We start from the raw sequence: 71052 nt of genomic DNA on the forward strand, positions 1-71052 counted from the left end.
GAATAGTCCAGTGAAATAAATGCTTGAGCCCAAAATCCCAGGTGAAATGACCACCCTGGGAAGCAAACCCCAAAACTGCCCCAAAAACTCAGAGCTCTCTGAGGTGCCTATAGAAGTGCACACAAGGGCTTGCAAAAGCTCCCCTTTCATCACACCAGGCTGCTCCCCAGGCCAGCCCTGCCTTCCTGCCCTCCCTTGCCCAGCCTGAGGGGAAGTGACCTGCAATGATGAGCTTTTGTGCAACTCATCCTTTCTTCATGCTGTATAACGCCAGAGTGAAAAGCCCCCAGCCCTCCTCACTCCCTGAGGAGTGCACCTATGGTTCAGGTATGGCAGCAGATGAGTGGTATCCAGGAGGTTCCCTGGAGGGGTGTCACAGCCACCTGTACCAGAAGAGAGAGGGACAGCCTCTCTGAGGGGCTAGGCATGATGGCTAAAAGCTCTGTGAATATATTCAATATATGTCATTAACATAGACATTAAATTTTCAAGGATGCCTGCAGGACCTCAGGGAGATGAGCTTATAAAATCTCACACGAGCCCCATGGCTTTCACAAATTTGTGATTAAGATGCCAGTAGCTAACAAGGTTGGCCAGCATTCAGGCTCCATGGCATAAATGGAGCTTTGTTCACATCCTTCTCATTTCATGGTAGCTCAGAGCAGAGGAAGAGCTCTGTTGTGAACATGGATATCGTCTTCAAGGCACTGTGCTCTTTTTAGCAGTCGGTTGTGACTGTGTAGAAGTGCAGTTTGCCAACTGAGAGCTCCTGTAAGTTTTGGAGTCCTGCTCACTGCCCTCACACTGAAAGAACAGATTTCCTTTTCTTGAGGGTCTTGGCGAAGAGAGATTCTTTATAGATGTAGATAGATTTGAAACCAGATAGCATCTCTGAGATCCTTCTACAAACACATGCAAGGAGTGCCACACTAGCTATCCTAGCACACACTTAACAAGGGAGGCTCTTTTTTTTTATTGAGAGGGGTGGGAATGTTGAAAAGAATCCATACAAAATATTCTCAAAGAAAAAGAAAGCCACAGGAGGAGCAGAGTACTCCAGCACTGCTGAGCTCAGCTCTGGAGTTGGATGTCAGTAGTTGTTTTTTTCTAATTTCCCCATTGAAACGCAGGCAGCTCAGGAGGTCCTGATGTGCTCTGCCTCTTCTGTCACTCTGGGGAGCTTCCTGCCCACTCTATTCCTAATGCCTGTTGTGAGCCAAGGAAGAGTTAGCTTAATCAGCAACACCAGCCTCTGAGTACAGCCAAGTTGTTGTCATTAATCACTTCAAGAATCACTGCACTGAAAATAGTACACAGGGTCAGATGTTCAAAAACTGGCATGGTTTCACTGGTGTCATTTTAACCTCAGCCACAAAGCCAGAGCACACCCCTAAAGAAACACTTCTTATTTGCTTTATGTATTATTTGTGAATTTTAAATCCACTCACACAAAGCTGCTCTTCACCTTTCCTAGAAGAAGTAACTGCTATGAGTGGTCAGTCACCTCCAGGTGAAGGCAGGCTGGACCAACAAGGAACATGTAACACCCCCAAGAGATGCCTGGGGGTACTGGTCTGAGGGTTTGGTTGGAGCTTCTCTGTGCTACAGACCACCCCCTCTCCCTTGGAATCTCAGTCCAAATATTTGGCAGATGCACTTGGGGCTCATTACATTACAGAGGCAGCATGTTCACTGCGCTCCCCCGAATGGCATTTTGTGTGTGCTGCACTTGTTTTGTATTTGCTATATTTAAGCCACAGAAATATGTGCTGGGGAGGAAAAAGAGGGAAGTGGTGGTATCTTGGAGGCAGGGAGGGAATGAAAATAATTTCTCAAAGCTGCAGTCCTCTGTGCAGAATTTTGGCCCACAAGAAGGAAAGAGAAGCATGGTCTCTACACCAAGGACCTCGCTGGGTCACCCATACTGCAGTTTATCTGGGAATGATTACAAGGCAACTCTGGTGTTACACTAACGTAACTAAGGATGGAAGTTGCTTGGAGCCTTTGCACCTGAGGACTCCTTCTGGGTTTCTATTATGAAACTGCCCTGTTAGGGACATGCAGGAAGACAGGTGTGCAGCACTGCAGGATTCATACATGAAACTAGATTTTTGAACATGTCTGGCATTATTTGCTCCTTTGCTTCCTGCTTCCATCCCAGCCTTTGTAGCCTTCTTCTACCTGACCATCACTTTCCCCAGACCATGCTCATCACCCCTGCAGCTCCTCCCCTTATTGCCATGACCTGTGGGGCTCACAGAGCAGCAGGAAGGCAGGGCCTGTCTCTACGCTGCTGCTGGGGGTCACAGCAAGGCAGGCCAAAGTCCTGGGTACTCCTGACTTGCTCTTTCAGTCATGGACTTAGGATACCTTTGATGTTTGCTATAGTGTCTTGCCCCATATAATACAATCTTTCATGATCCTTGGTCCTTCCAGGAGTGTTGTCTGCTTCATGCATTGGGTGGAGGAGAACCAGGGTGTGCTTGGGCATGGATAAAGAAAAGTTTTCTTCTCCTCTGTGCTTTGGAGCTTGCCTAAAATTTGCCTCTCAAGTGCAGGTGAGGGTACAGGGGGAGTACGAAGGTGGACATGGGCTGGGGCCACATTTTAACTGTAGTTCTGATGTCAGCAGCAAATTTCAGCAGCAGACATTACTGCTTGATAACACGGGAAGAAATGGGCACAGTCCTTAAGAGAACCCCAAACAGATTCAGACTCTCAGCCTGCTGTCAGGACGGATGGTGAAGGTTGTGGCAGGAAGACAGGTCAGGGCATTTGAGAGCCAAGAAACAAGAGGCAAGATACTACCTAATAATTCCAAAGGATCCCAATGAGGAAGTTAGGAACATACTGATTTTCTGTCTACAAAGCTGAATCCATTCCTGGAGATGGTCTAACAGGGCCTTCTTGATCGTAAGGATGTTGTTTGTACTGAGACAGGCAGCCCTGAGCAGGAATCTCCCATACTGCAGACCCATGGAAAGCAATGTGTTCCACTCCCTGTACTTGTCTGGGCAAGTTGGTTTCATGGCTGTCCAGCAGCAGGACTTCAAGCCAGCCCATTATGAGCAGCATGGATGACATTGTCCTGCAGTCATGCTCCCAAAAAGCAGGCTGCTAGTGCCAAACCTCTCTCCAAGTCTCCAATTCCTCCTATAGTAGCTTTGATCATCCCATAGTGTAGCTGACTTCCAGCCATCCAGGAAAGCAAAAATTAGTTTCCAGCAGTTTTTCAGGTGCCTTAACTAGAAAACAAGGAATGATTTTCAATAACAAGAGATGAGGGAAAAGTACGGCTAGAGCTGCAGTACTAGAAACGCCATCCACGCTCTTGGTGTGCACTTAAGAGCGGCTCAGCCAGCACTGGTTGCTAAGCAGTCTGAGAAACTGGAATGTGCTGCTCCCTCCAACCCTGCATGAACATTGCCACAAAAAATGTACCCAGAAGAGGCATCAGTGCTGGTTTTGCAAGAGGTTCTGGGGGAAAAAAATGCAATTGGTGGCTCCTTCGTCCTGTTCCCCCAAGTTATATACCTGAGGATAGGTAGGGTGTATGCTTGTGCATGTACCTTCTGAACATCAACTGCTGCCAGAGGCACAGGCCATTGTGGGAAGTGTTCTTGATCTGAAGGTAGCTATTTCAGACCACCCCAAATGCAGCCAGGTATGGCAAACAGATAAAAGAAGGATTACCTAGGGAAAGTATTATCTCTGCAGTACATCAAAAGCTAAAGGTGACTCCCTTTTCTGTCCCTGGCCATCTCCCTCTATATCCATAGCTGTTCCTTGGCATACCAAGTATGTCCTGACCACCATGACACAGGACACAACCACTGCATCATGCTTTGGTCATTTCCAAAGATGCAGCTGTGCTGAGCATCTGGCCAGAAGTCCCAAATGCAATTTGTTCCTGAATCACTGCAGAAGATCAGCACTAGTAACTTTTCCCCACAAAGTGCCACAGAGCAGCAAATGGAAAGACTTGCAAAAGCACCATCATGAGAAATGAGGAACTTGAGGGTAGAGCAGCAACACAGTGATGGGAAGTAAAAGGGGGGAAATGATTGCACAGTGGTTAGCGGAGAGAAAAACAAGTGGGTATCCAGCTCTTCTAAAAAGAGAGCAAAAAGTGTTACAAGATGACAATGAATGTCCAACAAACTAGACAGAGAAGGAATAAGGAATGGAGTCAATCCAAAGAGCAGCATGGGCAGGGTGCAGTAGGAGAATTGTGGCAACATTTTAATATGTAGAATTGGAAAGAGTAATGGCAAACTTGCATACAGTAAGAATATTAAAGCTCACGTCTTGCCCAGATGGCTCATGGCAGGGGTCAGGGTCTTTTTCCCTCCCCTAAAAGCTTTCCCAAGTGATGGTTCCAAGCACCTGCCATATTCCCCACTCTCAAATACGACCATTCACTTAATGTTTTGGACCAAGATCCCTAGGTAAGAGCAGTCAGGTTTGCATCCTGTGTTCCCACGGAAGACTTCCCTGTGTGTGATCCCTGCTGGAGATATCCTGTGGGCTGTCCATCGGCTATATGAAGATGCCTTGTGCATCCCTTTTAAGCATGGGAGTTACAGAGAAGGACAGCAAAGACAAGTTACATCGGGCAAAAAACAGGTATTAATTGTCTTCCATAAAGGCTAGGGCAGGCCAGATCTACCTCAGACACCCAAAGCTCAAAGCTGTGGTCTGCCCAACCATCCCCCCACCTCCTTTGGTCTCTTGCTCCTCTGAACATGCCAACAAGAGACCTCCATGCAAATTGCTGTCTGCACGGTCTGCTGAGCATTGCCACCCACCACCAGTCCTTGCTTTCAGGTGAATGAAGTCACCCAGGCCTGAGCTAAGTCTTTGGATCTGCATAACAGACAAACATCCCCACAGCAAGCAGGGAAATTTCAACAATATCCCACTTATTCAGAGAGGTCCACACAGAGCCTTCCCGCACAGTACCTTCTGGAGGAAAGAGAGTTTCCCCTGGACCTCTGTCCAGACTATTGAGTTGTGCTCCCCTTTCCCGGTTTGTCTAAGTCTGCAATGGACCTGAAATCATGCTGCTCTCTTGATTCAGGGGATTCAGTGGACTGGAGTCTGTGTGGCAATCAGAAAAGGTGAAGTACTTCTCAATGTATCCACTCCCCCCAGAGCAATGTGTAACTGATGCATATCAGCCAGAAAATCCTGCTCAGCCCTTTCTAGAAGCTTTCTGAGTGCCTGGGAGGAGCAGAGCATTTAGGTATTCTCAGACTATAATCTCTTCTCTGATAATCCTGATTTACTCTTTGGCCTGGAAGGCAAAGGCTAATAGAAAGCAAAGTGCTTCGGCAAAGTTCAGCAGGTAATTTAGTAGCTCTGGTTTAGTTGTCTCAAATATGATATGGGGTTACCGTTGCTAAGAATTAATGTTTGTGAAGGTGCACTGGAGCTGTCACAGAGATCCAAGTACACCATAATTGTCAATTACTGCTTTGAAAAGGTCACTGTTTTCTGGAGACAAAGCTAAAATCAGCTGTTGTGACTTAGAATTTCACTGGGGACACTCATGATGACCTATTTTTAACATAACAGATTACGCTGCAATACCGTGAATAATTTATAGGCATAGTAGCATGATCAAGCCACAATACAATGGCAGCTTCAGTTCCTGCCTGATGATGGAGGGAGACAGAGCTCTCTGGCAATTTCCACTGAATTAGCAAACAAGACACACGTGGAATGACTGTCCCAGCCTTTCAAAAGCATGTGTGTCAGGATGAATACATGTCCAGAAGGACTAAGTGGGGCAAAGATTTTATCTAGAGCATCCATAAACCTACTCAGTCTCCCAGCTGTTTCAACAAGCACTGGGGCAGAGAAGTGGGAGTATATGTAGGGCTTGGTGTGATGGGGAAGAGGAGAGTAGTCTTCTGCATTTGCTATGCTAAACTATATTGAGAAACCAAGAGAAACAGCTCATACATCCCTATCATATGTATTTGCATAGGATAGAGGATATTTCCTGGAAAGAGGAGGCTGCAATATGAGTGAGGTAATTTGCATTCGCAACCTGAAGTTCAAAAAATCTGCAAGATAAGATCCAAAAGGCCAGAGGGAATTGGTAACAATTGACCAGAACTGTAGGAGGCTCCAGGTTGAAGTAAGATGTTGCAATTAGTCTATGGCACTGAAAACCTTTAACAAATTATCCAGGCTTCCACAGTGAGAGCTGCCACCCCCTAAAAGGCTGAAATGGACTCAAACACATATTAAGTGTGCATGATGAGACATTTATAGCTTTCAGCGTTGCCACAAATATTTCCTCTCCTCTTTCCCTGGCATTCCATAGCCCAAAGTGCACAGCTGCTTTTTCCAGAAAGCGATTCCTCTGCCTTTGCCTCAGAGTTCACATCCTATGTGACACACATGAAATGGGGCAATAGTTGATTCAGTCAGAGATGTAGAAAGGTCACCCTTAAAATTTTGCCTTGGAGCTACAGCAGTGACACTGTGTTGGCAACAGTCTCTAGACATTTTCTAGTGGAGAAATGGGTGCCTCTGAACATACCACAGCCATGATTGCTGTAGAGCCCATCTGAACTCAGAAACCTTGGAAACGGCCTGTAAGCCCCAGAGGTCTACACACCAGTGTGAAGAGCATCTTTCTCTGCTTTTATTAAATCTGGAGTAATTTTCTCCCATTTCTACTTTCTAAGGCTACAGGGTTTATTTTCGGCATACAATATAAATAACTCTTGTTCATTATTCCTGCTGAAAATTACTTAAGATGATAGGTCATCTGGAATTGGCAGCTTAGATTTTTTATTCAGGGACAGTTTTGAGGGTTGTTTTACATGCACAATGCTCTTTAAAAATCTAGCTTTGTCTTTCTTGTAATTTGCTTAACTTCTTCATAGAGTATCATCCTCTGTGTGACCAGTAAGTGTACTCAATGAAAACATTTGCAATCGAAGCGATGAGTGTACCTATCCCGACCCAAATGGGGATATGGGGAGGGTATCTGCATTGACATCTCAAGCCCCTTTCCAAATCGTGTCCATTTACCAACCTCATAGATTTGCCAGGGATTCCCTCTGCCCCTCACTCCCTCTCCCTCCTCCAAAAAAGAACCCCTTGCAGCTGTTAAAGAGGCACAAGGGAGAGCTTGTTGAAGGACCCTACAACAGCTTTAAATGCTGGCAGAGGAACAGCAAATCGTATAGAAAATACAACGTGTGTTTGGTACTTCTGTTGGCTGATGTAAAGCCCAGTATTAAAAAAGTCACAGAAGAGAAATGAAGAAGTCTTAAGGATAGCAAAAAATATATGCAAAATCCATATCTCTCTAGATAGATCTATTGATAACAAATAGGAGTATACATTTTGGAAGGAAGACTAAATTTGAAGAAAATACTTCACAGTCTCTGGGAAAACACGGTATTCTTGCCTTTTTTCCTTGAGGTAACAGAAAAGATTCTTAAAGATCCATTCATTGCAATGTTCTTTCATTTATATTCGCCTTTAACTGCTGTCTTCAAGCCCGCCCAATATCCAAATTTAGAGCTTTCACACACACACTACTGACGGCAAAGGAGGCTGCAGCGAATGGTCCACCGACCACAGGGAAGGCAAGCGGTGGCCGCCCGCTCCCTGCCCCATTCCAGGCGGGAAGGGTCAGAGGGATTTTGCCGATGTTCCGTCTTTGGGACAAACGGCCTGCGGGGCCAGACGCATCGAATGAAAAAAAGGAAGAGCCGCACGGCCGCCTCTCCCAAAAAGGTACGGAGGCACCGGCAGCGCCGGCTCCGCCGCATCCCGCGGGGCCGAGCCCGGGGGGCTCCGCAGCCCCGCAGTGCCCGCGGGTGGGGGCGGGCGGCGGCCGAGCAGCAGCACCGCCCCCGCCTCCGCCTCCCTCCCTCCCGCAGCTCCGCAAGGAAAAGCCGGCAGCGCTTCGCTCCCTGCCAGAGCGGCGGTGCGCGGCGACGGGAGACGAGCTGCCCTCGCTTCTCCTCATTTTTATTTTTTTTTCTTTTTAATTTCATTTTAAAACTTAACTTTTTATCCTTTTAAAAAGATTATTATTCGCTGTTTATTAGTTTTCCAGCCGCGGGCGCTGCTGCCCGGGATGGGGCACCGCGGTGCCCGAGGAGCGCTGGGCGGCGGCGGGCGAGCGGCGACCCGGAGCGGGCTGTGAGCCGCGGCAGCACCGCCGGCAGCAACAGGTACCAGCAGGTACCCGGGCGGGCTCCCGGAGGGGCGCGGGGCCCGGGCCCGCGGGGGAAGGAAGGATGGAAGGCAGGAAGGATGGAAGGAAGGGGCGCTGCCGAGCGGGGACGTGGCCGAGCCCGGCTCCGGGGCTGCGGGGCTGGAGAGCCGCGCTCACAGGAGCGGGTCCCGACCTCGCTCATCTGCCGGCGGCGGCAAGGTTTTGAGGAGGGCAAAGGTGTTCTTTTGGGGCGTCCCGGGCGTAGTTTTAGGCTGTGATTGTGAAGAAAATCTTAAACGTGGGTATTTGCTGAGGGGCATGAAACTGGCTTAACATTTTCGCACAGAGCGTGGAAGTGCTTAGCCCCGTTTCCATAAAAAAGTCTCGGCGTTTCCTTAGGTCTTGTCTTTCTATTTCCAGCGGGCTTTTATGGTATTACTGGTTAGAGGAGAGCTTAGACCCTCTTAAGTTCCCTTTCCAGTCCCCTGGCTCGTTCCCAAGGACTGATGCGAACACATTACTCACTGGCATTGCTCTTCAGTGTACCTTTGAATGCCCTGGTTACAAAAGGTCATCCTAATCCTGTGACTGGTCTTTCCATTGCTGTGTTAGCCGAGCATTTTGCTGTCTCTCATTCAAAGTTTCAAAAAGCTTTCTGGAAACTGTGTGCTTGTGGCCATGCTGCCTTTGCACCCTTTCATCCATCTCTCTGGGAAGAGCTGAGTGTATACCCAGTGTAATTTCAGCATTCATTAATCTGGCCGTGCATTCAGCCACGCTCGTTTTAATTACCGTGTTTGAGCTGCTGTCACGCAGCTGGAGCCCGGGGCAGGGAACACGCTCCCAAACAGAAACATCATCTTCTCCGGTGGTTAATTAGGTTCCACAAGTATCTCTCTCCTGCATAAACAAAAGCAGGAGCATACCCAAACAGAGCTTAAGGAACGAGACAGGAGGAAGGTGTATTTCCTGAAAGATTCCTGTGCTGGTTGCCCAGCTGGCTTGGAGATCTTCACACGCTGGGAAGAGACACAACGTGATCTGGTTTTTGTAGCCAGAAAGGTATCCACCGGGATGGGTTCGGAGCCCTGCTTTATAACCATAATGGGCAAATATGACAGATTGTTCCACGTTTGAATGAGTGTGGGTGGGTATATATGTTGCACCGTGGGAGTCTAAAGGAAGCAAAGTTTATCTTTTTTTCCCATAAATCCAGTGTTTTCTAAGCTAGTTAATTGAAGATTAGGACATTCACTTAAGATGGTGTCTGTGCTGCTTGCAAGTGCAGGTAAGCACTTGTGCAATGTGAACTTTAAAAATCCCAGCATCCGTTACCTGATGCTGGTTTAACTTTTGGCATCCGAGCAGCATTTCCTTGACGAAGTATGGGCTTTGGGGGTTTTCTTTGTTTTGTTTTTAGGAAGCAACATGTTGAATTTCTTTTCGGGATCCTGCATAAGAAATAGAGCACTTAGCTTTGCCATGTTGCTACTCCTCTCTAGAATGACAATACAGCTATACCTTAGAGGTTTTTCTGCAGCAGAATTAATATTTCTTATGTGATTGGGAACATGTAAGTGGAGAAGTGTGTGGTTTGTGAAGGAGCATCTATAAGTGAAAAATGTGCTTTTCTTCCTTTGTGCTTTCAAGGCACATGACCATTTTATTCACCTGTATCACAGAACAAACACTTGGACTAAGAGTGGTACAAAGCACGGCCTCAGAGCTCACAGTGGCACGTTTACGTGCCATGCAGGGTTACCTTTTGCTCTCTGATATTTTCCAATCTGAACAGGGAAAAAGGTAACTTCCACACAAAGTGCACTGCGGGAAAAGGGTCGGGGAAACCGCCTTGCTTTCCTGCTGGGAGAAGTGGGAGTGAGAACTAAAGGCAGCATTGTCTTTTTCCAAAAAAGGGATGGCTGGTTTGACACTACTTTTTTTTTTCCTGATGCTATACATGTGGCAGTGACAAGCTGCTCCCAGGCAACCTACTTAACTGGGGTAGTTTTCATCAGGCAAGCTAGGCTGCGAACAGCAGGGAGATAGACAGCTTGTGTCTGTGGCCATTCAGCCTGCACGGAGCATCAGCTGAAAGCAGACTGGGAAGGAAGTGAGGATAGCAGTGCCTGAACACACGCTCCTGGCATGGGCTTGTTAGAGAGGGCTGGGATGTGAATTAGTATCAGATAGGAGCCTGTCACATCTCTTTCAAGCTGTATGGTGCCCGGATGACTCTATTAACAAAATGTGATGGGGGGGAAAAATGGTTATTTTCTCATTTAGCAGGAGCTTGAAGGTCATTGTTTTGTTCACTCAATTTATGGTGCATGCTGATTTTCTGAAAGGGGGGTTGCTAAAGAAGTTTCTTACTAAGAGATTTTCAAAATTAGGAAGAACACACACTGAATTTTTTTCCCCCTCCACTAGTTTTACACAGATTGTTGCATTGACTTGAAGATGTGCTTGCCCTTTTAGGAGGCAGAGAGAAAGAACTGGGCCCACTTGGAATTTAAAGTCAAATGTGAAGTCTTTTGAGAGCAGAAGCAATTTTGCCCTGGAGACTTTGCAAATCATGGTGGCTGCACTTTAAACACATAACAGTCAATGAGAAGGGCAGTCTGTGAGCAGGGGAGCCAGGCAGCTGGAGGAGGAATGGCAGGATGGGCTTTGCCAACTCCCCCTGAGAGAGCTGGAAGGAGATCGGCAATGGAAGCCAACCCTGGATGCAATAAACTGGATCATATTATATCTCTCTGCCTAATGTCAGGAATGACTTAGCTAAGGCTGGGCAGTCAGCTCAGTTTGAGCTCCACAACTGTCCTTCCCTACATACCCCAAATCAAAGCAGAAACTGAATTTTCCTGTCCACAGCTGTTCTGCAGCTTTATTTCTGCTCCTCAGTGCAGATGCTGCTTGTGCCCTCACTTACCTGCACCCATGTGGGCTGTGTGGCTGGCCTGGGGCTGGCTTAATCCTGTCCTGTCCCTTCCCATAAGGCTGGTGCTCTGGCACCTGAAATACCTCCAGGCAGGTATTTCAAGGGGAAAGGAAGCAGTGGGTACTAGGTAATCTTCTCTGGGAACTGGTGTTATCCCCATTTAGCAGCCTAGGGACAGACAACCTTCAGCTCTTGTTTTACAGCAAGTGGGCACCAGTTTTATCTCAGTCTTTACAGAATCATAGAATGGCTTATGTTGGAAGGGACCTTTAAAGGCCATCTAGTCAAGCCCCCTGCAATGAGCAGGGACATCTTCAACTAGATCAGGTTTCTCAGAGACCTGTCTTAAATGTTTCCAGAGATAGGACATCTACCACCTCTCTGGGCAACCTGTGCCAGCGTTTCACCACCTTCAGTGCAAAAAAAAATTCTCATGTCTAGCTTAAATCTGCCCTATTATAGTTTAAAACCATTACCTCTTCTCCTATCGTTACAAGTCTGCATCCAGAGGATTTGGATTAAATCCCTTGAATTTTTGCTCTTCAGCTCTAGCTTTGAAGTATTTTTGCTGCTGGGTCTGGTGCTGTTTGGAAGAAAGAAGATTGCCTCTCCCCAATCCCATCCAGGTTAATTAGGGAGCTGCAGTGAGGCTCCAGGGACCAAGCAATGATCAGAAATGACAATCCCAGTACATGCTGCCCCACGGGATTTGGTAGGTGTGGAGAAGGGCAGGTTCCGAGTGTACTTAAATTGCTTTTTGAGAGCCACAAGTACAGACCTTGCATTATTTTTTGCACCCAGTGGCTTCAAGAAGCAAGTCCTCTAGGAAAAAAAGGCCAGTTTCTTCTTGTGTTATGCTTAAAGTTATCTTTCTCTTATGTCTTTTTATGTTGCAAGGATATCCTGTAATTTTTACTTCCCGACAGCACAAAAGAAATGATGGATTAGCACAGAAGTATGCAAGCATCTTTCTTCTTTTCAATGGGAGGAACAAATTGAAGCTGACAGTTCCCTGGAACCAGCACAACACATGAAGTAGTCACAATAATACATTTTATCTTCCAGCCTTTTTAGAGCATCAGAAGCTCTCTGGTCTCTGATGCCTCCAGTAAGCTGACCTTGGCTGGCAGAGCCAACCACCTCATTACTGCTGTCCCACTGCTCACAGCCTGCCCTCTCTCCTGGCCCTCAAACTGCATGATTAGCTGCAGCAGCAGCTACTACTTTCCAGGTCGTGCAGCCTGCTGGTAACCCTTCAGTAATACCAGAACTGTTCAAATAATCCCTTCTAAAATCAACCTTTTTTTTTTTTTTTAATTCAAAAACCTTATCTAGCTACAACACCCAGAGATTTGTCTTAGATAATTTTGTCCTGAAAAGCCTCATCAACAGGAAAACTTCTAGTCATCCACTAACTCGAAAAAGCAATTGCAGTAGAGAAAGTCTGTCTGGTCATCACTGAGGTTCTGGTTTCAGCTTGTGCCTTTACCTCTAAAAAACACCAGTCTAGACCAGCCCAATTTCTTACTATTTAGGCATTTCTATTTGAGTTGGCCAAAGAAAGGAACTCCTTTTCAATGAAATCTGTACGAGATAGGCAAATAAGAATCTGTAAATAGTGGCCGGAGGTTTATGTTTCAACAGACCATGCAAGGTTGAGCACCAGAGCTTCCCTTCTCTTTTCCCAAATTAACATCTTGCTGTCTGAACAGCCAAAACTGCTTGATTTGTGCCTCAATGAGGTGTCTTTCTTCAGATTTGTCTTGCATCTGCTAGAAGACTGAATCTGAACAGAGGAAAAACATTTTGCCTGTAGTGAACGCACCCCTGAGGAATCCTTAGAAGCCTTGAGGATCAGGGCTTGTGCTTGGGGTTGAGATGGTGACACTGGTCTGTGATACTGCTGCAGGCAGGTAGGGCAGACAGTGTAGCTCTGTATTCAAAGTCTGATAGGCTTTTTCTTGTTGTATAACATGAAGGAAAGTGCCTTTTCCATAATAAAGCAGCTTAACATCCTCTGTTAGTATTTAATTTTAAAATGTTTGGTTTTAAAAATTTTTAACTGTGGTACAGAAGTAGTGGTGTATGTTACAGCTTTGTGCAATAATATCCCTGTAAGTAGTCCTTGGCCAGTGAGTCTCCTTGGGTATGGACACACCTTTTTCTCTGGTCACCCCTGCATGCATCTCTGGATCATGGCAGGAGCAGCAGCTATTCCTGTGCACTTTCCCAACCATACTGGCACATCAGTGGGTGACGATGCTGTTGCCAATGCTCAATTAAGTGTATAATATGTTGCCTTGCATGACTGACTGCCCTTTCCTTGTCTCATTCAGTACATCCACAAAATACTGTTCTGTTAGTTCAAAGGACTTGGGTTTTTACAAGGAGGTGCTGGTGGCATTGGAAGCAGTTGGCTGTGAGGTGCTCTTTGATCCATGAGGCTTTTTCTTGCATTCAGTGTGACACTTGCAGGCCTTATCTACTTAGATATACACAAAATCTGGTCTACAAGAAGAGATGTTTGCTAAAGTAAACAGAGAAGAATGTTTCGTTTATTAGATGTTCAGATTAATAAAGCCAGGAGCTGGAATTGATCACTGCAGTAAGTCATCTGTGCTACACAAAACCAAACTAAAGCTATATTGAAAATGCCAAGACTCAGCTGAGGCCAGAGAATAATCAGCTTAAAATTCTGCCTGCATAAAGTAAGGTTTTGCTTGCTTTGAAATCAGAGGGGGACGTTGTCATCATCTCCCCAGATGACAGCTGCACCACAAAGCCTTGTTCCATCATGCAGGTGCTAGACTGGAAATGCTTTCAATGCATTTGATTTCTATGCCCTAGGCTGAAAACAGAAGTTCCCTGAAGGTTAGGTGGCTTTTCATATGCAGTTATCCAGAAAAAGGTTGCTTGTTTCCCCATTCTCTCCTAACTGTACCCTTAAAAAGAAAATAATCTTCCTTCCTAGTAGAGGAGATGGCAGCAGTGGATCCAGTGTAACAACTCCTATCTTAAAACTGAACCCTGTACACAGGGTTCCTCCAGGCACTATTTCTTGTGGGCATGTCATGCTGCCACCAGCTGAGGAAAACAATTGCCTCTATTGGCAAAAGGGCAAAATAGTTTTGCATCCTCATGAAAAGCCATGATATCCTCCTTTTCCTATATCCTTAATGATGGTCTGTTAATATGACATGAATTGAAAAATGCAGAAATCAACAGAGAAGGAAGGGCAGCAGAGGACAAGCTACAGGGTCATTCCTAAAAGCTTGTTATTAGCCTGTAATGACCCCAGTAAGTCTTTCTTTTGAATAGCATACTGTGCAGTAGCAGGGATGAGCCAAGATGTGCTGCCTTAATTTGTGCAATGAAAAGTTACACAAGATAATTACCTTGTAGTTCAGTAACAAAAAGCACTGGCAGATCTTTTCGATTCATGCTCAGTTTATCTGTAAAGTCTCTGTGTCTCAAAAACTCAAATGGTAACTAGGAGCATATGGCATTTTAAACTCAGGATTTGGGGGTTTTTTAATGTCCACTACAAATTAAATTTACCAATTAACCCTGACTAGATCTACCTGCTGTAGATTTAAGGGTTTCATCAGGTTTGCATTGGCTTTGTCTATGACAGTGAACTTGTATCCTGTGCCTTCAAGAAGTTTTTAAAGCTTAAAATACTGTAGCCAGGAGAATAATAAACTCTGCCATAACTTTAAATAAAATTTCTGGAAGTCGTATATGTTAGAAGACTGAAGTTTTGAATTTAAAAATTACCTGAAGCCAAGAGACAAGGGAGTTGCATCAGAGCAGACAGCCATTCTCAGTTATGCATGGACAACTACTTGATGTACTGGAAGAGAACTTCATACAGATGCTATAGCCAAATGTAAATGAAGTAACACAGGACTTTTATGGCAATGCCCTTTAAGTGGCCATACTTATAACGTGTCAAAAAGATTAAATAAATCCATTTCTGCAGTGCTCATGTCTGGGAGAAGAACATCCTGCTTTAAAGATCTTCATCCTATGACATGTAACGGTGTGTCTCCAGCAGTATTTTAGTGAGCAGTGTGCCATTACGACACTCCTGGAAATAGAACGATCATATAAACATCCACGGAGCTTTAAGTCACCCTAATCCCTTGTATTTAAAGAGGAGCAGCAAAGCGTTTGTATCTCATTAGTGGCTGAAAGGATTTGACAACAATGATGTTTTACTTTCCTTTCAGGGATGAAAAGCCTGTCTTACTTGTTTAATTTAGCTCACTCATGCTTATATTAGAGTGTACCTGGAGTGGATACCGAGAACAGCTAGTTTGTCTGTCTTGGCTGAGGCAAAACAAATAATCCCTAGAGCAGCCCACTGGCTACCCAAACCATCCTGCATATGTTTAGTTGATGCATTTACTTTCCTGCAGATGCAAAGAAATGGTATCTTCAGCTTGCTGTCCTTGCCCGTGCTGCTACCATCTGCATTAAATGAGGATTGTAAGCAGAAAAATATTGGTGCAAAGTAATTGAAGAAATCGGCATTCTCAAGGAGGACTTTGCTAGCCATTGCTTTTTTCTCCTGTCATGGAGAAGATTTTTATATTCATTCCTTGCACAGTCTGAGAAAGTGAAGTCACTCTCTGCTGCTTACACTTGACGTGCAAATTTAGGTCACTGCTCAGATTCATCATGGATTTTGCCAAAGGACTCCCACTGGAGTTGCATTTATTGCCATCAGGTCTGTCTTAGCCCACTTGTACTCAGATGTTACTGTTGGTCAGCAAGGGTCAAGGGAGCCCACCCAAAGCACTCATGGATTCCTAAGCCTCCCCTAGCACTAATGCTTGCCAAAATGGGCAATAAGTTGGTCACTTTTTGTGGTCTGAGCTAAGAAATTAAAATTCCACTCAACATCTGTGGTCAACTAGGCATGTGCTAAAAGAGATAGAGAAGTAGCCAGGCTGCTCTTAGATGGAGGAGTTCCCACAACCTCTTTTGCATCCTGCTAGTCTTACTACTGCTCACAAGATTGCTCCTAGTAGTTTATCTCCTGTTGCAGGGATAGATAACAGAGCTTCCTAAAGTCTTGCACCTTTATTACTGTGCAGTGCTGCCAGAATGACAGTGTGGTTAGATTGTGTGCTCTGGCCACTGGCTGAACTGCTTCTTAGGGCTTTTGTGCAAGGTGGATTTAAAGCTCGTGAGGATTGTTCTCAGCTGGGTTTCAGAAGTGCTTTTTATTGAGATTATTTGCCAGCACTTGAATGGCAGTGGGACTTCATTTTTAATTAAATCTTACATTGACATAAAGAATTATCAGTGATGAGTAGAATTGGAGTTGACTTCTAATCAAAGCTAATTCTGCATACTGGGGTCCGTTTGAGATGAATGAATGTCAAATGTAATTAGATGGTCAGATTCTGATCCCTCACCCACTCTCATAAGTACAGTTATAGACCAAATTTTGCTTATTTATGCTAATGCCAGCTGAATATGATTGCCCTGTGTCTCTAATACTCTAGAGGGCAAGATTAGGGAGGGCTCCGTGTGGGCTCCTGCGCATGCTCACCCCAGCCACCAGTGTGAAATAAATGTTGGAACTGAAAAAAAAAAAGGAGGTCAGCTGCTACGAACCCATCTGTTGTGTGCAGAGCCATTGAGGATCAAATTTATTTTTCTTGGGTTTATTACAGTGAAATAACTCATTTGCATTTCCCTCTCCTTAGGTTTTCAGCTATACCAAGAGGAAGGTGCAGTGTAGGTCTTTCTCTGAGAGGAGGTTAAGCAGAGGCTCCTTGGCAACACAAACAGAGAAACGGGGGCATTGCACTGGGAGCTCTGGTGAAGGAGTAGCTGTAAAAAGGAGAGGAAGAATGCTAAGTGTGGTATGAGACAAAAAGGGTGCTGCTTTCACCTTAGCCACTGCCAATCTTTATTTCTGTGTTCTAGTGAGGTGATGAGAATTAGAGCCAAAGGCATGTTTTACAATAAAAATAAAATGAAATGAAAACTCCTCACACTGACGTTGGTACCTAGACTGGTGTGAGAGATGACTTACTGAATTTATGGAGCTATATTGCAGTGGGAGCATCAGCTATCAGGTTCTATGCATTTATAGCTATATCTACTTTGCCATTTTGCTCTTGACCTGGATTATTTGCTTTTTTTCTTACTGTTACTCTTGCTTTTTGGTTTATGTGCATCATCTAGTTTGGGTAGGAGGAGTAGAACAAACAGCATGGGCTGTTCCAGATGGTAGACAATTTGTATTTCTGCTCAGGGTGTCTAGTGATGAGCTAGCAAATACTGTAGAATTTGAATTGAAAATGCCCTTACATGCAACATTTGAAATGTTCTTACAGAAATGAGACCATAAAGTACAAGCCTTGCTATTACTCTTTTTCCTAAGGCTTGATACTATTTGAAACAAAAGCTGAAATTTTGTACTGAAATACTACGCTTTCATGTATTAAAAACAGGTTATGGCACCTTGTGCTCACTTGCAGAGATTTCTGCATGAAAAAGTAAAGCTCCCAGCTGTGGGCTTAAGAGCTATAAAAGATGCATCAGCTGCATAAACATTTCTTTGTGCATTGCAAAATTCGAATCCAACCAAACTGAAGGTACTGAAATCCAGCTAATGATAGAATGACTGTAGGTGTCCCTGATGGACATAAAGTCCTCAGTGAGAAGTTCACTCAAGCCTTTGGAGAGATCCTGCTGGATAATCAGTGCTGAGGCTGTCCATGATGGGGAAGTGACCACCTCAGCAAAAGCAGGATGAGCTGCAGTGGGCTAAGCTAAGATTCTTGTTCCTGCAAGTGATGAGGCAGAAGTTTTCCTTTCTATGCAGTGGCTACCCATAGCTTTAGTGCCCACCCAAGCGTGTCCCATGTGCTCCCACATGTCAGTTTTGAAGGAGGGGGTTCATCTCAGCTGCAGCTCCTTCTCTGTGCAGCTCTGCTCTCTGCAGCCTCACAGGGGTGAGCCCACGTGGCTCTTCCTGTACACTAAAATTAACATCTGAAGCTCACGGATCCGCTGGCCTTTCACCGGCTGATGTAGGCTTGGGAAGTGTGCTTGTCAGTGTAGCCATATGCTACTATTTAGGAGTATCTCTAAGCCTTGGACTTCAGGGGAGCAAATGCACATGATTTTATTCTGGCAACCAGGAATAGTTCTTTAGATGGAGCTCACATGTCTGTACAGCTCTAGAAAATGCTGCTCTGCACGAGGGAGGAGCAGCCCAATCACTAGGAGCATAAAATGTGCCATGAAGTTTGTGATTTGTGTAATTGATTGACCAACAGAAGACACCTTTCTACAGGTGCTTCCGGGAGACCCCCACCCCACAGAAATCTTCCTGATGCATATAGAAATGATGAGCCTGCTCACTTGTGCCCAAAGAGTTTTTGTCCTGAAAGTGTAAAAATTCTTGAACAAGAATTAAATTTCTTGTGAAAGTTTTTATAATGCTTCTGAGCACTCTTACCTACATATCACTGTCAAATTTTTGTATTAAAACACCCAAAAGGATATCTACATTCTCATCCAAGATGCATACCTCTGTACCTTCTAGGAGCCATGGGAACATGGAAATCATAAATTCCAGGTGGTTATTTGGGCTACTGGCCATGCTGGCCTCGTATTGCCAGTGATTCAGCTAAATCAGAAGGAAAAAGTTAGAAAATAAGTATTAGACTTAGGCTACAAAAGCAAGCAGCATAAGTTGAAGGTGCACTGAATGAGCTTGGCACTGAACTGAGTGTGTGTAAATTTAGAATTGCATTGTGCTCTTTGGGCTTATGAGTGCAAAGCAGAAAGAATTGGCTGGTTGGGAGGAGGACATGACTTCTAGGGCATAACAGTTCCTTCCCTTATTGTGGTTGTCTTTTGGAGACATACATGGTTCTAAAAGTCATAGCATTTAAAAGCTTTTACCTTTGTAGGCCAGCCAGCCCAATAAGCGGAATATAGACCTTGGCATAGATGAAAAAGGAAAATATTCCTTTCTGTCGTTAGTCACAAAGATATCAGCTCATTTGTCAGACATATCTCAGGTTTGCAGGTAAGAAATGTTCCTAGCACGCCAAACAGAATCACTTGACTTTTGTAGCCGTCCACTCACATTAATTAGTGGACCACCTCAGCTTACCTTAACCTAGATAATTATCACTTAATTTTTAACAGACAGCCTGTGGACCATCATAGATGAACAAAAGAATCAACATACAAACCATCTCACTGTAGTGATTACCTCTCCTTAGATCCAGAACGGACCTTGAACCATGTGTCACACAAGAAAATAATACACGAAAAAATTATTATCAAGGATGCTTTCAGTCTCTCAGTCCTACCCCACGTTCCCATTTAATCAGTGATTATACATAATCCTGTAATGTCCTCAAAGCCTCAGCTGCAGATAGCTCCCTAACACCTTACAGCAAATTCTAGACCTGGAGCCATCACTGTAGCTGCTACAAGGAGAGAGAGAACAGGAGGAATCAAGGGCACCATCACCACTGTATATTGCAGCTTTACATGGTTGTTAACACATGTCTAGCAAAACCAACTTCCCCTCATCATGTGGTAAGCAAAAAATATCATCTCCAAACTGGTCATGGGGAAGAAGCAAAGAATAAAGGACTGTGCAAAAGTCAGACTAGATTTAGCAAATGTGTTTCTGCCTGAATTTCCCCTCTTAGCTTGAATCAAAGTCCACACTGTTTATTAAATATTTTGGCACTGTGGGAGGTAGAGGTCTGTGCTGAGGGTGATAAAGAGAGGGCAGCCCTGTGGACGTGATTGTCCCTTCCCCACTCATTAGCTCAGGCTCAGCTGTTTCCCCATTTCCAGACTGAAAGGAGAGCTGAGAGAGGGGACTTTTATTTCCCTGGGGACAGAGACATCATCAATTATCTGCCATTCTCTGCTGCAAGCTGTCAGCGAATAGGGCAGAGGAGTACTGATAGGATTTCACCTTATCCCTTGACTCACTGATGGGCTCATCATTCAACGGCTGTGCACTTAGCATGGGCAGTACTAATTATATTAATTATACTTCTTATACTTCTACACAGGGCATGCTTATATTAGCAGTAAGGAGACTGGTGTCTTTTTAAAATGAAACATCCTTGTTTCATTAACTATATAGATTTAAAAGTGTAGGCATAGTCGTATCTGCTGCTGAAGTGGATCTCTCAAATCATAGAGGCATTTAATATCATTTTAGATGTGCAACTTGCAGTATACTGGGAGCAAAATTTATACTGCATGTAGAAGACAGTAGCATTCTATCACATAACTGCTAAAAGTGGACTGAGAAACTTGATCACAACCTTGGCCTAGCACCAGAATCCCCTTAGCAGTGTTTAGTTGTGGGGATACCCATCAGGCCAGTAAGAGATCTGGGTGAGTCCTCATGGGCTGAGCCTTACTGAAATTATAGTGGCAACTGCATCCATGCATGTTATCAGGATACAGCTGTATTATTAAATTCAGAGGTAGGTTTATGTAGTTGGTAGCAGAGAGACCTGTGAATGGTTTAAGAGGCAGAAAAATAAACCCATCTCAACAAAGGATATCACAACAACATGACAGATACTCATCACTCAAAGTGCATTTGCGAGTTGGTATCATTAATAATCCATCAATGCAGTGCCCATATGCAGCCATTGTCTCTGCAAATGTGGGCCAAGGGGCTGATGCAGAGTCTGCAGTTTTCTGAGGTTGGGTGGAAGTGTCTGAGATGTCATATTAGGAATATTAGTTTAAATCTTAAGAACAGATGGTGTTTGTACAATAGAGTCAACCTTTAACCTGACCAATGGAAAATAACTGAACAGAACTGAGAGATTTCACCAGTTCTGACTCTGTTACCTCCTTTTATCTCACCTTTCTTCTGTACAGAAATTAAACATACATTATTCACCGAGATTATATATAATATATAGGGAGAGGCCACAAGCCTATCTGGGCTCTGAGTTCTGACCATTTTATGCAAAAGCAAAGCAAAAGTAGCTCCAGGCAGGTCTTCAATTTGCATTTCAATTGCACTTCTTGCACATTTTTTCTGGTATCTTGGGGAAAGTCTTAGCTACTAAAGCCTTTCAAAGCCATCCGAGTGCTTGAGCAAAATAAAGAAAATAAATAAGTACATTCCTTTTCCAAGATTATTTATTTTTTAAGTTTGCCCAAAGGAAAAGAAAACCAAAACAGTTCCAGTGTTTCTGCACAGTCAGATTTGGACACTAAGATTCTGTTCAGAGTGAAAGCCATTCATATTTGTTCATATTAATAGAGAAGACACATCATGCAGAAGATGCTAGCATTTTCACAACAGTTTTGAATCTAAAGCCCTTGTCTTTTCATGGCCAATGTGTTTGTGATTAGCACTCAACTTCAAGTTTTGTTTTATCTCTTATTTTTTGAGGAATTGTTGATGTTTATGCAGCTAAATCTCCTCTGACTGTCAGTGTTGTTTAGCTCCTCCTAGGTCTCCAGATGTTGTCAGGATGTCTGTGTTAATCACTCTGTCAAGCGATGCAAGTGCTGAACACTTGCAAGCGATTTTCTGCTCCTTGGCACTCTGGACCTGATTTTTAATGCAAATCCTTGTATGGGAGCATGCAGATTGCAGCCTAATTGTGTGCAAAGGTTATTTGCAAACCCGAAGGGAACTTGCAGTGCAGGCCCCAGAGTACTGTGGTCGGGTGGTTTCCGCTCTGTCTCTCAGGAGGTGGCTCTCTCTGGAGAGCTTATGTTCTGTTAGGCATAAGCCGGCACAGGGAAATTCTGTCCCATCTATCGGTTCCAGGTTTGACCCTGGAAGCTGCAAAATGCCTTCTGGCAAGTTCTGTGCCAGGTATCAGCACGCCTGAGCACAGCTCAGCCCTGCAGAGGTGTGCTGAGAGCCTTATGGATGTAGGGGTGAGTGCAGAGCCAAATTTGGGCTTTCATTGACCAAAGACGTTTATCCCTGTGTGAGTTAGCCAAAGTGCATCCTCACTGTGATATCTTCTGAGTTTGTGAGGAGCAGCTGCTGCAGAGCCTCTCTGCTCCTTCACCCTCTCCCCTCCCCAATACAGGTTACAATACAGGTACTCATGGTCCTGCTCTGCCTGAGAGCAGCTTCTCTCTCCCAGGGGTTTATCCTTGCTGTGGTTCAACTCTGAGCTGGCTGTGCTCCACCTGGGCTAGGCCAGAGACACAAATGGTTAGGTACCATTACCTGCTGACCACAGGGGAAGAAAAAACTGTGTTTGACTGCACCCCGTGTGGTGTGTCAGTCTGAGGCCGTTCAGTAGGGGGGCAGCCCTCATTTCCAAAACAGGAAGATGTATTCTGGGTTGTGCAATAGAGAAAATATCTCATTAGCAGTAGTGCTGACAATTCTGGGACTGGAAGAAATGTTTCTGGCAGAGGTCTTGCAGAAATATTCCTGAGAAAGCAGCTCCTTGGGCAATGCAGTCTCCTCCAAAGAAAAACAGTAGTTCGCCATGGCACCTACTGCCACCCCAACGTGTATTTGCCCAGCTTAATGCTACAAATTAAATATAACTGAACAGTGCACAATGTTTCCCCACATATTTGCTTTCTGCAGTGAATGTTTGCCATGCAAGCATCACGTAGCTCTGGTGCTTATCATTAATAAATATGTTCAGTTGTGTAGGCTCATAATGTAGATCTCTGGCTTTCACAAATGGCTGTTTTTTTGGGCACTTGCAATCATTCCTGATATGTGGGGATGAGAGAGTAGTTTAAACTTGCTGTCACCCCCTCAGCCCTGTAGGTCAGAGTTTCACAGAACATCAGCTCTGCTGCCTGCAGGCAGCTCTAGCCCCTGCCACACCATCCTGCTTCATTACCAAGCTCATCCCTCAGCCCAGCTACTGGAGTGAAATGAACTGAGGGCATGGGGCAGGCTGGGTCCAGCTTTTAAAATAGATGGAAAAAAAAACTGCTAAAACTTCTCTTTTTTATTTTCTGTTATGATATTTTTAAGCTGGCCTAGCTTCTCAGTCCATTTCTCAGCACACTGGTGTCATCAGCTAAACTGTCATCCCAGGAAGAATGGAGGTGGTGAGAGGATGGGTCCTGCAGGATGAGGGAGCTGTGTCTGGCAGCACCTGCTGACCAGCTCCCTCTTCTCCAGCATCCCCATTTTCCTTCTGCTCCCTGCCCTGCTGCCTGGCCTGTGTTGGCTGTGGTGCTCCTCACAGGCTGGTGGGGCATCCCTCTTACCAGAGAGCACAAAACCAAGCCAGCAGAAAAATCAATTTAATTGTCTGCCAAGGGCAGAGACAAGAAAAACAGTGGATTAAGGAGAAAAGGAAGATAAAGGCATCCCCCTTTTCCCTTGTGGCAGCAAACAGAGCTGCTGTGAACCGTAGCACTTCTCTGCTATTTATTTGTGGATGGATTGAAATCATCCTAGTTTAGTGCAGATGCCAAGCTGGGCATTGGAAATGAGCACACGGAGGGCAAGGGCCTCCTCCCTGCTGAGGCCCCCCGGACACATGAAATGCAGAGCATACAGTGCCTGGAGCTTGTTTGCTCCTCTCTCTTCACGGTGGAGGGCATTCCTCTCATCACAGCATGGCATGGCTGCGCTTGCACCCACTGTGTTTTCCTACTCAGCAGCCCCTGGGCTGAACAGCCATGGCATCAAGGATCAAAGGGGAGCTGCAGGGCGTTCATGATGTATCAATCCTTTTAAAAATTATTATTGTATATAATCATACATCGCAGTGATGGTGAGCGCTTCCTATGAGCTCTGCATGCTCCCATAATAATTCCCAGGACAGATGGGGACACTGGGCTGGGGGTGAAGCATGCCAGGTATGGCAGAAATTTCTAGTCCCACATCCAGCCCCTCTTTGTGTCTCTGGTACATTTTCAGTAGACCCTGGGTTGGAAATCAGAAATTAAAATAGGACCATTTTGGTTTTGAGTGGGAATGATTTGGAAATGCAAACAGGTTTGTGCCCTGGCTTGCAGCCCCTTGTGGGGTTCGGGTACCTCTGAATGTCACGGATGGACACCAGGCTCTCTGGCCTCACTGCCTGCCTTTTGCTGTAACTCCATCCTCACTGACATGCTTTCTGCTGTTTTTCAGGAATATCTCCGAGGCTCCCTGACATCATGTCAATAGGATCACATTCATTCTCCCCAGGAGGTCCTAATGGGATTATTAGAAGCCAGTCCTTTGCTGGCTTCAGCGGGCTTCAGGAAAGACGGTCCAGGCAAGTGCCCTTGTTCTCTAAGAGGAATTTCAAAATCAGGCTGTAAGGGAATCCTGGGAAAGGAGGTGAGAGAGGACTTCTTTCTCTCTGACTCTGCCAAATAAAGTGTCCTAGGCTAAAATTTGTCTATATATTGTTTGTATAACTAAGCTGTTACCCTCTGCCTGTTTGCTTCCCCCCCATTCATGCAGGGCTTCCTCACATGCCTCAGAGCTATGAGGGAATTTCAAAGCATCATTTTAACTTTTGCAGTGATCTTTTCAACATGTGAAATGTGCGAGAACACCACACATTATACGCTTGCCATCACTTCCTGTTTTAGACTACTGCTGCCTAAAAGACAGTTTTCTCATTGCTGCACCACTACAAATTCAAAACAAAGCTGTTTCCCTGAGCTTGGCTGTGGAGCTTTCTGTGCATTGCCCCTTAGCTAGACAGGACTTAGGGCTTTGAGTCAGGCATGCCCAAGCCATCCAGTCCCAAGTGCTCCCAGAGGCTACTTTACAATTGATTTTGACTTGTGTAGTCTCCCAGTGCCAGACCACCAGTTAGCAATTGAGGAGTAACAGCAGGCAAAGGGTTGCCTCCCGTTGTCAGCCCAAATCAATGATGGTTGTTAGATGCTGACCTGCCCACCAGCAAAGTCCCCAAAGGGGCACCTGAATGCAGCACAAGTGTCCTCACTTTGCCATACACTCCATACTCAGGACCAGTGATGCTGTTCTCCAGAAACTTTCTTAATCAAATCCCAATCTTCCTTAGGACCTGCAGGCTTTACACCTGAGATTATCTGGCTCCCCTTTCTTTTCTGGATGTAGCTCAGCTCTCTCCTGGGCTCTCCAATGTGAGTTAGGACAGGCATAGTATAAGACAGAGAAATATCTGATGAGCCTCAGACTCGGCCTTGCATTTCCAGACAAGAATTTATGTCTGGGGAAGCACATACCCCAGGCTGCTCAGATTCTCAACCTGCAAAGAAATGCAGTCCTTTAACTGGCAGGCACAGAAGCAGATTCGTTTTTGCTAGCAGAGATAATATCAGAAGATTTCTTCAAGCTACACTCCTTTGAGATTTCTATGATTTATAGGGATTTCTTCCTCTTTGATGTTCATTTTGCAGGTGTAACTCCTTTATTGAAAATTCCTCTGCGCTCAAGAAGCCCCAAGCAAAGGTGAAGAAAATGCATAATTTGGGCCATAAGAACAGCACCACGCCCAAAGAACCCCAGCCTAAAAGGATGGAAGAGGTCTACCGAGCCCTGAAGAGTGGCCTGGAGTAAGAGCTTTTAACCTGCTTGTTAATAGAAGCTTTCTGTGCCATTTTAGAGCCTAGAGAAGCAAGAACAGAGATCCTTCCTCATAAGTGATGAACATAGACCTCTTGAGGTCTGGATTATGACACTTAGTATATAAAATACTTGTATCAGAAACAGGAATACAGGAGGCAGAATCCCATTTCCATTCACATTTTGAGAAAAGCTCCCAAAGTCTGGGACATCAGATTTTTTTTTTCCCCTCTGAGTTTCCTAGAGTCCTATCAAAGGCTTGTATTGCCTTTCAGATAACATCCCAAATGATAACAGGGCTTTTATCAGCCAGATACAGGCGCAGCGACTGGAAGGCACCAGCCCATAAACTAAGCAGCAGATTAGCTTGCTTGAAACTGGTTGTTCAGTGTAAAGAGAACACCAAGTTCTTATGCAGAGTTAAATAAGTGGGCTCCTATTTATTCTCAGAAAAGCAGCAGGGAGCTGCTTTTAGGTCAGATCAACGTAAATGAGTTTTTGTCTATAAACACATCCAGTGAGGAAAGCCATTTGTCAGGCAGATTTTCTTTTAGGATGGTCATCAGCCAGCTTGGTATGTGCTGCAGAGCTCACACATGGTTCTCTGGTTTGTGTTTACAGTGAGTATCTGGAAGTTCACCAGACAGAGCTGGATAAGCTGACTACTCAGTTAAAGGACATGAAAAGAAACTCACGCCTGGTACGTGCCATGCTTTTTCATTGTAAAGATGCACAGTGGCCTTCTTGAGGTGCTGGAGCAGCCAAGGGATGGGTGTGGGATAAAGGGAATTTGTACTGATGCTCTTCCTCCCTTCTAGCCATGGTCTTGTTTGTGATTTCTGTTGAGTGTCAAACTCTACTTTCTCATGGTGCTGTTGTGTTGCAAAATTAATCAGTTTCATGTTCTCTGTTGCAGGGAGTCCTGTACGATTTAGATAAGGTATGCTGCTCTCTTTAACACTCATTTTGCAAGGAAGCATCAATATCCATACAGTGTATGTGGAAACCTTTCTCGAGAGGGATCTGCTAGCCATGCCAACACCTGCATTTTCAAAGGAAGAAGTCCCACTCCCCTCCTCTTCCCAGGGACACTGGTATTGCCCATTAATGCAGCATCAAACACAGTGTGCTCATTAATCTGACATCAAACATATCCCACCAACCCTTTTACTGAGGTCTGCCAGGTCAAACTGGCTCTGGGATGGGCACAGAGAGAGACAGAGAGAGGGATCTCTGCCAGGCAAGGAAGGAAGGAGGCAGAGGAGAGACTTCCTTTTTCTGTTAGCTGACCGCCATTAAATCCTATTCCTTGTGCAAATTCTCTCAGCCAGCTCCAGTCAGATGAGGGCTGATAGGGGTGCACCAGGGAGGTGGGGGGATATCCAGGTCAAGCCCCGTTCATTCCTGTTCCTGCCAGTTCTGAAGAAAGAAAAATCGAAAATATATTTTCCCTGCAGGAAAATTTGGGTGGAAAAAAAGCTTTCAAAAATGTTCCCTGAACAAGTCTGTCTTTTTTTTTCAGTCAAAATGCCAAGCTTGAGTTTATTCTCAAAACCAACTTGCTAAGGAAGACAATGGATCATGAAATGCATAACCTGATTGTTATTTTTTATGGAACTTCAAAATACTGGAAATATTATTTTTAACATAATAAAGCTCTGCTTTCTGTGTTTTTTTTTAAATAACAATAATTAGAAAAACCTAGAGAAATCCCATCAAATAAAAACTCTTTTTTTAAATTTAAAAATCTAAATTAGGTAAAGAAATGAAGGAGCTCCATTGTCAGCAGTAGCTTTACAGTAGTAGGGTGGGACAGCTGATTCCAGTTTCATGGTCAAGGAAATCTTGTGTGTTTTAAGGAGGAGTATCAGATCCATGGAGACTAGCAGAGCTAGCGTGGCAGTGCCTTACTGATTTATTTAAAGGTGCCTCACCTTCTGCCTTTTCCTTTATTTCAGCAAATCAAAGCGGTTGAGCGATACATGAGAAGGCTGGAGTTCCACATTAGCAAGGTAATGAGCCCTCTCCTATCATCTTTCTTCTGCATCTGTTCCTATATTATTGAGGAAACAAACCCTTGGCCTCCTGCTACCCCTTTGTGCTGGGGAGGCCGCTCCCAGATTTGCAGTTTTTTCCATGATAGGCTGGTGGTCGGAGCCAAAGAAAGGGTTTCCACATAGACCCTAAGGTGCAGTCATGCCCCAAAACACTCCCACATGCTTTTAAGTACAGAGGGAACATAGGGTTGGAGATTTGCTGGGGAAAATCTATCTCACAGCATGCTTATTATCAGACTTTAGGTAGAAAGAGAGTTGCATCTGAAAGCAATTTAATTCAGCAGTTATCTCTAGCACACACAGCAGCTAGTTTGGATTTATTCCTGGATTTCACTGCTAATGCTTTTGCAGCGTGGTTTGGGGCCCACATCCACTTGCATGCATCGGTGAGAATATTGGTGGAGGTACTTGTGATTTACACTAATACATTTTAGAGCTGGACAAAATCCATGGCCTGTATTCTCTTACTTATAAACAAATCTGCTAGTGATTAGTTGCTTTTCTGAGGCTGACAAAGGAGTGAATTATTTTTGACACATGAAATGTCTTTTGAGAGTCATTTGAAAAGCTCTTGCACAGCTTCAAGTCCTCTAATTACAACAACCTATCCAAACCTTTTAATTTCAGTCCTCTCTTACTCTTGGAGCTGAAAATAAAAATATAAATCATAAGGTGATAGACTGAGATTTTGTTCCCCAAGCCACCTACTCCCTTGCTGGCAACATGAATGGCAAAAATTAGTACTTGAGGAACATTTCCATACAAATCCTTCCCACTTCAGCCTGCTCAGAGCTAATGGTTTCTGGGTTTATAATAAGAGTGAAAAGCACCAAACGCAAGAGGTAGTGCTGGTCAGCGTTACTCAGGCTTGGCAACTCTGTAACCCACAGCAACAGAGACAAAAGGAACCGAGTGTGTGGCGTTAAAGCCCACAGGCTTGGGCAGGTGGAGAAATATCTCTGTTTCTAATGGTAGAGAAGGGTTTTTTCAGTATTATTTAATCAGGGACACAGAGATGCCTTCTGTCTTTTACCTGCCACTGCTCTGCAAAGGAAGCAAAGCAGGGAAAACGGGGTGCACAACAGCAGATCCCACATACTTGGGGAGCAGATGAGCATATCCTAGCCACACTCACATGGGCAGGAGCAGGATATCAATCCTGGACCAAGGCTCCACTCTGATGTTAGAAGTAAATACCAAGTGACAGCTATTTATAGTGGCTGTCTTTAGCATGCTGGCTTGCAAGAGAAACAGGAGTGAGTATGAGTGCAGAAGGCTTTTCTTGTAACTTCAAAACGGCAAAATGCTACCTGTGTCTTCATTACCTTATGCTGAACTCTTTCACTTTGCAAAACATTCCCTATGTTGGGTAGGGTGCCCTTAGGTCAGAGGCTTCAGCCACCAGTTATCCAAGATAGCATTGTAAAAATTGACCCAAGTCTTTGAAGCCATCAGGAAGACAAGTCCAGTTCCAAATAAATTAGCAACAGCACTTTTTGTTAGAGGTTAAGCAGGCTTGGAAAATGGGATTTGAAACATGTCTGGATTGTCACATCAGGCTCAACTCTAATGCAGCACACAAAGTCACAGACTGATGAGGTTAAGGTGCTGGATGCTTTCATTGAGAGAAATTATGCCATGAAAATCCATTACTGAGCAGGAGCACTGTGGAACACAGTGACTTCTTGATTTCAGAGATAACAATGGAAAGAGTTGTTTTAGGTAAAACCCAAATATCATCCTGTTTTAGGAAGGATGTTAGAAGCAGAGAGCTTCTTCCATTCCTGTCCTTCTCCTCACCCTGGTAGCCAGGTTAGAAAGCCCACATCTTCTGCATCTGACAGATTTAGTTTATGAAAATATAAACCACTATATATAGCTGGTGTATATATGTACATGTATTACTCAGTTGGAGTAAAGGTATATGTTCGGTACAGGGATTAGAGAGAAAAGAGAAGCCAAAGCATGAGTCATGTAAATCCATTGCCCCTTTGAAACTATATCCAGGTGAGACTTCAAACAGTGTCTGACTATGTTTTGCAAATCTTCTAGAGCTCTTACAATATGTTGGGTCTCTAAGTTATGTCAAAGGAGCGTAAGAAGATGACTAGATGTAAATGTCTGAGGGGGTTGAAGTTCAAAATACTTTTTACACTTGGCATCAGCTGTTTGTAAGCCTTTTACTTGTGCTGATTCCTTGTATGACTCCCAGTTTCTGGAGGAGGGCCAGCAAGAGTTCAAAATGTCACTCCCAGCTTCCAATACTACCTATTAGTCAAATATTGCAACAGCCTTGATTTATGGCTGATATTAGGGAACCAAAGCTTCTGACCCTGTTAAATGTGCCATTTACCACTTCCAGTCACATTTGGCAGCGTGGGCATTGCAGTTGCCTTTTAAAGAGCTCTTCCACAGCGAGATATTTGAGAAGATGGCTGCATTCCTGCCTCACTGTTACGATGGGGAAAACATGAGTAGCAATGCTTACAGGCATGCAGGGTGAGAAGGTGAATTGCTGGCATCTACTGTAACTCTATTGAGATTTTTACAGTGGAAGTTACTTTTATCTTGTGTTTCTTTTCCACAGAATGTAACACTATCACAGCTTCACTTCCTCAGCCCCTCCATTGGATATAATAGTTTGGCCAAGTTTTCTTTTAAGGCAAATTACTTCATTGTGTTGGTTTTATTTTGCTGGGTTTTCTGGGTTCTTTTTTCAGTACACTTTCCTTGTTCCCACTAGGTGGATGAGCTTTACGAAGCTTATTGTATCCAAAGACGTCTCTGTGATGGTGCCAGCAAAATGAAGCAAGCTTTTGCAATGTCTCCTGCCAGCAAAGCAGCTCGAGAGAGTTTGACTGAAATCAACAGGAGCTACAAGGAGTACACAGAGGTACATCCTCATCAGTTCATTCTTTTCACTCTCACGCTCTTTGAAAGCCATGGGAACTTTGCCACTAATTTCAGGGAGAGTTTCAACCAGATAGAAGAAATAAAAAGTAAACTCAGCAAAGAAGAATTAGTGTTTGTTTTTCTTCAGGTGACTACCCAGTGACTGACAAAGACAGGTTACAGGAGCCCAAAGAGTTCCTTGAAATAGCCATTTAGACTCTATGAGAGCAGGGTTGTACCTAGGAACTGCAGCACAAAAGCAAAAGGATAAATCTGCCCCAAACCTACTTAAACTCCAACTACCTCTTTCCCACCTGCAGATTTAGGGATGCCAGGTTGACTGGAAACCATGTACCTACAGACATATGATGCAGCATACATGTTGTACTTGCTGTGATCAAAATCTATTTAATTAAACAGGCAGTAGATGATGAACAATAGTCTAAGAGTGTTGCAACCATGCTGGCACACAAGCTGTGACAACCTTCCAAAATCTGAAGGAAGAACTGGAGAGGGCCTGATACCCAGTCTCTCACGGTCTTCTGTCATAGTGCTTCTTGAGAGATTAACTCCTGCTGGGAGCTACTTTGGCATAGAGCTGCTGCTATTGGCACAAGTTCTGGCTGGAGAGGACCAGAGCAGCGAGCAGGTTACACTCCAAGGGCCAAAGCTTCCCTTTTGCCATCAGGAGGATTAACATGCAGCAGCAGAGAACCACAGTGTTGCAGTGTCAAAAAAAGCAGGTATAGCTACCATTCTTTAGGGCCAGACCTAGCTAAACAAGAAGGATGGCTCTGAGCTTGATTTTATTGCAAAATATCTTGAAGCAATCCTTAAAAAGAGACCTTAAAAAAAATCTCCCAAAGAAGTTTTGTCTGACCTCACTGTTCTCTTTTCCAACACAGAACATGTGTACCATAGAAGCAGAGCTGGAAAACCTATTGGGGGAGTTTTGCATCAAGATGAAAGGTAAGTGCCTTTTCACCTTTCCCTTCTTTCTCAGGAACAGAACGTTGCTGCACACGTTGGTGAGGGAATTGAGATGTGCTGTGTGACATGCATTTATGAGAGGTGGGGTTTCCCACCCCCACTTTGCTGAGCCTTCATACCCCCAATTTACACCTCTGCCCACTGGAAAAGATTACAGAAACAGGAAAACCAATGCTTTCAGACTTTCTGAGATTCTGGTTTTTGTTTTATAGACTAATTACCTCCCACAAAGACTCCTTCCGACAGCCAGAACAATTCAATTTTGAAGGCTGCTGTAACTTTTGCCTCTATTTCAGTAATTATTTGAAAAGGTGACTAGAAAATTATCTGAATTTCCATGGAAATTGAACTTGAAATTTAAACTTGAAATTTAAAATACCTTCTTAATTTGACATCAGCTATTTCTAACTCCTTTACTTTTGCTGATTGTGATCAATACTATTTTTGACCAAATGTGAAAAAAGCAAAAAGCCGGGGATAATTTTTTTAGGTAACTCTGTGATGGCATTCACCTTTCCATTTTATTCCTTGTCTTTATGACAGGGGAGTTTATGGGTTTGAATATGATAGAATCAGTTTTACTTGAAACCTCAATGGATCATCAGGTATTGCTAATGCTGTTATCCCTTTAAGACTCAATGTCTTAAACAAGAGATCGGGAGGGGATATCTTTTCTGGATCTTCAGTCACTGGCGTGAGAATAGTTCTATAAAACAAAGCTAGCATCTAAATATTCATGAACTCTTAATTCTTCACTTGATATCTTGCCATTTAAAGCATCCACAGTATTGCTGGTGGAGTTTTGAGAGCTTACAAATCCTATACAAGGTTTTGATTCTGCCTGCCTTGTCGCAGTTGTTTCGTATGATTGCATTGCATAAGATTAGGATTAATCTTAGATTAAATTAAAATAGCTACTCTGCGGTCTCATATTAGCGAAAACAATTGCAGTGGATGTTGGAATTGTCCTAGCTCCATCCCTCAGGTTTTAGATGGACACACAGAGACTGAGCCAGATATTTCTGTACCCACAACATGGACATGCTGAATGAAACAATGTCACAGAGTGTATAAAGGGATTTTCCAGCTCTCTTGGAGCATTTCTTTACTTGCTGTAAATGCAGTGCACAGTTCCTGACAGGGGGACATGTTGCAGAAGGTGTCACAGTGTCACAAATGTCTTGGCTGAAGAGGTCTGGCCCCTTCTCTTTTGGATGCCCAATCCTCTGGCAGAACTCAGGGGCTCTGGAGAAGGCAGGTACTGCACTCACGTGCGGGAGCAGAGTGCAAAGCACAAGCAGCAGCTGCTTCTGCTTCTGAACACAGTTTGCATCACATAAAGAAGCCTAAATTAGAAAACAGCAAAGAGAAATGCCGTATTAAGTATTCTCTAATTAGGGCATCTGAGATTTCTATCTAGATAGTTTTCCCTAGAAATAGGAATTGTGTAGGGCAATACAGCCATCGCTATTGCTAAGGCTTGCAACAGCTCTGGCACAAAAACCTCACATCACACAGCAAGTTTCACCCTTAAGTTATACTGCAGCATATCCAGCTAACTTTAGGATCTAATTTAAAATCAAAGCATTCCTCTCCCCAAAGCTTATCTGTTCCTAGCCATTCCACTGAAAGTTATTTTTATTTTGTGCCCTCTGTCACTTACACTGAAAGCAAGCCAACCTACACAATGTTGTCAGGAAGCAGGGGAGCTGCATAGAGCTTTTATGACTGATATTTATAGAAAAAAAATAAACCTAATCATTTTTTAAAATCAAGATAATAAATGTGCCAGCAGGCTTAGCTAACTGGTCAGGATTAATCAGTTGTTGAAATTTACCAGGGAAACCCAGTGTGGAAATTCCTGTATGGAATCTGGGTGTCCTGCTGTGATGTACAGGAAAGTGCCCTTATAGCTGTTTGAAGAGCCAGGACACCAGGAGGTGAAAAGTCCAGGTGTTTCTCTCAAAGGAGAACAATATGCTGGCCTGACACACCAGTGGCTCTGCAACACAGAGCCCACCACCAGCAGCCACAGTCCAGGGGTCCAGCATCCTGTACGCCAGCAGAGCCTCCTTACCACAGCCACATGATGACCCTGTCCCCTGATTACTTATGCTGACCCCCCAGAAGCAATCTCCTATCCTGTCTGCATTAAAGCCCCAGTCTTTTACAAAGGCGTGATGTTTGAAATTGTATGATAGAGCCATTGGTAGCTGCCATTTTTTAGTCCCCAAAAGCCATAAAATCACCAAAAACTTTTTGCCCGTGAAAGTACTTATGCCATATTGTCAAGTCAACACTTTGTCTCCTCTTCATCATGCTGAAAAGATTTGACCAGCCTGGTTGGGCCAGTCACAGCTCACAGACCTTGACATCCATATGGAGCTTTAAGCTGGAGTTTCCTCACCCACCCACCCCATCCACTGGGCAAAAAAAGGACCTTTTGTTTTCCTCACGTGCTTTTGGTGATGAGTCTCAGGAGAGATCAAATTCACTTATAAAAGCATGCCTGGGGAGAGTGAAGCAGTGGTGGAGGGCTAGTAATCTTTAATTATTTATAAACCGTGAATAAATTAGAAAGGAATTGGTAATATGAGCTCTGTGCGAGGGCCTCTCTGTTCTGCTAAACACTAAGATGAGCAAAGAAAACTAGTTTCTGGTCAAAGAAATGGAAGAGGCAGATAAGCAGATCATGGGGACAGTCCATGACTGCATGCAGGGATTGAGTTGTTCCTACAATACAGCTAGCAGAACTAATTCATCCCTGCAAATACAGCCAGCACTGGGGTTCCTCATACTTGCCTTGATTGAACACACCCCTGTATGCAGCATCCCTTTCTCTGCCACAGGTTTTGTATGTGTCTCAAGATGGTTTCTTTGGGCACTGCAACACTAGAGGCATAGACTTAGGCACACACAGGCAAAGCTGGGTGAGTTTTTATAACAAAACAAGTGCAATGGCTACATACTGAGGGGATCTGTGAGAAAGGAGAAGCTCCCTCTGTGGGAAAAACAACCAGTTGAATGCTGTAGAAAAGCAGGTCAGCAGGCCAGGAGAGGGGTGGTAATTCCCCTTGGATTTCAGCATGGTCCCTCAGGCAGCTTTCATTTCATATGCACAGTGCTGATATAAAAATAACATTGTTATGTCCTACCTTAAAAAACCCCAAAACCAAACATAGATCACAAGTGCTTTGCTGTGCTACTTCTCCCACTCTGGGGAAAAATGGGATTAATCCGGTATTACAGATGTCAGTCATATTTTATGATGCACTTACTATTGAAAGACACTCAGCTATTATGGGAATGATAATGTTATGGAAACGCCAAGCAGAAGGAGCCCCTGTTGCTTGCTGTGTCTCTCTGAAGATGTACTAAAAAGGAATCTGTGTAGAAGTGTGGAGCTTGGTTAGGTTAGCATTGAGCAGCACTACACGGGGATCAGCAGCTCGCCTACACCTCAGCATGGGAGGCACTCTCAGCTGAGTGTCTGAAGCCAGGTGACATCAGAAAGCTGTTTCTCCTTTTCCTGTAGTTATTATATAAAAGGAAACTAACTAGGCTCGCATAGGGAAAAATGCTGGAAGGTATAAATCTTTCATGTGCAAGAAAACACAGCCCAATGAATTTTATACAAAATAAAGAAGAAAAAAGAAAGTTAAGGTGGTGGGCTGTCTTGGTTTGGAGGGTGCACAGGCAGCAGTAAGAAGGGGGATATAAACAGCAGCTGGGGGACTGCAGGAGAGTGTTGCTGTCTTCTGTCCAAGTGTGGCAATGGTGACCCTGGGCACCCCACTGCACCCCACTTCTGGGCTCAGTCATACTTGGTAGCCCAGGCCCTCCCACAGCCCCTCTGTGTTTTTCCTTCTCAGGTCTGGCTGGCTTCGCTCGGCTCTGCCCAGGCGATCAATATGAGGTATGTCTGCATGAGTTTATTGTTTATTAAATAGCAAAAGAAACGAAAGGAAGGCATACTTCTTCTACTTTTTACATCACGATGAATAAAACCTTTTCATATCAGCACCTCAATAAACAGCTATTATTTTTCCCATATGTGCTCTGAAAAACCTTGCAGTTCTCTGTATGTCTGCTTTTGTCAGGGCATCTGTCAGAAGACATGGATTTTGCATTCAGAGAACTGAGTGATGGCTATTCAAAGAACTACGAGCGTTTGGGGTTTTTTTAACTTTTAAAAATCTTATTTGTGACAAATGTTTCTAATTCCCCTGGAAAAAAGTATATGCCCCATCCCATGCACGTAGGACAAATGGAACACATCCTTGCAAGAATCCTTTAGTGAATGCACAGGCTCTACTTCATCATAAGTAGCAGAAAGACACCAGAACTAACCTTGCAAGAAATTTGCAGTGGACTGCTAGTGGATCCCCCCCAACCAGTATTTCCAATCTGCCTTGATCATAGATCCATTTGTTCCCACTCTCATTCCCTGTGACAAGTGACTCCTGCTGCTCTCACTCCTGCTTCCTCTGTGGGGTCAGTTAGTTGGTGCAGGTATCTCCCAGCTGGCCCAAAGTGGTCTTCCTGCTCTTGATGCTTCAAACTGGGTAACTGCACTATATAAGTCATTCATTTCTGTCATCAGACAGCCAAAACTTCACAGCTGGGGAGGTCTCTGATGGGGAACAAGCTGAAAGCTGCCTGGGAAGGCAGAAGATCCAGCAAGTTGTAGATACTAGGATAGACCATGGGTGCTTTCATCCTGCTCTCCCAAATCTCCCTTGTGCTGCCATTTTCCCTGTAAATGGAATTAAATGCCTTGCAGCTTTGCTATGAGTCATCAAGTTACATGAAATTAAAAACTTGGGTGAGGGGTACTGCACCAAAAGGAGCACTTAGGAGAGCTGAGAGATAGATTTTTCCTTCTGACTTGATGAGAAGTGCAAGGGCAGCACCTATGCCACTAACTCTTCCAACCTTTCTCAGATCCTTTTCTCAGTTCTGTTTCTAATATTTGTACATCGTGAGAGCAGATTTCTCAAGAAAATAAGAGGATTTTTCTTTTTTAGATTTTCATGCGTTATGGTCGCCAGCGTTGGAAACTGAAAGGCAAAATAGAAGTGAATGGCAAACAAAGCTGGGATGGAGAAGAGATGGTTTTCCTCCCTCTCATTGTTGGACTGATCTCCATTAAGGTATGCATGTTGACTCCTTTGCCTGCAAGCAAGGCAGGAGTCAAGAACCTGCCTTCTCATGCACCATCAGCAAAAACACAGAAGCAGATCATTAAACTCTTTAGAAATGAGCCATAATTAGTATTTCTGACGCACCTACTGAAGTGCTGTAGTATTGTCCAGTTTAGATACCACAAGACTAATCAGTTTGTGAGAGCTATGGGAGATATTTTCTTCCCAAACTGGAGTCTTTCCATCACTGTTCTATCTCTTCATTGCCCCCAGCTTCTCAACACAGTTTTCTCTCTCTCTGGCTGGAAGTCCATATACTTTCTTTCCAACAAGCCTCCAACCTCGAGATACCCATTCTCTGACCCCTCTCTAGAAATTGCTGCTAAAAACCATTCCAGATGTCCTTGTTTATGAAGCTTAAACAGAAGAATGTCTTGAAAGTCTGAGGGGAAATGGGCCACTTAAACACTGTAAAGACTTTATGAAAAAAAAATGCAGGTGATTACAAAACCCACAACCAAAATAAGCCAAAATGCGTGAGACAGTAGGTTTTCAATGAAAGGCAAGCTGTGACACATGGTGAGTCACTCTCCTCAATCTAACACACAGGTTTAAGGTGGAAAGTTAGGAGAGAACCCCTTTTTATAGTACACAAGAATCTCAGTATTATTGAGGTTAAAGTGTATATTCTCTTCCCTTTTTGGACTCTGTCCAAACACTTTCACATAAAAGGCTCAAGAACTGACTTTCAAGCAAACAGCCAAAGGCTGATTTGTGTAGGAGCTGTATATAGAACTGTCACTCTGAATTTACAGCCAAATATATATCTAAATACGAATAGTGCTCTACTCTTACTGTAACAACATATACAGAGGTGGTTCCTCAACAGTAGATCTGTGTAAGTCCTCACCAAAGACAATGGTGCATCCTTAGTGCAAACAATTATATGGCTTCAGAGTTACAAGAGAGAAATACCTGGAAGAGAGCTCCCTTGGGAATTATTAATTAGGCAAGTTACATCAGGAGATTCCCAGTCAGGAATCTGTCAACTGCTGAGACACTCTATGCCCTCACTGTTCTCACTCTTCCCTTGGGCTCTGGTTGTCGTTAGTGCAAAAGATCAAATACAAGACTAGACAGCCCCTTGGTCTGAGCCAGTAAGGTTGTTCTCTTCTGAGTCCTATAAAAAACATGAAGAAAACATGGAATCATAATCATATGCAACTATGCATTTGTTAAAAAAATAAAACAAAACCACCACCAAACCCTAGATTTTTTCCTTAAGTAATGCAACAAACAATCATATTTTAGAAGCTTTTTAGCAAGGGGGCCAGGCAATCAAAACTATTCTCTTGGGATTAAGGATTGCAATGCCTTGTGTGGTTATGAATATCCTGTTCTTGTCTCTTACAGGTCACAGAAGTTAAAGGGCTTGCTACTCATATCCTTGTGGGAAGTGTAACCTGTGAGACAAAAGATCTGTTTGCAGCTCGGCCTCAGGTGGTTGCAGTAGACATCAATGATCTTGGCACAGTAAAGCTGAACCTTGAGATCACCTGGTAGTAAGTAGAACTCATTGGTCAATCAATCAATCAATCAATCACTTAGCTGTAAAACTTCAACCAAAGAAAAATGGTTCAGCCATGTGGGTTGTTCTCTCCATATTTTTCCCTGCCAAGGAAAAATTGTGAAGGAACTGTGGCCCACATTTGGTATATGAGAAGTAGTTCATGGTCAGCCAGTTTGCCTGCTTTTCTTGTGGTAAAGAGGGTTGTGCCTAATTTCAGCTGTTAAATTAGGTTTGGTAAGTACTGACATTGCAAGGTATGGGAACTGCTTTTAGTGATGATAGATCTCAGAATTGTCTAAAGCTTATTTCAAATCTTAAAAAAGTGGGATATAACTGAGTGTTCATATATATATATTATGAATTTACACTAGCATAGCAAAGTTAAGGAGATCATACACACCTTAATGCATGCATACCTTAATGGGACATCTTGAAAAGCTGGCTTTTAAGGGCTTCATACACCACAAGAGTGATGAGAAATCTCTTGGTATTTTCTATTCACAGTGGTCAGCATAGGTGAGCTGGTAGCCTTAGGATACAAACCAATATCTTACTGCATTTTTATGAAATAAGTAAATGTCATTTCTGAAGAAGTATTGATGCATTTAACTTTTTACAGTCATGTGTACTGTTTCTTGTAATGCAATAAACATGAAGCCAGCAATAACAGCTCCTGGTTCCCTTTATAATGCAACAGCTCTATTAACAGTTGAGCACCTTTCTCATTAGTATGTGTGACACTTGGCAACTCAAATCCGAGAATACTTTTCATGTGAGAAGAATAACATCAGACTACACTACATAAATGATTTCTGAGGGAACACTTTTATCAGAACTGAAAACCACGCTTCTGAGACTGCTGTCTAATTAACAGCATTTTCTTTAAACACTTCAGTTTAAAAACTTGCTACCTCTGGGTTTTGATGTGCTAATAAACCACCCTTTCAAAAATGCTTTCTATGGACCTGAAAGTCCCTCTTGCTCAGGCTAACAACCTGTTATTTTCTCCCCTCTTGCTTGTGTATCCATAGCCCCTTTGATGTTGAAGACTTGACCCCATCCACAGGAAATGTGAGCAAGGCATCTGCTCTCCAGAGAAGAATGTCCATGTACAGCCAAGGCACTCCTGAAACACCAACCTTCAAGGACCACTCATTCTTTGTAAGCTCTATTTGTCTTCGTGTTTATGTAATGAGAAACCTTAGAGCAGTTCAAACACTGCAAACATTTCATTGCTTTATGTGTCTATGCTTTTTTTCCCCTGGTTCCAGCAGGTTACCCTTGCAAATACTTATAAAGCAAGTGCATTCCTAGCTGCTAATCCTAAAAGAAGGTGACTATGATGCTGGCATCTTTGAAACTATGTGGCAAATTAATGCATACCTATCCTTCCTGCCTGACTGCTCTGATACTTGAATAATCTTTTAAAAATGTGTTTGAATAATCTTTTAAAAATGTGTTTTCATTTTGCAACAGTAGTTAAACAATCATTATAGCACAAGTATTTTTAAGTATCCTGTGATAAAATTTGCCCCTGTACTGAAGATATTCACAGGGTGTTCCTACATTTTGCATGAATAGAATTCTGAATGCTTAATTGGGCCATCTGTACAGAGATTAACTTTACGAGTGCCACATCCCATGCCTGTGATTTAGTACTCTGCTACAAAGCATTCATTTAACTTGCCCTTCCTCACACCCTCTTTGCTTTAACTGTTGAAGAAATGGCTGCATCCCCTGCAAGACAGGCCAAAGTTGACAATCTTAGATGCTCTTCAAGACACTTTCTTTGACAAGCTTCGTCGCAGTCGCTCTTTTAGTGACCTGCCATCGCTCAGGCTAAGCCCAAAAGCAGGGCTAGAGCTATATGTGAGTCCTGGTTTTTGTTTGCTGAAGGATTTCTTTCAGTTCCTGTGTGGCATTTCCATTCCCACGCATGCTTCATATGTTGCTCTCTGTTGCAACTCGCTCATTTTGCTGACTGATTAGAGGGCAGGACATAACTGTGAGCTCATGCAGCTCACATTAAATCAAAATTCCTCTTGGTTTCTACAGAGATAATGATCAGAAGCCAACTATCTGTGGGCAGAGAGCAGGGCAGGACTATAAGCTAACGGTGTTCTTAAAAATCACCTGCTACACTGATTGACGCTCTACATTTCCTTAGTAACATGACTTTCAGAAGCTAAAAGCATACCCATGTCAAGGGCAAGAAGAAATATACCTTTGACTATGATTATGTTTAGGGAAAAAAGGCTGCTAACAATACTAGAAAAAAAAAAGTTTTGGACACTTAAACCTTAAGCTCAACAACTTGTGAATGCCTACAGTTCTTTCCAACAAATTGTCAGCAAAATAGTAGTTGCCTTCCACCTGTGCCATGCATTTCCATGAGCTGGCCACATAACAAAGCAAGGTTATAGGTCAGATAGGTAGGTTGTGACTCCTATAGTGATTTTTCCCTATACATCAGTCAGAGATTAACATATATATATATCTGCCCTGATAAGCCTGAAGTCTGCATAGACTGGGTTTTACTTCTCACATGATCAGTGTCCTGCTCAATACACCACCAATTTTGCTGACTCATTTCAGCAGAAACTCATGTTGGATGGGACTCCTGTATAACTCTTGTTCAACAGTTGTTACAGACATCCATGCCACATGCAAGACATTGGATAAAAAAGCAATAGCACAGTACTATCACCATTTAACCACTGTGACACTAGAGAAACTTTTGGAGCAAACTGTGTTACATTTTACAGATTGCTACTTTAGAAGTCAGAAAATAAATAGAACGGAAATATGTAATGAGTAGGAAGATGCAGGCAAGCTGGCTTATGTACAATCCCATTAAAAAGAGCCATGGTACAGGAACTAGAGCAGTGCACTGGAAATGCTGTTTGAGAGAATATAGTAGGGCGAGCAGAATTCATGTCTCTCTTCTGGAAATCATTTCCTAGAGCTCTCTATTTAGCAGAGAGATGCTGAGCCCAGGTTTTCCAGCAGTTTTCATGCTGAAATTGAGGAGCTGTGCCAGATGAAAGCGGAAGTTTGATTTGAAATATTTTTTCCATCTCTCAAGTCTTGAATGCTTCTTTAGTCTTTTTCCTTGCCGTTTTCTTTCCTGGGCACATGCTGTATTTTTTTCCTCTTTCCAATGCTGCATGAAAAACATTTTCTCCCCATTATGTTTTCAGTCGAATTTGCCAGATGATGTCTTTGAAAACGGGACGGCGGCCACTGAGAAGCGGCCTCTCTCCTTCACTTTTGGTGACCTGCCTTACGAAGAGGCTGTGCCCCCTGCCAACTCAGCAGAGTCCTCATCTGCTCATGTCAGCTCCAGCCCTGACATCACCGTGACCCCCACCCAGCACCGAGCCCTTGAGTCCTCCCAGAGCTCAAGCCTGGACTGTAGCAGCAGCGACTCCCACAGAGACTCTGTTGCTGAGCCAAAGGAGCTGCCATCCCATGGAGAGGGAGCGGTGGCTGAGAACAAGAACACCTCAAGAGCAGCTCCTGAAGTTTGCCAAAAAATCCCTGATGCTGGGGGCGATCGTGTCTTTGTAGAAGCGAGTGTCCCGGTGTCTCTCCTGCAGGACACGGATGAAGGTTCAGAACTCAAGCCTGTGGAGCTGGATACCTATGAGGGCAACATCACAAAGCAGCTGGTCAAAAGGCTTACATCAGCAGAGACACCCCTGACCCCAGAGAGGCTGCCATGTGAGGGATCCATTAGTGGGGAATCGGAAGGATATAAGTCTTATCTCGATGGAAGCATCGAGGAAGCCTTGCAAGGGCTTCTCTTAGCTCTTGAGCCACATAAAGAGCAGTATAAAGAGTTTCAGGACCTGGATCAAGAAGTGATGCATCTAGATGACATCCTAAAAGTGAGTACATTTTCAGAAAATACTACCTAAAGAAAATCGGAGCAGGTAGAATCTCCTTGCTTTCCTCACAATATCAAAGTAGACTTTCTGGAGAATAGTAGAATTCCCTGGAAGCAATAGATTTGCTCCTTCTTGGAGCATCCTTTCACAATATTACACTTTTAAACTTTTGTCAGCAACGTGCTTATCGTAGCCTTGTGTCCTCAAGCAACAGACCTTTTATCAAAACCTGGGGGAAAGAGAAAAAGGTGCTATGACGGAAGGGTAATTAAATTATACCCTTCTCTGAACGCTTTGTGAACCATTGTGAATCACCACTTGTGAACCCATTGCTTGTGCCATACTGGAGATCAAATATAGCCAAACTTCTACCTTTGAAATCTATGAGTCACATCCTCAGTGGGTGTACTTTAGCATAATAGCCCTGAACTCTGTGGAACTGTGCAAAACTACACTAGCTGAGGATAAGGCCCTGTAGCTATAGAAGCTGAATTTACTAAATTGCCAAAGGGATTTAGAAGCACAGGTATCACTGAAGCTTGCTGTCCCTATGTCACCTAGGCATGGCCTTTTCCTTTTTCCCTCATCCATTTACATAATGAGAAGCATCCTGTCATTACATCAAGATGCAGAGAATAATGTTAAAAATCGGATAAAAAGGGGTTTGCATGAGTGTTAATATGTTTACTGCAGATCACTGTTACTGTATCTCCCCCATGAATAACAACTCATGACATGTTACTCTGCAAACAGTATTATATGGGAAATAATCATTTCAAATGCTTCATATTCATATGCAAGTTGGTCTGCTAGTCATTTAAGCCTCATCATTCAAAAACATGACTAAGGAGGAAGCAGAGAGTCATTCATTCTTCTGCATTATCTTTTTACAAAGAAACTTTGTTAACCTCCTTATTTCCACTGGTGTTTACAGCTGCATGGTACTTTCCCAAGTTAAGTGCTTTTTTTGACAGCCTGCAGCCTCTGTTCCTGGCATTATTTATTCCTAGAGAGGTTTGAGCAGGCAAAGGTACCATTACTATTATTTTCGAACTTGGTATAAAGAGGTCAACTATCCTAAGGGCAGAGAGACAACGGAGACTGTTTATTTAGTTTACTTTGATCAGAAGTTACAAACAGACAGACATGGGATGGGGGCAGAGAGGATGGATTTATGCAGACAGGATTCCTGCACACTCGAGATGGATGCCTCTTCCAAATCTGTGGAAGTCTGCATGTCACCTATTGATCAGCTCACAGACTAACACTCAGCATCATCAGCAACCATGCAGAAAGGGGCTGCATGGGCTCCCCTTGCAGAACGGTTGAGCTGGAATCCAGCTGTGGCTGAAGAAACCTCCCTTGGCCATATTAGATGAGCAGAGAAAATGGCCCACGTGTTGCTGTTTGCATTTGCTTGAAGAAGGTGAACTACCAACCCCCGAAGAAAATGGAAGCTAAAACAGTTGGTGCTGCACAAGAAGCAGGATACAGCACTCATCCTTGTCACAGATGTGTTGGGAAGTGTGTTTGATCAGCTAATGACTGGACAGTCAATTTAAGGACTCAAACATCCCAAGTGCAAATGTATGACCATTAGTATTATGTGAAAGCAAATTGCAAATGGAACTCCAACTCCTTCAGTTCTAGAGCAGCTGGTGCTGAATGTGAGCTCCTCAGAGGCCAATGTGTTTTTCTGTGAGCTAAGACAAAGTCATGGCTCCTTCTGGGGACTGGAGGATGTGGCTTGTGTAATGGCACCAGTGGCTCATGTCTATTTCTGATCAAATAATCATGTAGTGTGAAAGATGTTGAAGTCATTTCAGCAACCAATGGAGATGATCCCTCAAGTTACATCTGGCTCTTCAGGATGACCCTGGAAACAATTCTATGGGCACATGTGGATGAATTGCCACATGGGGCCAGGATCTTTCATATATCCTACAGCACAGCAAGGTTTTCTTTGTGTTTCTTCCCTGCAGTGAGGTGGGATGGTTTCCCCCCTCTCTCTAGTACTGTTAATTTCTGAGTTTCAAACTGCCTTTCTCCATCACCTAGGAATCTGATGCCTTTTTGGCTTTTCCTTGATAATCCATTTGGCTTCAAAGGTCACAAAACTCCTCTCATTCCATTAATAAATGTGCAGCTATGGGACCAAATTCATTCCTGGCTAAGGTCTGTTAGAGTTTCGTCTGGAATAAATCAGGTAGTGCCATTGGATATGTATAAATTGGCTTCTGTAGCTAGAACAGCAATTAAGGAATGTGCCTTCCCCTTTCAACTTCCATTGCATTAATTCCCATCATTCCTTTTGGAAAATGCCGAGAGCTGTGAAACCTGGATTCAAGAAGTACTTCTCATTTCTATAAAACACGTTGAATTTTGCCTTTGAGGGTTTTCCTTTGGGGAAGAGAGTGGATAGCATGAGGAAGGGAGGAGGAATGAAAGGCTTTTCCCAGTTCTCAGGCTTTGATTGTATATGCTATGAATATGAAGGCTTGAAATGAAACACCCAATAAAATGAAGTTTTAAAAATAAAATGAAGAATTTGAAGTTTTAAGCTTTATCTTTTTTTTTTCTTATCTATCTTGTAGTAGCTAATATCTGGGGTTTTCATTGGTTCGTTCTGCCTTTGCAGTGCAAGCCAGCAGTAAGCCGAAGCAGGTCCTCCAGTTTAAGTCTAACAGTTGAAAGTGCTTTAGAAAGCTTTGATTTCCTGAACACCTCTGACTTTGATGATGAGGATGGTGGTGGTGTGGAGGTTTGTAATGGTGGAGGAGGTGCAGACTCGGTATTTTCAGATACTGAGATTGAGAAGAATAGGTAAGTTTATAGTACCTGCCAGCTGTGCTTATGCCAAACTGACACCCTGGCTCTTTGTCACTAACAGGGGATCCTGGTGCACAATTTATTCAAGGAAGACTGACTAATCCTTGATGAGTTTTAGGGTCAGAGGTCTCCCCATGGCTGCTGTGTACCAAATCTTTCATTTCCAGGACCATTTTTTTCCCCTGTTCAAATATATGCAATCTGTCCTCCAAAGGAAAAGGGTAAATTAAATTAAGCTGACATCAATACTGGCAGAGCCTCTTCCTTGACATAGGTTTGGACCTGGCTTTCCTTGGATGTAATTACTAATTCCTCTGTGGTTTTTCCCCCCCTCCCTTTGTCTTTTCTCTCTAGCCGAATGAGTCTTTGCAGTGGATTAAGCTTGTCAGTAACAATAACACAGGGCCAGATTTAAGCAGCATGATGTAGGTTGCCTTTGGAATGTAAGAGTGATGACTGGTACTCTGTTCATGGCCCTGCGTGTTACCTGCCCTTCTTTCATCACTTTTGGTCTTTCTGAGAAAAAAAAAAAAGGCAAAAAAAGAGAAAACAAAGCTGTGGTGTTGTGCCGTGGCCTGCCATTGTTGTGTGACTTTAAGATGCTGTGCTTCAACCATTAGATCTTAAAAGCATGTTTGCATCCTTTGAGCTGACACGATGCCCAGCAGGCACGTAAGCGGCACTAGAGCTGGAAAAAAAGAAAGGAATACAGTTCTCTCCCTGCCTGCACTTTCCAACCAGGGAGCTGTACTACTCACAGCTTGCTTAAGCAATTTGAGTGCAACAAGTAACCACCATGCAGTTCCCATCATCTCATGTCCTCATTCCAGAATAAGACTTGGTGGAAAAAAAAAATTGGGAAATTGTGTTGCTTGCTAAGCTGGCACTCTGACCTCAGTCCAGTCTGTGCTGATTTAAGAATCTAGCTTCAACCAGTTAAAATAGAAATTAAAATTTCTTTTTTTCCCCTCTGGCTCATCCCCAGACAGTGCAGATTCCCACTTCCATTTTTAGATGTGTAAGTGTGTGACTCAGTGTAAAGATTGCAAGTGTTGAAACTTCTGAACTTGCAGCCAAACACACTTGCCATCTGGGGACTGACCTCAGGCTTTGCATTTAAACTCGGAGAGAATCATTTATACAGCAAGGCAATATTGGAAATAATGATTTAAAACACAGTAAGACTACCTCTACACTCTTGCAGAAACAATTGGCAAAGTAAGCTGTACACATTGTGTCTAAAACTGTCTATGAAAACATCATGTCTCTTACTTCAGCAGTGGTTTTCCTTTCCTTCTGCAATGAGCCTTAAATTTGGCAGCAGGAGGGCTCTGTAAGCACAGAGCTGTTCTTAGCAGCTCAGTGCATGGGAAGGTACAAATTGTGATGGTGCTTAATCCAGAGCGACTGGGCAGGTGATTCATCACAGATGGGAGAAAGCTGTCACCACCAAGGGGCAGTAGCCACGGGTTAACAAAGCCTGCTGTTGAGGGCATCACATCACTCAGGGCAAGCCAATCAGGGGACAGGTCTGTCCCCTAGGTGGGATGTCCCTGCTGTACCCAAGCCAGGGCAGCCCTGCTCCTTTGTGATATGATGTGCTCATCACCAGGTTTCTGTGTGCTTTCAGCTCTTCTGCCGTGCTCTTTGCTCATCACCTTGTGTGTGAGTGGGTGTGGGTGTGGGTGTGTGTCTGCTGGGGCAGCTGCCGGCCCTGCACTGACCTCCTGCTCCCTCCCTCCTCCCCAGTTACAGGACGGAGCACCCAGAAGCCAGAGGCCACCTGAGCGAAGCTCTCACCGAGGACACGGGTGTGGGCACCAGCGTGGCTGGCAGCCCTCTGCCCCTGACCACAGGCAACGACAGCCTCGATATAACCATAGTTAAGCACTTGCAGTACTGCACCCAGCTCATTCAGGTACCAGGGCCCCCTCACTTGGGCCATTTATTTTTAAATCTTTCCTGCCTGCAGCACGGGTACAAGCAGGCTGGCAAGGTCAGAGCTGCTCCTGCAAGGCAGTGGGAGCACAGGGCTGGGACAGACACCGTGCTGGGGTAGGATGGTGACACCCTCAGCCCAGCCAGAAGTGCCTCCATCGTTGCCATCCTGGCTTGTTTCGGAGCAGACCTGACATGTGAACTATGGAGCACTTGGCACAAGCTGCACAGGAGGGCTGAGGGGCAGGGCAGTGGGGGACAGGGACATCCCCTGCTCTGGGTTACAAACTCCTGCTGGCTTTGCTGGGAGGTCCTCAGTGGAGTTGGTTCCAGTTAAAGCAGCCCACGTCTTCAGAGGTGAAACAGGAACCCTCTCTCCACTGCTTAACTGAGCTTCAGGTGAGCCTGCAGCATTCAAGAGCAGAGATAAATTCTTGCACATGAAGCAGAGAGGTTCAGTGAAGGCAGCATGAGACAGCCCCCTGGGACATCAAAATTGTCAGTTCATGCTCACAACTAGAGGATTTTTTCTGTAGTGTTTTTTTTTCAGAGCCCATGCACAGAAAATGTGAATTTAAACATCCAGTAAGTGAGGTCATCAGGGTTTTCCTGATAAATCAAAACATGCTGCAACTTCCTCTTCACAATTATTTTACTCTTCCATCTTAGATATAATTAGCTTTATTTCCCCAAAGGCTCATTGTAGCAATAGAGCACGAGCCTGATTCCAGCACCCTTATTGCTGAGCTAGAAACTGCAGACTCACAACTATGAGAAAAAGGGAGGTCTTTGGTTTCAATACAGGAGTCCACAGTAAATATGCAGCTGAGTGAGGTGAACTTGAACCATGTCCACACACGGAGCAGATTTGATATGAACATTATTCACGGAGACTGCTGAAGAAGATGCAGGTATCAGTAGGGAGCAGTAGCAAGGATTAATTACTTAATAAAATTAGAAAGGCACCTAAGTAATTAATCAAAGCTGAAATGGAGTGGAGAAAGAGCAGCCTGTGGTCTTCCTCTATGCAGGGTTGTCCTGAAAGTCTACAGCCTGTGTTGTGTGAAAGTCAGACTAATATTGCCTGACTTTAAGTCTTGTGGTGATGGGTTTCTTTAGCTGTATGGAGTGTGTAAATCAGAGATTACCTATGCAAATGGCTAATTGGATACTCAGATGTCTGGATTTGGATGTAGATATTGAAGGTACAACCAATGATGCATATCAACTAGGACCAAAAAATATCCCAAAGACAAAAAAAATTTAAGGAGATCCCGTGGTTCCAAGCAAGGAATTTGTCATTGCACTTCAGGTGTTTCAGAGTTTTTTTGGTTTTTCTGAGGCCAGGTTTCTTTTTGGTTCAATGACTCCTTTTTGTCTGTTCCCATTTGTCTTCACCAGCAAATTGTGTTCTCCAGTAAAACACCATTTGTGACAAGAGACCTCCTGGATAAGCTGTCCAGGCAGATCCTCGTGATGGAGAATATTGCGGAGATCAGCACTGAGAACTTGGGAAACATCACCTCTCTTACTGATGGTAAGAAACAGCTTAGGGGCTTTCCTTCTGACAAGGATTTGCCTGGACACATGTGTCTGCTGAAATAATCACTGTGCAGAGCTCACCAGCAGTGCAGGAGATGCCACTGTAGTAAGGGCTGGCTCAGGGTCACCAGGAGGTGCAGCAGTCACCACAGCCTGGCAGGTGCCACCTACATCTGTCTTCAGTGCTGGTATCCAGAAATATGCAAGTGAGAAGAGAAAGAACTTCTTATCCAGCTTGATGTGCAGAAGATGCCATTGACAGATGTCATTGATGTTATGGGGTGGGGATACTTCAACTTCTGAAGACCCAAATTCTTCTTCCACCGTTCTTTCCTGAGGAAAGGTGGGATTTGTGTTACAATATCAGAGACATAATACAACTTCTTGAACATTTTCATATTTAGTCATCTCTATGGAGAACTTCTTGGTTATTTTTCTTTTTGCATCTATTTTAATACTTGGAAGAGTTTGACAAACACATAGTTGCCCTCATGTATACTCTGGCAGGATAGGTAACTACTGCAAAGTGTATTTGCTATATCATAAAATTGAGACAAAAATTGAGTGACTTACTTGAAGCCATAGAGCAGTGCTAGGACAGGGACCAAACTTGTGCAGACCATTTGTGGTGTTCCCCATGTATTTTGTGCTATTTAAAAGGAAGAGATATCAATGCAAAGAACTGGATCAGGGAAAAATTTTCTTACATTACCGTGGGAAACAGGAAAAACATGTTGCAAAGCTGGGGTGAGCACATGGTCAATGCTCTGTGAAGGTAATGGCTCAGGGAGACCCAGCAAACAGTAACTGTTTATCAGTGAGATACGGTGAGATTTTCTCCATTCGTCTTTTCTCAAAGTCGGTGCTTCCAGCATGGCTTTGTTTCATCATTCATTTTGTCTTCCCCAGCAATTCCAGAGTTCCACAAGAAGCTGTCACTGCTGGCTTTCTGGATGAAGTGTACTGGCCCTTCAGGAGTGTATCACACCTCTGCAGACAAGATGATGAAGCAGTTGGATATCAATTTTGCCACCACTGTGAATGAGGAGTGTCCAGGACTTGCAGAAACAGGTACAAAGTGCTGCAAAAAAAAAGTGTCAGACATCAAAATGGAGAACGGTTGTGTACTGAGATTTGTTTTCCAACCCCTTGGAGATCTGTTTGGCCAATGTTCCAAGATCTCATTTGAAAAGTAATGCTGCAACTCTTGAAACAGTTTTGGCCTCAAATAATGAAGGGGAAAAAAAAGGTGAGATTAACAGAAAAGAAAATACTGTTTAAGGTTTATGAGCTAACCAGAAAGAAAGTCTATTCCCAAATACAGATTTGTAAGTGATTCAGTGAATCAGGAATCCTTGCAGTTAATTTTGTGTATCTCTATAATGCCCACACCCCATTACAGTGCACTGGGATGAAATGAATCCACATTCAAGTGAGTTTGTCTGAGCACAGGTTCTTATCTTGCATGGGAAGTACCATACTTCAAAATCCAACTGTACTGACTAGCTCTCCCTTGGACAGAATGGGGAAGGAGGATGATTTGCCCAGGCGTGGCCACCTGTAATGTGGATGCCTGCACAGGGCAGTGTTCTCCTTCCTGCTCCGTGCTGCAGCTCTCACAGACAGTGCCTCAGACCAGCTCTCTGCATGCCACACTAGTGCAGGAACATAAAAAGTAGCAAAGCCAAATCCTGCCTCTGTGCACATCTCCCCTGCCTCAGTGGAAGTGTGGGGATGTAACAGGCACATGTGGAGAGGGGTTTACAATTCAGGATATTGTTTAGGTAGAGATGATGCTGTATTGATTGCACAGGAAGCTGCACTAGCCGTCTGTAAACTGGCAGAGGTTCATCCTTACAAAGATATTCTCTGGTAATTACACCCAGTTAGGGAGAAGCCTGTCCAGCTTCTAACCTAACCACAGTTGAGTTTAGAAACATTGGGAAGTATCTGGCCTTGCAGATGCAGTTCTTTCTGGTTTTGAAGTGGATTGTAATTTTGCCAGTGGCTTTTGCTGTCACTAACCTGTCCCTTTGTGCATGGCTGCCTGCAGTGTTCAGAATCCTGGTGTCTCAGATCCTGGACCGGACGGAGCCTGTCCTCTACTCCAGCATGTCCTCCGAGACCATTACTGTCTTTCAGTATTACAATTACTTTGCCAGCCACAGTGTCAGTGACCTTGGAAGCTATTTGCTGCAGCTCGCCAAAGAAGGTAGGGTATATAAATTCTGCTGGCTAATTAGGGAGTACATCCCTGTCCTTCTGAGCTAAACACAAAGCAGTTCAGCCCTGAGGCTGGTTTTACAAAAGGAGGAAAGAAAAGAGACGAAGAAGTGTCCTGGCTATTAAGTGAATGCACCTGAACTGTTGTACAGGTCAAGGGAAAGGAGCTGATCCAGACAGACCCTCAGTCATTTCTGTTTCCATATTCAAATGGGAAAAAACTGTTTTGAAAGCACTCAGTTTTCCAGGAAATAACTGATGGTGTTGGGCTTAGTCCAAGGTCTGGGAAGTTTTCTGTACCCACAGCTTGGATGATGTCTTGGTCTTTCACCATTTGTTACAGAGATACCTTCTGAAGTGCTGAGCAATTCTCAGGAACCAAGGGATCACAGCACCTCAGAGTTTTGCAGGCTCTGCCACCAAGAGCTAAAGGGAGAAGCAGACACTGCACAAAGTGTGCTGGACTGCAGTCCATGGCAAGCCAAGTTTTTTTCTCTATTTGAGAGGGAGTTTGAGGAACCTTGCCTAATTTTCCTTTTTATTTGGGCATACTAGGAGCTTTTGCTCAAAAGCCTGGAAGCAAAATGGCATTTCAATTCACCTCTGAAACATTAGCCCTAGCTCTTGTTGGCAGACATCACTCTACTCAGGAAAAGCTCTCACAAAGATGCTCTGGAAGTCAATACACTGGCAAGGATATTTGGTTTCAGTTGTTGGAGGGAGAATTTACATCTTCCAGCAGAAAGCAGAGATCTGACAGGTGAGCCTTTAGCTCTGGGTAGGCCTAAGTGCTGCACTATCCCACAGACCATCTATTCATCTCCTCACTTGAAGAAAGTCTGAGAAACTTGGCCCAGCTTAAAGCCTGGACAATTCCCCATGCAGACACACTGCCATGCTGCTGTTGCTCAGATGGGGATATTTTCATATCCTCAGTGTGTGTAGTATAAATCAAGGACTTCTAGCAAAGAAAGGATCAATCCAAAATACTGAGTGAATAAAGTAACACGGATCTTTTTCTTGCACTTCTAGCGTCTGTGGTTCAAGTGCTGCAGTCGGTGAAAGATGGAAAACTGCAGCAAAATGTGTCCAAAATAAACTCCAATAACCTTCTACCACAGCAGGAAGTTTTGAGAGCTTTGGCTTTACTTCTCAATGAAAATAAAAATGAAGTCAGTGAGACTGTGGCATCACTTCTGACAGCAACTGCAGAAAACAGGCACTTCAGGGAGAAGGTAAGTGGCAGAAAATCACCTGTCGGATGAGAGACCTGTGTCATCACGACTTTTTTCTGCCTGTATGTCTCAAATGTCTGTGCATATAAAATAACTGATCCAAGCTTGATTTAAACTGATCCAGAGGGATATCCTGTCTAATTTTTCTGCACATGTGCAGGTCTGTTTCAGTCTTTATGCCAGTATGCTTCTACCTGTTATTATGCTAAGCAGGTAGTAACCAAAACTGCAAATACTTACTGTGTGCTGTGCTCTCCAGCTGTCTTCCACACTTCAGCATTTTTGCTGCCCTGTCTCAGACTTGGCTTCAGTCTAAGGCTTCAAGGTAACAATCCCCAGCATCACCAACATGCAAAGATATAGGTCTCTTTTTTTTTTTTTTTTTTTCTAAAGGAGTCTGCTATCTATGGGAATTCTCACCATTTCTGGAGAGGATGGGCTGCCTTGGGCAAACACAGCTCAGCTATGAGAACTAAGATTTGAGTCTGTCTCTGATACCAAATGCAACAAGCAGGGCCAGTTTAAACACAGAAATTAAACAGAGGGGAGAAGGAGGAGTAAGAAGAAATTAGGGGTTGGCTCCTATCCTTTCATGGCAGACCTTTCCCTACTATCCTTCTTGTTCTCTGTCAGGAAAAAGCAAAAGAAAAGGCAGCTGGAAAAGGAAGAGTGGCAGAAGGAAGGCAAAGGGAAGAGAAAAAGGAGCTCAGTCTTTTTTTGTCTTGTCTATCAATCCAGTCCCTTATTTGCTTGCCCTCTCACTTCATCTTCCATTTTTGCAGTCTCTTGGTATTTCATACCATCTTTCTCCATCCCCAGCTTCCTGGAGGCAGCATCTCAGGGAAAATATAACCTTCTCCTGGAACAGGCATGCATAGCTGATACCTGGTCCACTGCCTGCAGGAAGGACCTCAGAGTGGCTGCTGTAAGGGTATTATGCAGCCTTGTGCTGCAGATGAGTTCACTGTACAGCTGAGTGCTGCTGAGATTTGCTGCTCAGTAGTAGCTCCTAATTTCTAGGGTCAAGCAGTAAACTGATCTAACAGCTTGTGCTGACATTGTAATCATTACTTTGAGCCTCCCTGGGGTCTATAGCAACTAGTTCATAATTATGAATTATTATGTCTCAAGGGCCACTTCTTGAAATATTTAGACTCCAAGGCCCATTCAAAGCTCTTTGGTGATGTATGCTGAAAGGCCTTCAAAGGTGCCAGATTGTGCATCTCACTTTACTGTGAACTTTTCCTCACCAAAAGCTGGCCTGAGGCTGCTGATCCATGACTAGTAGTCTGGCCTGGATCTGCTGTAGGGAATTATCCCACCCTGTCCCATCCCACATGCTCACTGTCAGGGAGGTAGCTGCAATAGCTCTCCCTTTTACAGTAGGCAGCAATACCTCCATGCTCCACCCTTCTCCATGGAGGCACAGACATTTTCATTGCTATTCTTTATCTGTTTTCAGGCCTTGATTTATTACTGTGAAGCACTAACCCAGCCCAACCTCCAGCTGCAGAAAGCAGCTTGCTTGGCTCTAAGATACCTCAAGGTAAGAGACAAGGAATACACTGTGGTGCTTGGTTTTGCTTTATAGAAAGGGCATCTGATAGGTACAAACAAGAAAATAGAAATTGCAATAACAGCAGCAGTAGTGTTTTTGTTTTGTGTTGCTGTGCTCCATCCTTTTCCAGATAAAGGGAATGGTTTAGAACCTTCTAAAGCACAAACACCTGGGCTCTGTGACCTTGGCAAAGTTTTATCTTTTGCATATCTTTTCCTCTCTCTCATATTGGCTTCAGGAGACTCAGTTCCACATCACAGAGAAAAAAAAAGTTTTTTCCATAAAGTACTGACTGAGAAGGATAAAAAAATGCTTTCCCAGGATAAAATTAGCTCTAATGCATGTAGGCTGCAGTAGCAAAAAAGAGATATCACAGCTTGTTTTGTGACAAATAACTGATACATCTGGGCACTACAGCTTCAGCTAGCATCTTGTAGCATCTTTGCACTCTAGCCTATGAAAGGATGGGAATATGCACTTTTGTTTTGTTGTATAGATCCATGGGAGATAGCAGCCACCCAAGCCTGGCTGGTACAGGACACTGGGGCAAAAAATGTATTCCATGAGACAGATGCACTTTGGACTATTTCTCCCTCTAATCTGTCCCCCGGAAGGCAGCTCTAAACTAGATCTTCATCCCAACTGATGCCATCCAATACATAATCTAGTATTCTTTAAATATGAAAAATTTTTCCCTTTAATGCATCCCTGGGGGGCAATGGTGAAGGACATTACATCTCTGCTGCATGCAGGGTGCAGTGGGGTTTTTGGCTGCTCAGGAAAACTCAGACTAGGAACCAGTGGTGGGAACTAGAGCTAGACAAGTTTAACTTGAGTAGTGTGACTCCAGTGAGTCTTGAATAGTGAAAATGGCTGAGGAAAAAAGCTACTGAGGGAAAGTATCACCATTTGGGATCTTCAAAGGAAAAGCTGAAGCTGGAAGTTATTACTTCAGAAATGGAAAAGCTACAATGGATAGGTGGCTATGGATGGTGTAACCCAAGGGCAGCGTAATCCACATCACTTGCACAAGGTCCCACTGAATCTCTGAGGAGTTTTTCAGATTGCAGCAAGCTCTGTGTTGCTGTGGCCCCATCACTCACAAGCATTTGAGCTGTAGTCTCTGTATGCACCCAGTGCAGCCTTACCCAGAGTCACACACAGTGACCACACTGAATACAAGGTGGTGATATTTAATGGCTCTGGGAGCAAAGCCCTCGTTCTGAGCATGTAGACCAGACCTCGTGCCCCTTGGATCAACAGGGCTCATACAAATACTGACTCTGTGGCTCAGTGCCTCTTCCAGGTGTCACACTGGGGCAGTTCCTGCCTGTCCTTTCACTCATCTCTCTTGTAGTATTAAATAGCCAGCCAGAGACACTATGACAGCTGCTCTCCTCAAAACCTGACATTTTTGTATCACAGAACAGGATTATTCCCTGCTTTCTTTACAAAAATAGCAGAGACAAGGCAGAAGTCTGCAAATATTGGTGGGCACAGGCTTGAAATGCTTTATAGGAAACGCATTCACTAGACCTCTGTCCCCTGTTCATTTCCCTGCTGTACCCTTACCTTGGCATTTTACGGCCTCAGTCCACAGCCTATCACCTATCCTACAGTCAGAAGGGGCAGACATAGCTGGTCTGCCAGATTTATGTGTGTAGTGCATAGGGTAGGAGAATTAGAAAGGGTCCACACCAGCAGCAGAAAATAAAGCTCTTCCAAATGCTTCCCCTCAGAGAAACCCCATTCCTCCTGCCTCCACCAAAGCCCTCTGCTTGGAGTGGGAAGGGCAGTGCAGGGGATGGTTACTATTTCCATGCAAGGTTGTGGAAAAACCCCAGAGTGTACTGTATGGTGCTAATGCAGTTCTTTTTGCACTTCCCAGGCTACTGAGAGCATTAAAATGCTGGTCACGCTCTGCCAGTCTGACAATGAAGAGATCAGAAAAGTGGCGTCTGAAACCCTGCTCTCCCTTGGTGAGTTGCCTGGTTTAGAGCACTATTTAATTTTATTTTTTAACAGAGCAGTGTGTAAGACACCTGAGTTACGTAAATATGAGACTGTAAATGGAAATAAAACTTTGAGTGACTTAAGTCAGAAAATACAAATTCTTAAATATCATGCATTTTGAAAATGAGCCAAAAAGAGAGAAATTGAATTGTGTGAGTGTGGAGGGGGAAGTAGTAAAAAGAAGGATAGCAAAGGAGAAGTTGAGAAAGAGAAATAATTGATAATTAATCTGCACTGTTTCCGGGCACCGGTACTTCAGTGGCACAGAAAAATTGTGTTTTTCTGGCCTTTCGGCTAGGCATAAATTTCTACTCCATAGGGGAGATGTCCTTATGTGATTTTAATTATGCAGACCCTTCAAATATGCTCTCTTCCATTCACCACTTCAGCATGAATTCAGTCTGCTGTTGGACATGTTATTGCTCAGTTTATAAAACAACTGGCCTAAGGACACTTAAAAACTCTGATTGTTCTGCCATTCTTCTAGACAAGGTACAGAGGCCATTTTTGGTTCCTAATGGCCAGTTCAACACATTAGGCTCAATGGTATCTTCATGAAAATGCATATAGATGGCAGTAGCTAAGGCAAAAGGGTTTGAAAGACACAATTATATTTAGCAAACATACTCCATCAGCTTTTAGAGCAGTATAGAAGTAACGATGTGGATAGACTCACTTCTTTAAAGTGCCAGGAAGTGGGAGGTGGATAAACTTTATATTTTCCAAGGCTGATGTGGATAAACATCATTTACCTCAAGCACATCACAGCAGCTGCTGAGACCTTGACAAGCACAATAGTTCATTCAGTAAGCCAAGTGTGCAGATACTGTCACCTTACTATACAAGCCACATCTGCTTCTGTTTGGCTTTAGAAAACCAAGCAAGTTACATGGGAAAACTGAAAAAAACAAATTAAAAATTGAACATTCAGAGGATGTTTTACTTTTCCAAATAATTTCTGAAATTGCTTCTAACAAGATAAATTTTAAGAAGGAATAGAAGTTACTGGCCAATTAGTACTTTGTAACAGCAGAGCATCAGTATTTTAAATGTTCTAGGGCAATGACATAATACGTTATTATGCTTTATCATTTTGCATTCAGGTGAAGATGGGAGACTGGCATATGAACAGCTGGACAAATTTCCCCGGGAATTTGTTAAAGTTGGAGGCCGTCGTGGAACTGAAGCTGCCACAGCTTTTTAGGTGGAAAAGAACCTGCTAATATTTAACAGGCATTAAAGTAGGATCGAGCTGCACTTCAGTGTGGAAAACAGAAGGAAGACTTTAAAGAATTCTATGAGAATGTTTGAAAATGTAGCAATTTACAGACTTCTTAAGGAAAAGCAAAATCTAAAATCCAGCTTAAGGGTTCCTATTGGCTCCTTGTTGCAGCTCATGATGGAACAGTGGGATGCTGAGGAACAGTGCTTTCTTGACTGGTTCTAAACAATTAATGTAATTGCAGTTATTCAGCCTCAGACTTCTGTGAGGTTTTTAGAATTTGGCATCTCCATATATTTTCCTATTATATTTACTTCCTTGAAGTTGTCGTGAAAGCTTGAGACGTGTGATACTGTATCTAACAAGGACAATCAGGAGGCCACCTGAGCTGGCATGCAAAGTTTTCCCTTGAATCCCAAATGAAGTGTCTGCTGCCATGCAGTGTCCCCAGAAACACTCCAGTGGCAGGAAATGCTGCTCAGCTTTCTCAGTTGTGTCTTGGTAATGAAATACAGGGAAAGTTCTACAAATTTTGCCTTGAGAAACAGCAAGCAACAGCATGATGTAAACCCTGGGAGGCGTCACTTTGGTGACTCATTCTAAATGCCTCCACTGGTCTTTTATTCCCTTCTCTTGCCCTCCAGCAACAAACCATCATTAATCCAGCGATTTGTGAGGGGGATCAAACAATCATGTAGGTTTCTGAAAACTAAATGAAAAGGTAAAGTGCATTTATTTATTCTGAGAAGAGGGAGTGAATACCGCTAATTGCACGAGTCCCTGAAACCATTTTGTCCTGGAAGTTGTAGGCAGGATTGGATTTCATACATTCTAATTAGAGAAGCATAGTTTCTATAGAGTGATTTCAATATAAAGAACAGAACAAACTCAAGTGGACCTCGGAGGCAGTAATAAACAGAGGGGGAAGTGAATACACTTCCCCTCCCTGCACTACAAGGTTGAAAGACAGCGAGTGCTTCAAACTGTTGATTACAAGCCTTAAGTTAATAGAGGAGGTGAACAGAATTTAACAGAAGAGTGTTCCTGTACTGTGTTCATTATGCATGAAATGCTATTTAGATGTCAATTGAAGTATCCAAATTTGCATAGATGACATAGAAAATATTGCAAACAGTTCACATCAAAAGGAAACCTTGTGAGCCAAACACTTTGGCAGGCAGGGGTCATTATGTTTTGTTTTTTTTTTTACTGTGAATGTTACAAGAATGTACATATCTGTATATTTATAAATATATATATTCTCCCTTTAATTAAAGAAGTACATTTTGTACAGTGCAAAATGCTTACTTGTTTACTGAGGGGTATAAATTCTTTTTGCAGAAGGTGAAACAGCCATGTTATGGTTTTTATACTACACCTGTCCCATCAGTTGAATTCTTTCAGGCGTCCTTTTGTATCTACTTTTTTTTTTAATTTTTCTTTTAGTTTTGTGGCATTTGTACTCACCATATTTCCTATCACATTTAAGTTATAATAAAGATTATTTTTAATTACTAAGCACATCAGTCCATATGTATAGTCACTCCTTCCATCAGCAGCTTCTTCATTATCAGGCTCATAGTTTAAGTTCAGAGCAAGCCAGTTTTGTGTATCATTCAAGATACTTACCAAGAAAGGCTCCACAGGCACTACCAGAAAATGTGCTGGAACAGCTCCAGGATTGTTACCAAACTTGCACTGATTGCTCCTCCCTTCTGTGAAGGCAGACAATCCTCAGACAGAAGACATTCCTTCCATTAATTTTCTCTTTTCAAACATTCAGGCTTACAACACACACCTTGGGGAATGTAGAGCTGCCTATGGAGCAGGGAGTCAAAGCTGCAGAGAATAGGAGGCAGTTCACATACAGAGGCACAGCATCAAATGGAGAGTGTATCTCTTCTCATTGTAGTTTAAATCCCCATCTTCGAGAAAGTTATTAGCCTAAAGTTGATCTGCTACACCATTACAACCATTAAAAATCATGCATGCAGTTCAAAAGAACCAGATAGGAAGGAGCAAATTATGCTTTGAATAAAGTCATTGAGGAAATGTGAAAAAGTGAACAGACCTTAAAGCTGCCAAAACCTGAAGGCAAATAAAAATGACCAAACCATTTATTTGTCTCATAGCTTGTACATTTTTACATTTGCAGAGCTGACAATGCTGGCTTTTCCTGGTATGTTAATGCACTCCTTTGCAGAGTAGGAAAAACCAGGTGCATAGAGGTGAGTATCACAAGGCTCATGCTTACCAACTAGTAAAGAAGGAAGCAGCAGGCAATAATTACAAAAGCTCTTAGGGCTGCAAGAGGCTTACTTGGACAAATTTAAATGTCAGGGCCACCTCAGGAATGTATGTTCAGAAAAAGTTCCCATATCAAAGTAGCTCAGCAGCAGTGGAGGTGGAAGAGATGGGCAGCTCGAAGTGCACTTGGGAAGGGGGGTTTATCTCATGATAAAGGTATCCTTACCTTATGCTGCGGTGTTTTTCACTACCCCTGCCACGCTCTCACTGTCTCAGCATTTGGCCCCATAAACAGAAACCTGTAGCACCCCTACACTACTGTAGCTACAGCAGCAGCATGTTAGGCTGCCCAGTTTCACACTGCTACTGGCAAGGCTCTTGTATCCATCAGACAAGACATTCAGAAAAGTTATCCTCCAGCTTCACCATATCCTGCAGTCTGTGATACACAGATTAATGTATATTACATTCAAAATTAGGAGTCAATACAACTGCCAGACACTATCTTAAGTATAGCTCCCTGCTTTGCAGTGGGAATGTCCTGAAAGGACCCACAGCACACAGCTTCAAATGGCTGCAGTGCCCCCGAGGGTAGGATAGATGTGTCCTCACAACTGATCACATTTCATTAAAGGCAGCTGCCAGCAGGTCAATAAACAGCAGCAAATTAAGGTTCCTTATAACACCATTATCAGTTGTTGAACAGCTTTGTGTTATTCCAAGAATGGAAAGATAAACAAATAACACAATAAACATTTTCTGCTGAAAAATCATTGATGACAATGCAATTCAGTCTGAAGAAAATTGGAGTGCAGAAAAAGCACAGCCTTGGCAAAGTTTGTACATCTTATTAAATTCTCAAATCTAGTTCTGAAAACAACCTCAGATGGCCCTTGAGGAAAAGCATGAATATGCATCACATGTTCTTAAAAAAAAAAAAAAAGAACATATGACTAACTTCATTGCTTATGCAGAGGCCACACTGTAAGCTGCAGCACAGGACACTGGTGCAGGCCCTCATATAAGCAATCCAAAGCCAAAAACCAAATGAGTTTCAGCTGCCCATGCAAGTAGCTATTATGGTCTAATTAATGTGGTTTGCTTGTCCCTGCACAGCTGCTCATTTTTGAAATGTACAACACCTGCAAGTGACCCACCTCCCCACACCTCACTCTTGCATGGCTGAAATTCAGCCCCGTTTAGACATGCACATTTTATGGGAGAAGTGCTAGGACACTGTAGTTGCATCCCACTTCCACAAAGCCTGAGCCTCTTCAGTGAAAGACAAGATCACGTCTGTACTCTCTGCAGTGAAAAGGAGTCAAGGTGCTGGTAGCACAAATGCATTTGACTTATTGAAAAGAATCACATTCTGTAGTTAGGTTTCAGAACTAATAATTTTATTGTGCTAGATAGAATGTTCTCTCTAATTTAGCTGGATATAAAGGTTGTCTTTAGTGATGTTGATTTTCAGCTGCTATATCACTATGTTTCAGAGATGAGTTTCACTATATACTTCAAATGGCATATAGTTGTAAGAGAACTCATGACAAACAAATCTCTTTATAATTTCTACACCCTTAACAAGCTGTTAGCATATAAATACCAAGCTCCTAGACTTAATATATAGCACAGTGCTACTGCATTCATGTGCAAGAAAAGCACTTGGGAATTTTCAGAACAATAAACTCAATCCTTTTAGAACATTTTAAAACAGCAATTATTGCAGCATCATAAAACTGCTGAGAACATTTCCATACATTAATGTCTGATACAGTAGGCATAGTTCAGTGTCTGATCAAGGTTCAATGCACCTGTGACAAAGCATGCACATAGGCTTTATTACTTTAGCAGTTTAGCTCTCACACCTGGCCTCCTGCATCACAGTTTTTTTCGGTTTATACAGCAAACTATCCTCTCTGCTAACAAACTGCACTTAATAAAACCATAGTAGTCCTGGTTTAAAACATTAGTATGCATTACTGAGTGGCACATGTCTTTTTTTGTAAAAATTTATTCTATTACAGGTTGCTGCAATACACCCATCATCCTACTTGCAGAACTTTCATGATTTATTTGTACATAGGCTATTGCAACAGAAGGATCCAGCATACCAGAGGACTTAAATCTTTTATTTAAATAAAAACAATCCAAGAAAAGCCTTATGATTTAAACCTAATAAACATTCTTCTTGAAGAATCTGAAGAAACACAGACACTGAACACAAATTCTGGATTTGTCTCTTTCTGGCAGTTCTGTTCCAACAACAGAACTACAGCAGTTCACAGAGCAGGAAGTGAAATAGTGGAAAAGTTGCACACTTGCGGTCTCATTTTGGCCTGCTAGTCACACTACAGTCCCCTCTTGCCTTCTACAGCCTCTGCAAATGGAATATGCCTAATGTTTAAAAATAAAGCCACCCCTAAAAATTATAGTCAACAATTAATAACTTAAGCTAAATTGAATGGCAAAAACCAATTATATCAAAATAAAACTGGTGTTTCCTTATTCACTAATGTTAAACTACTTTAAGAAAATTGATTAGACTTCCATCTCAGAATCTAAGTCACTTGACAAGCATTTTCCACTTCTTAACAGAAAAACAAGGTTGCTCTACAAAGCATTTGCCCAGCACCCAGTTTTGGTTTTTTTCTTCAAGAGAGCATCAGTGCAAGGCAAAGGACACACCTTTACCACCTTTACAGCACTGTGATGGAAAGGAATATGACTAAACACCCTCTGAAGCACACATTAGAAGATACAATCTTGTGTTACAAAGTTCTCAAGAAACTGATGCTTCATTTTGTAGTTACCATGCCTGAGGTAAAATGGCAGTCAGGATTATTACCACCTACAATGGTTTCTGACATTTCCTGGATGTCACAACCAAAATCAGTTGTAAAACATCTGTTAACTTATCAGCAGCCACAGGAAGTAAAACAGAAGGAATATAAAGGTGCCAATCTGATAGCTCCAGAATTATCACACATACCCTGAAGCAACCATCTTTGGCAAGGCCAGATAGATCCACAAAGCAGGATCCTTCTAATCACTTCTGCCTCCTGAAAGCCACTCAGCTTTAAGCTCCTCCCAAGATATTGCAACAGCCACCATTATTAAAGCCTCTCCTTAGAAGAGGGCCTTGTTATACCACAACTGCCCCGAGTTCAGTCAGTTCTGGAAAATCTGTATTGAACTTGCTCTCCTGCTCTGTCACACCCCATGCAGATGCCAGATACGGTGCTCAAGGTTTTAAAGAGCACTTTCTATTCCTGTAAACCTTTCAGAACCTAAGTACCTTGGTAAAAGGGTGTCTCATCTCTTGCTAAATACCAGAGCAGTACCTTGAAAACACCGAGTTTCCTTCCAGAATAGCTCTGAAGTATAGGCTGCTTTGTTTCCACCTAGTTTTCAGCACAGTTGCTATTGGGACCAAGAACACATTGCCTTCTCTTCATAAGCCAACTAACGAATTACTAAAAGAAATGGTCTAATATTTCCTACTTGATCTCTCATTACACAGCTTGCAAAATATTTTCTTGGAAGGCAGAAGAAATTAATTTTAAAAAATCTGAAAATCATACATCTAACTGACCTTTAGATTTTGACTCTTATTACCCTATTTTGACTCTCAAACCTCACCAACAGCACACCAGTTTTTGCTTTTTCCCTTCCCTCTAGCAACCAAAAAACCCAGATTTGTTCTCCAGAATTCTACAAATCTAAAAAGAGTTAGAAGCTACTCAGCCATTCCCCCCAAACACTTGAAAGCTTCCATCTAAGTAGTCATAATTGATTTAAACCTAGGATTAGTCATTGACCTGTCAATTAAGAGGCTGTTTTGGTAATGCAAAGATTTATTTATCAATTTTCACGTATCATGTCAGACAACTGATAAAGATATTTACACAACAGTTGAAATACACAGTATTTGTGCTTCATACAAGCAACTACATGCAGCCTGTAGTAAGTTTTCCATGCAGTATTCAGATACTCCCCCCACTGCTACATAATTCCAGTTAAAAGTACCAACATCTGTAATGTTCCCACAAGAGTTTCTATACCTGAGGTTTAATATATTCTTTCAAGAGGAAGTCTGCAATTAAAAGCCACATACATAAGCCTATTTAAAAGTCGTCATTCCAGTTGCAAATGGCTTGCTTCCTCTGAAGGAACACCTGATCTATTCTCCCTTAAGTCAGACAATACTTGTGATGGCTTTTCTTCAGAAGGGTTGTCTGCCTCATCTCCACAGTTATGCTCTTCATTTTCCTGTCTGGATTCCTCTAGAGCCAGACTCTCCAGTGTCTCAGGACTGTCAGGTGCTTGTCCACTTAGTCTCTACAAAGAGAGGAGACAGTGAATTTAGTATTTTTTCTACTTAATAACTATGAAATAACACTATGCATATTAAATGAAGCAAGCTAATTACCTTCATTTGGAGGTTGTTGATATAATCCAAACATTCCTCAATTATAAAAATCTTAAGACAAGTTCAATTCAAGTTACTACCTCAACTTTTAGACCACATTTGCTTTGTTGACTGTTAAGTTTTTCTTAGGTTCTTCAATAGGACAGATTTTATCTCAGGCAACCTAAAACACTTGGTTCCAGAGTTAATTGTTTACTATAGTAGCACATAGGTTTAATTTTAGAAAAAATTACTGTACAATCAATTTATTCCCTTTTTGTTAGAGATAATGAAGCTAGATGAACTTTAAAATGCAACAGTCTCTAGCACTTGAATAACCTAGAAGTTCCTCACCTAATCTGATCTAAGGAAGATAAGCAGGACTGTAAAGAGGCTGGTTTTGAAGATTCTGGTTGTTTGATACATCCTTAAGGTTTATTTAACCCTCAGAAGGGAGCAGCTTACAACTAGTAAGTGACCACAATAGTTGAGAAACTGTAGAGAAGTCTCCAACTACATTAGTTCAAAGTCAGCAAGCAATGTAATTTCTGCCCATGGGTTTATCACTAACAAGCAGTACTCCCTGAATACCAAAAAAACTCAAGTGTAGCACAACAGTAGTCTTTCAAGGCTGATCTAAATAACTGCGCTAACTGAAAATTAACTCGATAAAGTTTAATTCTTGATTAAACAAGTTACTTGCAATAATATTTCATTTTGTTTCCACCTCCTGTCTAGTCATCACAGAATCAAAGTATTTGCAAGGCACCCAGCTTCGTAAGAGCTTAAGACCCCTGCAAGAACAATCTGAAAACTAGAACATCAAGGCTCCACAGCTATCTGTATTTATCACAGCTTCAGAGGCTCTTACAAACAATCCACTGCAGCTAAAGGAGCCACGGAATTAGTGACACAACTACTTGCCCCAAGGAATTCTCAGAGGGAGCTGTTAGGAAATTTACAGGTTTATAAGCCCTAGAGACTTTGTGTCCAACCCTCTTTGGGCTGTGAAACTGGCATTGCCTTGACCTTAAAGAGCATAGCACTCCCTCTCACCACTCTACTTCGAGTGTTTCAAGTTTAGTTTCTCAAAGGACACAGACAGTACCAACCATTTAAGCACATAAACTTAAGTCATCCCAAAAAAGTGAAAAAACAACTCTTCCTTCCCTTATCACAATCTCCAATATGAAAATGCTGTTCTGTTAAGAGAGTAGGTTGAATTCCTCCTTCAGAAAACATCCATCTTAGTACTCTCATTACTCCTACAGGTTCTAATATGGGGAAAAAATGCATCCCCTAGAAGGAGCTTTATGATCTAGAATTAGAGCAAACCTGCAGGAAATAGGTCAGAACAATTTAAAATGACGAGTCATGTGAGCACATATAACAGCAGTCATGATTCGTTATAAGTACTTCGGCTGGCTCTCACTTTTTTGTTCTACAACATTAACTGAAAATTGCTTTAAGTACCTCAATCACGCTGGTCATATAATGCACATGCTCAGCAAGGGACAGGAGCTCTTCATTTTCTTCTTTTAGGCGGGCAATTTCACCATCCTTCTGCTCGATTTCTTTGTGCAACTGAGTACAAATAACAAAATATTAGAAGACGCTGGCCAGTAATGAAGCAGTTAGGTATTTTTGAGTAGCTACCTTTTCATTTTCCTGAAGGACTTCATACAGAGCCTTCCTCCTTTCTTCAGCCACTTCTTTCCAATACTGAGATGAAGGACTTCCTGAAGTTAGAGGCTAAAGTAAGTAGGTGGTAAGACTGACTTCTTAAGATACCTAACTTGTATACAAGTATTCTATGAGCTGTGATACTAAACTCATTCCATATAGTGTTTTCAAAGATTAGCTGTAGAACAACTAGTGACACAAGCTTACAGGAAATAGATCCTACACAGCATTGTACCACGGCTGTACAGTACCGTCAGGAAGCTGCCTCAAGCATGGCAGCAGGCTCTGCAAGACAGCCACATTTCCAAATGCTGCTCTTAATGTGTGCTTTGTGGAAGACAGAAGTTTTACTTCCAAGTCACTGTCCACACTGGGCATAACTATTCTGAGGAACTGCACACACACACACTGCCAGAGCAGGTTTTCATTTCAACTTATTTATTAGTCATTTATAAAAACGTATACCCCAGCCAAAATAAACTACAAGACTCTTTAACACTGCTGCACACAATGGTTCTCAGCTTCTGGTTATCAAGAACTCATTCTTAAATACTAGACATCTATACTTCATTTAATATAGGGGATAAGTATCATCAACTCCTGGTAGACATTACAAAAAACCCACAAAGCCTTTATCTAAATGACAAAGGAAATACATTTCAAGTAGTACTCCAACAGCAGCATAATATTTAAAGTGCAAGAAAACAATTCAGGAATTACCACATACCTTTCATCATGAGATCTTCAGCCTGAATGACATTCTCATTCTCTTGCTCCTTGTCCACAGACACCTCAGCTTTACAAGCCTTTGAGGCAAACTTGTTATTCCAGAGTTTCCTTCTGACTGAAGATTTCTTCTGCATAAAATATGGGCAGGTTCAAGTTTAGAGCAACATCTCAGCCTTCACAAAAATAGAAACTTCTAAGCCTGCACACTCGTGACTGCAAATAAGTCTCTAAGTCCTGCTTTCTTCACATTATAATTCTAGTTTAGACATCTTTCTTAATACTCAAAGAACTCAGAAACTGCTAGGTTTTAATATTGTTTATTACCAGACCAATAGTAAGCTTAGTTGTGTCACACTAGTTAGCACATTAGATTTTTTTCAAGTATATTAGCTTTCAGTTAAAAGCTCAAAAGCATTTCACAATGACTAGAAATAATTCTATATCTACAGATTATCTTTTGGTTCATACCTCATTATGTCTGCCAACCAGGCTACCTGCTGCTGAAGGCTGAATCATTTTCAGAGTCTGTCTTGGAGCAGCACTGCATGTGGTATCTGTGAGGTACTTCTGAAAAGACAAATATGGTTCAGACAGTAGCCACTCTTCTTTATATAAACTGAAAATTAGAAATCCATCATGTTTCCATTGAGGTAGCACAACTCATCTCTTCAAGACATAAAAAAAAAAAAAGACACTGTAGCCTATATTAAGGCTTTTGTAAGGAAGGGGATCTAATTATTTGTAGCAGAGATAGATCTTAATCACAAGAAACTACAATCAATCCCTGTCTCTTAGGAAACATTTACCTTTCATAAAGGAACTTGGGCAGAAACGCTCTGATTAGATTTCAAGGCCAGTGACTTTAGCTGGAACTCTCAAATTTGAGTTTGAGAGCAGCAGTCTCAGACTCTTGGGGACGGGGACAAAAGTGATTGCACTTGCAAGGTTAGGTGGTAAAGGCACATCACTTCAGGCAGTAGCTGTTTTTGCAACCTGTGAACACACCATCAAGCAGCGCTCATTTCAATAGATGTGTTACTTTGATTATCCATTAAAACGGATCAAAAGCTTCCTTGCTTCGATCCAGACAGGCTATTGTTTTGTCTAACCAGTGTGTTTACCACCCTTCCTATCATGCATAAATACCTCTTTCCTGCATCAAAGCTTTCTGATTGGTCTGGTTACACTGCCACCATGGGATAGCAAACAATGGCAGACAACCAAGCAAGAACAGCCAGGATACAATGCCACACCAGCGTGAGAAAGTTACCGATTCACACCGTACTTCACAGGACAAGAGCTCACCTTTCCCACGGTAGTTTCTGCCACCAATTATCCTACTGTTCCACTAAAGGACAAACATTAACTGCTGTGGGAACAAGAATCACACCGTGTGTCAGACACTGCTTGCTGCTACTTAGGATTAGAGTTGCGTATACTCTGCCAAGAAATTACTCGCCAATACTCAAGTCAACCCATGAAAGTGCAAAAAGCCACTCGGAACAGTTTATACCCTAGACACATTATGGGGCAAGACTGCCATAAATCAGACCTATCAATTGGCAATTTTCAATAATACCTGAAGTTTTCATTCCAGTCACTATGCCTTATCATACAAGAGCCACTAGCCTCTGTTATATACAGTTTCATACCATTCTGATTAGGGCCTACATTAGAAGATTTACCATGAAAAGTTACTAAGGTTTGTACCTAATCCCTTAACTCTTAAAAAACCTGAATTGTTAAAACATTTCCAACAATTCCAAGGTAACTATAATCCATGAGGGGGAGTTTAGAAAGTGAACTGTTTGCTTGAATACTTCAGTTCAAACATATTCAACACAAAACAGATACAACCCTTCATAAGGTTCCCACCCATAAAGCACGGCCTACAAAACCTACTCTACAAGCCCTAACCATAAGCCAGACAGATTCAGTAAGCAAAGGCACATAGTCAGGACAAACAAAGCAAACCAACCCTGAAAAATTAAACGGAGAGACAGTAAGCTCAGTGTCAAAGTAAAAAGGCCCTGCTGAGCAATAGGAAAAAAAGTAGCCATAAGAACATATGCCCAAGCAGGACAGCATGTTCCCAAGCCACAGTGTCTGCCAGGAGGTTACTCAAGCCAAATGGACATAAGCCAGGTGGAAGCACATTGCAACAGATCCTTTTATACGCGTTCAGGGGACAGAGAAGCCTGTGGCAGACAGAGGTACTAGCTTAAAGGCTTTAAAGCCTATACCTGCAAAGATCCTGAGGACTTTTCCGCGGTCAGCTTCTGTTTCATTTTGGAATTCATAAGATCAACTGCGACAGAAAACCAGTAAAATTAATACAGCATCCATCTACTCCTGAAGTTCGGGCAACACTAGTTAGAGAACATTACAATTTGGGATTATTTTATGGCAGCCCTAAGTACTCAGCCATGCACGGCGTGGCCAATGGGCTCCTCCAGAGCCCCTCCTGAGGCTGGACCCAAGGCAGCAGCGGAAGGCAAGGCCCCACGCCGCCACAGCGCCCACCGGCCTTCCCACAGGGACGGACACTCAAAACATGGCTGGGGGGAGCCAGACACTCACCCACACCATTCCCCCGTCCCCGCTCCAGCCCACCGGCCTTCCCGCAAGGATGGACACCCAACATGGCTGGCGGGAGCCGGACACTCACCCACACCATTCCCCCGTCCCGCTCCCGCCAGCCGAGCTCGCGGGGCCCCTCCCTCCGCGCGCGCCGCCAATGGGGAATAGCGAGGCAGGAGCCCGCCAACACCCAAACTCGGCCATGGAAGCTTGCGGCCCGACCCCGAGAGCAAGCCTAACCGAGATGGAGGGCAGCCCCTTCTCGTCCTTCCCGCCCCGCTCCCGAGCCCGCCGGCCCCGGCCCCGCTCCCTCCTCCTCCCCGCTCACCGGCGGCCGCCCCCGCACGGACCCAACGGCGCGCACTCACAAACCCAGCCACCCTCTCGCGCCTGGCGCGCGGCTATAAGGAGCGCTCTGAGGATCACGTGACGCGGGGGCCCCTCTCGGAGCCAATCGCGGGCCGCGCTCCCCCCGCCCCTCGCGCCCAGGCCGGTGCTGAGGGGGCTCGCGCCGCTGCGCCTCGTCGTTTGTTCGCTTCTGGTTTTTGTTTTTTGTTTTTTTGTTTTATTTACAAAGGAGTTGTGCCAAATCAGATTTAATCACGTCTCTGCTTATTCTCATCACTCCTATCTAAACACGGGTACAACCTGCAAAACCGGGTAAGAAAATTAGCAGTGTTAAACCACAAGAACTGCTACACAACACTGTTTTTATGCGTGATATAGACTACAGGTCTTATTAATTATGCCTAAGGCATGCTGTTAAATTTCTTAGAAGCCACTTGACAATTATATTCTTGCAAATGTTTGCACGTTTGTCTTTTATTTATACTAATAGTATCTTCTTCTGACTCGTGAATAAACATTTTGTCGAATTGAGGACACATTCCTTGCAAACAAGGTCTCACAGAACAGCTATCAGCATTTTTCCCAGGCAATATGATGAAGCTATTAGAAATTAGGATAATTACAGAAAGAACTATTTATTTAGCCTACCATTCTGTCAGTCTCCTGTTTGGAAATAAATTCTATGGCACTTACGAGAATGTTTTAGGTAGAAGGACATGGTCTGATGAAAGCAAGAAAGGCAGAACATTAAAAAAAGATGCATTAGGAAATCTTTAAACAAGGATAGGGAAATAAAGCTGATCTCTCTTGCATAAACTTATTCAGTCTCTCATTGACCCATTTAAATTTTCATTGTCCATAATATCCTTTGGCGAGTACCTCTAGAGCTCAAATAACCTTTGATTTGAAGAGCACCTTTTTTTTTTTTTTTTTCGTTTTGAACCTGATTCTGATCTTGTCACTCGATGTCCCCAGTCCTTGTACTGGAGGGGACAACAAACAACCTGCTCTCATCTAGGCCACGGTAACACAGACTGCTCTCCACTTCTCTCTCCCACGCCTATCTGGCCATCCTTGACATGAAAGCTGTTCCATCTTCCTGCTCTTTTTTGAGCTGTATGGCATTCCATTTGCCACTGCTGAACACTGGGCTGGCATTTCTTTGGAAAAATCTGCCATAACTCTGAGATCTTATTCTCGAGTGATGCTCAGTTCAAAGTTTGTCATTCAGTGTGTGAAATGAAGAGGTTTTTTTTGTTATTATGGATATTCTTTGATGTTTATCTGCATTAAATTTCATTGCTGTATTTGCCCATCACTCAATTCCATAATGCCCTTCTGCAGTTTTTATATCAGGTACCTTCTTTTTATCTTGAATAATACGGTGTCACAAGCACCTCAGTAAGCTTTGTCTTCTATACAGAAAATGAAAATAACGCATGCAGAAACATCATCTAAATTAACACTGTTCTGTTACAGTATTTTTTTAAAAAGTTCATGCTCTTAGTTTGATTCTTGTCGATTCTGGAAGAAATTTGAAATTTCCAGGTTTCAAAATACCAGCAGATATGCTTAACTGATTATATAGGCACACAAATCCTACCAGCATTGAATGTCCTTTCAGAAAAATTTCAATACAGGTAGTGCCTATATAAGCACAATATAAAAACATTCCTATTTTTACATGTTATGTTTTCTTATACAGAAATATAAAAATCCAATAAAAGCTGTACTAAGCATTTAAATTAGAAGTATGCATCTATTTATATCATAAATCATACATAAGAGGCACTCTGTGCATTTTATGGCTGCAATACATAAATTGTACATCCTGTAAATACTAAGTTTTCAAGTGAAACTTTCTCAGACATCTCCTTTTAGAAATGTAGGTTTAATTCATAAAAAGTTTTCAGATGGATTTACAGTTCAGAAGCGGAACAATTGCTTTTGGAGATGTTGGTAATTGGAAAGGTCCAAGGTAATGGGAGATGGATCTGATGTGGCAGTGCTGTTTGTTTTTCCTTTTAATTTGTTCTTTGCTGGAGGCATACAATCTGGAGGTTTATTACAAAGCTGCCATTCCTTCAATTTATCCAGCTGAAGAACGTGTCCTCTTACGAACCACTGTGTCCCAGAGCTCAGTCTCTTCAGTTTGAAAAGTTTCTAAAGAACCCCATCTCAGAAAGAACACTGAGAGTTTATTATTAGAAGCTTATTCATAGCCTTAATTGTGGGAAACCAGTATAATGATATAAAAACCTCACAAAAAAAAAAAAAAAAAAAGGCAAGAAAAAG

General features: G+C 43.1%; 2 protein-coding genes across 6 annotated transcripts; one reads left to right on the forward strand and one right to left on the reverse strand.

Annotated features, from left to right (window-relative positions):
• Positions 1-7548: 7548 nt before the first annotated feature.
• RIPOR2 (RHO family interacting cell polarization regulator 2) lies at positions 7549-58280 on the forward strand. 2 transcript variants are annotated; one of them, XM_088172264.1, is made up of 22 exons: positions 7549-7764; positions 24244-24370; positions 25491-25646; positions 26278-26356; positions 26573-26596; positions 27615-27668; positions 30457-30606; positions 31511-31574; positions 35468-35511; positions 36623-36748; positions 38153-38301; positions 39341-39470; positions 41510-42199; positions 44838-45022; positions 46778-46946; positions 48368-48503; positions 49418-49579; positions 50562-50720; positions 51764-51966; positions 53429-53512; positions 55413-55503; positions 56641-58280. In XM_088172264.1, the coding sequence occupies exons 1-22, from the start codon at positions 7677-7679 to the stop codon at positions 56739-56741; spliced, it is 3171 nt and encodes a 1056-aa protein (XP_088028390.1). In that variant the 5' UTR covers positions 7549-7676; the 3' UTR covers positions 56742-58280. The 2 variants fall into 2 exon arrangements, with proteins under 2 accessions (XP_088028390.1, XP_088028393.1); XM_088172267.1 differs by lacking the exon at positions 44838-45022 and adding an exon at positions 45383-45453.
• A 2839-nt stretch (positions 58281-61119) lies between these two features.
• Positions 61120-68832, reverse strand: GMNN (geminin DNA replication inhibitor). Of its 4 annotated transcripts, none has more exons than XM_014875211.2 (7): positions 68738-68832; positions 68073-68137; positions 66298-66396; positions 65828-65957; positions 65074-65156; positions 64891-65001; positions 61120-63347 (listed from the first exon to the last, which is right to left on the reverse strand). In XM_014875211.2, exons 2-7 carry the CDS (start codon positions 68127-68129, stop codon positions 63144-63146), a joined length of 684 nt encoding a protein of 227 aa, XP_014730697.1. In that variant the 5' UTR covers positions 68130-68137; positions 68738-68832; the 3' UTR covers positions 61120-63143. The 4 variants fall into 4 exon arrangements, with proteins under 4 accessions (XP_014730697.1, XP_088028432.1, XP_014730696.1 ...); XM_088172306.1 differs by lacking the exon at positions 68738-68832 and adding an exon at positions 68650-68677; XM_014875210.2 differs by lacking the exon at positions 68738-68832 and adding an exon at positions 68498-68547.
• Positions 68833-71052: the final 2220 nt, after the last annotated feature.

Source organism: Sturnus vulgaris, chromosome 1, assembly GCF_052056855.1.
Source record: "Sturnus vulgaris isolate bStuVul1 chromosome 1, bStuVul1.hap1, whole genome shotgun sequence".
In the NCBI taxonomy this organism is placed as follows: Eukaryota; Metazoa; Chordata; class Aves; order Passeriformes; family Sturnidae; genus Sturnus; species Sturnus vulgaris.

Coding starts and splice junctions, on each gene's coding strand:
- RIPOR2 (XM_088172264.1), top strand. CDS start 7,677: ATGTTCCGTCTTTGGGACAAACGGCCTGCGGGGCCAGACGCATCGAAT. Junction 26,597..27,614: donor TCCTGTACGATTTAGATAAG/GTATGCTGCTCT, acceptor CCTTTATTTCAG/CAAATCAAAGCGGTTGAGCG. Junction 50,721..51,763: donor GCTGCAGCTCGCCAAAGAAG/GTAGGGTATATA, acceptor TTGCACTTCTAG/CGTCTGTGGTTCAAGTGCTG.
- GMNN (XM_088172287.1), bottom strand. CDS start 68,473: ATGTTGGGTGTCCATCCTTGCGGGAAGGCCGGTGGGCTGGAGCGGGGA. Junction 65,157..65,827: donor TGAAGATCTCATGATGAAAG/GTATGTGGTAAT, acceptor CTCTAACTTCAG/GAAGTCCTTCATCTCAGTAT. Junction 63,348..64,890: donor ATATGACCAGCGTGATTGAG/GTACTTAAAGCA, acceptor CTCTCTTTGTAG/AGACTAAGTGGACAAGCACC.